The sequence below is a fragment of the Natator depressus genome, chromosome 20 (assembly GCF_965152275.1).
Source record: "Natator depressus isolate rNatDep1 chromosome 20, rNatDep2.hap1, whole genome shotgun sequence".
NCBI lineage: Eukaryota > Metazoa > Chordata > Testudines > Cheloniidae > Natator > Natator depressus.
The window spans coordinates 4,693,587-4,754,534 of NC_134253.1; the positions used below are offsets into that span (position 1 = coordinate 4,693,587).

Consider the following 60,948-nt stretch of genomic DNA (forward strand, 5'->3'; position numbering starts at 1 on the left):
TCTTTCTTTCTTTCTCATGATTTGCATGAAGAAACATTCTCTCATATTAACACGAGGCTCATGATGCCTGGAATGTGCAGAGAGAGGGGATGGGGCAGGGAGGGAAGAGCATTGTGTCTGTACTTGGAAAATGCATCATCTATAGAACAGCTTCATAGGGGAGATCTTTCCAGGCCCAGCAATAACATATTATAAAGCAAAAGACAGGGTTGAGTTGGATGACAACATCCCTTTAAGAATGTTTTTTCCCTTGGCAGAGTGGTGGAGTTCATGGGCAGGGCATGGAATATTCTGCATAAGAATCTCTGGGGGACCAGTTAATAGAATAGCTTGTTCCTCTCAATCCATGAAATGGATAAGGCTATAGACCAGGACTGCATGTTAAGCAGATTTTCAAATGAGATACCCCCCTCCAGCCTTGCCAGTCCTTCTAAACAGTTTGTGCTCATTTGCTGCCTAGTCAAGCATGAGCCTTACTCCAGGTTAAAATCAAATTGCAACATCATTTCCAGGTGACAGAAGCGAGAGCGCGACCTTAGATTCACCCTGCTGCTGTGAATATACAAGGTCGTGTCTTTGTGAAATGACCTATAAATAATGAGCCAGCTCCCAGCTGACATAAATCAGTGTCACTCCATTGACTTTGATGGAACGATGTTGATTTGCACCTGCTGGGGATCTGGACCAGTATTGGCCTTCCTCATTTAAATTGGTGTAAATGGAAGTCATTGGAATTACACCAGTGTAAAATGAGGGAGAATCAGGCCCAGTAAATGAATGGCCCTGATTCTGATCTCATTGACACTGACGTAAATCAGGAATAGTCCCAATGAAGTCAGTGGAGTTCCACCAATGTAAAAGTGGCTTAAGTGGACTAAGCATTGGGCTTTAGATTTATATACGTCACTTTCCGTAGCGCATCTCACTAACTTGGCCCTGAAGCAGAGGAATGCCTCCAAAGTAGGCAGAGCTATATTGATTCGCTTGAAACAAGACTTGTGCCCTAAACTTCTACTCCTGCAAAAAGGGCCACTGAGTCTTTTCATGCCCCTACCTGCACCCAGTCTCAGCTTTAGGTGGCATCTGGGGCGCTGGTTCAATGCTGTTTCTGACGAAAGAATATCCCTTACTTGACTATATCACCAACCCCGCATGCATCTGTGCCTGGATTCGTCAGGGGGATCTCATGTATACGCAGTGACTGCTGCTGCTTAGCTGCAAGACCTTGAGGCAATCAGGTCCCAGCCATGCTGGTGAGATGCCGTTTTCATCTCGTAAGCCCTACGTTGCCCAGGTCAGGGGTGGCCAACCTGGGGCTCCGGAGCCACATGCGGCTCTTCAGAAGTTAACACACGGCTCCTTGTCTAGGCCCCAACTCCGGGGCTGGAGCTGCAGGCACCAACTTGCCAATGTGCCGGGGTTGGGGGGGGAGCTCACTGATCAACCCCTGGCTCTGCCCCAACTCCACCCCTTCCCGCGTCCTCCCCTGAGCCTGCCGTGCCCTCGCTCCCCACGCCCCCCGAGCCCCCTGCACGCCACAAAACAGCGGATTGGGAGGTGCAGGGAGGGAGTGGGAGGCGTTGATCGGTGCGTGGGGGGCGCTGCGAGCAGGGGCGAGCCAATGGGGGGCTGCTGGTGTGTTACTGTGGCTCTTTGGCAAGGTACCTTGGTAAATTCTGGCTCCTTCTCAGGCTCACATTGGCCACCCCTGGCCTAGGTGTTCCAGTCTGTTACTCTCTAGGAACTGAACTAAGGAGAAATGACTCTTGGGGTCTCTGTCCTACTGCACTACTGGCATATTGGGGGGAAAAAATCGAAACCCAAGAGGCATGAACTTGCCACAGTAGGGATCATGCAACAGTTGAAGTGTCTTCCTGTCACAGGGGACAGATTAATCTTCTTGAGTTGTATATTTTAGTGGCAGTTGTATATTTTAGTGCCCCAGGTACTCGGGGCCTGCGGCTCATTGGCCCCCTTTGCTAGTGCGTTGCATGAGCAGAGGTGCACACCTTTCCTCTTTGCTTTTCGGCTTTCCTCCAGGTGGATGGAAACCCCCTGCTACACAGGCTGCAAATCTCGACTCCTCACGAGGGCAACGTCATCGCGTCCTCTCTGTGGCGGCGCAGCTATCTTGCTGACTTTGCTGGTACCTTTGTTGCTTTGTGGGTCAAACCCGTCCCCCTGTCCTAGCTTTGTCACTCATCCAAGGGCATAGGACTTGACTATTCCCAGTGTATGGGTGCGGCAGTACGTGTGTTATCTCACGATCTGTGTGGGGAGTTCCGCTGATGTGTGAATTGACTCCATCGCCAGGGGTGATTTGTCTGCTATCTCGTTATCTTTGCTGGTGGGGAGGGCTAGAGTGTGTCTAGTCACCATGCCTCTGAGAGGAGCTTGTTATCTAACCATCTTTGCCAAAGGGAGCTGTTGGTGTGTGCCTAGACACAGTGTCTCTAGGAGAGTTGGTAGGTGTAGGATTGCATTTTTTTTGGCGGTGGTAGCAGTGCCGGGGAAGATGCTCGTTCACGTGACTGTTGCTAAAATCTCTCTGAGTATTGATTGGGTGGAGATCATTCTCAAATGTAGAAAGAGGCGAATTTTATTATTAATGGATCGGACTTGCAGCCTCGCAGGCCCACCGCTGCAGGCCTGTGATGCCCAGCATGTGCTGGGGGTAAAGGTGCCCAAGGGCTTGGGCTGCTGGAAGTGGGGCAAGGCCAGGTAGGCCCCCCCAGGAACCCTGGTTTAGAGGCCAGCCCTGCAGCCGTGGCAAGGAGGAGCAGACCTGACCGTTCAAGTTTGGGCCCCACGGTCCCCCCACTGAAGAGAGAGATAGCACCGCCCACTTGATTTTGCCCCCTGTCATGACAGAGGACTGCAGGGCCAAACCTGAGTGGGCAGTGGGGTGGCCAATGCTGCTTATCCTTGATGTGGCTGTGGGGTCGGCTCGTGCACCCGGACTTCCCCGCCAGACCCTTGAGGCCTGCCTAGCCGCACCCTGCTTCCAGCAGCCTGTTTCCCCTCTGCTGTGCCCAAAGGGCTCACTCAGCCTCAAGACCTGGTGCAAGTACCAGGAGCTGTGGTGAGTGCCCGTTTAGGGGAGCTGGCCAAGAGAAAAAAAGTGGGGAGTTGTGCATCCCGTGTGAAAAATTTCTGGGGGGTGCCCCCTGCCCATGTGAATTAAGCCTGGCACTGTCTAGGTCATTGTTGTTATCCTCATGTCATAGCAGGGAAAGGGAGCTTTGTAAGTAACTTGCTTATGATCACAGAGTGAGTCAGCGTAGGAACATGGAGCAGACCTCAGGGTTAGGTGCAGGAATCACTGAATAAGATCCTGTTGGCTGTGTTATGTAGGAAGTTAGATGAGCTGATCGCAGTGGTCCCTTCTGGCCTTCGAACCCAGGCATCCTGGATCCCAGGCCCTGCTCTTTGTGGATTTGAGCCTTCTGCATTTGGTAAATACTAAATAAGACTTTGCATGTGTAGCACTTTCCCCCTTTCTAGATGCCAAAGCATTTTACAAAGCGGGGTAGCCAGCGGCATTCACAGAGTTGGTCAGGGATTTTTCGAAGAAACATTTTGTCACCAAAATATACCAGTGCATCAAAGCCGATACTTTTCATGGGAAAGCATCCATTCTGGGGAATTTCTGGCCTTGAAAAATAGTTTGCCAACTAAAAAAAAAAAAGTTTCCAAATTGTCCAAATGTCCCGTTTTGATATTTTTGAAATGAAAAACGCCTGTTTCCCCTGATTCCAAATGACTTTTCGTTTCAAAATGTAAGGTCATTAGATTAAAAACGCGCTTTAACAAAACAGTCACAATCCAGGTGAAACGTTTCAAAGCTACTGAAATGAAATGTTTCGATTGACCTGAAATTTTTCTCAGATTTTCAATGTGTGAAAATTTTCGAGATTTCAACTTTTCATCCCCTTTTGGAGTGGGAAAAATGTTCACGGGATGGCTTTGTTTCCACCACTTGGCTCTGGGTCAAAAAAAACAATGGTTCAGAGCAGAATTTGTTGCTCTTTCTCACCCAGCTCTAGTTATTCCCCTTTTACAGTTGGGGAAACTGAGGTACAGAGAGGTGATGTGACTAGCCTGAGGTTACACACGAAGGGCTGGTCTACACTAAAAAATTAGTTTGACCCAGCTATGTTGCTCAGAAATCCACATCCCTGAGTGACATAGTTAAGCCAACTTAAGTCCCCCTATAGACATTGACCTAGGTACCACCCCTGAGGGAGGTGGATTTACTACAGTGATGGGAGAACCCTTCCTGTTGGCATAGGTAGTGTCTACACTGAAGTGCTATGTTTTATGTATAGACATAGCCATAGATCATTGACAGAGTCAGGAAGGGAACCACCGCTGGCCCCCAGGTACATGATCAAGCCTGTAGATCTCAGCTTTCTTTCTCATGGCTGGGTTTGCAGGCAGCTGGGGAATTCACTGTCAGCATTAGGGTTACTGCATGGGTTATGACTGCTAGAAACAGGTGTGCAGGTCACCTCTTTGCACAGGTGAAAGTAAGTCCAGAGTACCGGCAAGAAAGTGCTGAGCATACTGGCAGGGCTGGTGATGTGGGGGAGAGGCAAAAGGGGCAGCTGCCCCGGGGCCCGGCGATTTAAAAGGGCTCCGGGCTCCCAGCCCCCACTACCCTGCAGTGGCGGCTGGGAGCCCTGGACCCTTTAAATTGCCAGCCAAGCCCCGGGCAGCACGGGCCGGGCAGCACTGAAGGGCTGGCTGGGGGATTTTGGCCCCAGCCCTGCCCCTTCTGCATAAGGCCCCACCCCTCCCAGGGGCCCAGAGCCACCCTCCTTGCTCATGACCCTGGCCACCCTGCATACCGGTAAGTCCTTTGAGTTACTTTCACCCCTGACTGTTTGTGTGAATATGATTTCCCATTCACCCTGTCTATGCTTCTGACTGTTGTCCTAAGAACAGAAGAACATCCCAGACTGGGTCAGACCAATGGTCCCGCTAGTCCATTATCCTGTCTTCCGACAGTGCGGGTGCCAGATGCTTCAGAGGAAATGACAGAACAGGGCAATTATTGAGTGAGCCATTCTCTGTCCTCCACTCCGAGCTGCAGGCAATTAGAGGCTTAGGAACACCCAGAGCATGGGGTTTCGTTCCTGACCATTTTGGCTAATAGCCATTGATGGACCTGTCCTCCAGGAACTTACCTAATTCTTTTTTGAATCCATTTATACTTTTGGCCTTCACAACATCCGCGGCAACAAGTTCTGCTTTGAAACATGTATTTTTTTTTGACCCAGAGCCAAGTGATGGAAACAAAACCAACATGAGCCCTCTGGGTTTTTCTGAATTGTATTTTCAACACTGGCACCATTGTGGAAGGTTTAAAAATAAAACCAGAGGGCAGAGGTCCCTCGCTAAGCTGCTCGTGCTTACTCAATTGTCTGTTAAATCTTCAGACCCAACAGGGCCTGTCACTGACAGCTGGGAGCCTGTGCCGTGATGAGAGAGCAGGATTCACTCCACAAATGGTGAAATCTGTCTTTTGCAAAGCTCTCTGGGGCCAGGAAAACAAAAACAAAACAACCAGGTGCCTGGAGAAGTGACCTGTAAGCAAAATTTAATATGAGCATTGCAAACATTTAGCAAAACGAATACGAGCTTTGCAAGTACTAAGGGGAAACAGCTCCTCTGAATTTGCACCCTCTTCTAGATGCCAGGTTATTTCTGGCGCCTACGTCCTATTAATTATTTGCAATGTTCCTCTCGTAATTTTTCATCCACACACTTCAGTCAGCCTTGTAAAGTCAAAAGCTGGTCTCCTAAACAGGTGTGCTCCTGTTCCTTTGGGAGAAATACCTTTCAAGTGGCCTGGCGTATGCCCTTGGGCAAGACCTTTCCCTTCTCTGTGCCTCAGTTTACCATCCCCATCCTTTGTCTGTTCTTGTCTATTTAGATTGTAAGGGACTTTCATGTTAGGTGTGTGCATACAGCTCCCGAGCAAAACTGGGCCCTGATCTCAGTTGGGGCCCTCCATTAGATGATTAAAATTGAAATAATTGCCCACATTTACACAGCAGAGTTGCGACTAGAACCCAGGTCACTTGATTCCCACTCCAGCACCGAACTCAATAAGTGGCCTCCCAATCTGAACCATCGTTAGTAATGCAAGAAAGAGCTTTTAAAAATTGCTATGCATTTTCTATGAACGGTAGCACAGATTTTTAAAGATATTTAAACATTGCAAGGCCTAATTGATAGGGGATAAGGGCTTGTCTACACAGGGACACAGGAAAATTAATCTGTATGAACTAAAGGTGTGAATTTAAAGTGGATTAGTTAACCCGCATTAAGCTCCAGTGTAGACACTCCTATTCAGAATTATAGGACAAAAACCACATGTCTGGGAGTTTAAATTCCTAACTTTGTTGAAATCATGGTCTGGCAATGTCTACACTGGCAATTGGATGACAACACTTTTGTCTTTCAGAGGTGTTCCCCCCCCCCCCGCCCCCCGAAAGACAAAAGTTTTGCTGAAGACAAGTGCCAGTGTGAACAGCACTTTGTCCGTAGGAGCACACTCCTGCCGACAACGCAAACGCCACGCGTGGGGGGGTGGATTTTTTTTGTGGGCAGGAGAGCTGACAAAAAGCATCTACACGGTGTGACTTTTAGCGGCACAGCTGTAGTGACAGAGCCATGGCGCTAAAAGTGGTGTAGTGTAGACGTAGCCTCAGTAAAGACACAGGATTTATGCAAAACCAACAAGGAGTCTTTGTGGCATCTTAGAGGTGAGGAAGTGGGTTTTAGCCCACAAAAGCTTATGCCCAAATACATTTGTTAGTGTCGAAGGTGGCACAAAGACTCCTCGTTGTTCTTCCTGATACAGACGAACACAGCTACCGCTCTGAAACGGATTTATGGTTTTACAATCTGTAATTCATGATTCTCCCCACCCACCTGCGCCATTTTTTGTTTTAAAAAACAGGAGGACTTCTGGCACCTTAGAGACTAACCAATTTATTTGAGCATAAGCTTTCGTGAGATACAGCTCACTTCATCGGATGCATTCAGTGGAAAATACAGTGGGGAGATTTATATACACAGAGAACATGAAACAATACCCATTTTCCACTGAATGCATCCGATGAAGTGAGCTGTAGCTCACGAAAGCTTATGCTCAAATAAATTGGTTAGTCTCTAAGGTGCCACAAGTCCTCCTGTTCTTTTTGCAGATACAGACTAACACGGCTGCTACTCTGAAACCTGTCATTTTTTGTTTTATGACTGCAGAGGTGTCAATGGGCCACTTCATTTTGAATGGCCCGTAGAATATGTGTTAACTACTTATGCTAAACAATCCCACCTTGTATAGCTGTGACACTCTGAATACCTTTCCGGGACCTAAAGAAGAGCTCTGTATAGCATGAAAGCCTGTCTCTTTCACCAACAGAAGTTGGTCCAATAAAGGATATTCCCTCCCCAACCTTGTCTCTTTAAAAATTAATTCAGATTGACTTTCCTGAGTGCCCCAGTGTGGACAAGCCCTACATTTTATTTTCAAAAGTGAGATAGGCCCCATAGGAGCCGAAATCCCATGGATTGTCAGTTAGGCTTTTAAGGGCCTAATTCTCTTTTGAAAATGAGACATAGGCTCCTAAATCAGTTAGGCATGGTAATGATGAGTGAAGCAATGTCTAAATACCTTTAAAAATCTGAGCCAGTGTCTATTTAAAAGTTGTGAGTGTTTTCCTTTCAGAAATGGTCCTGTTATATCAGCTGAGAGTGACTATCTATCTATCTATCTATCTATCTATCTATCTATCTATCTATCTATCTATCTATCTGTAGCTCAATCCCTTCCATGCAGATGTATGCCACATCACAGCCCTCCCTGCCCACGGAATGGGGTCAGGGCGTGAGAAACTGGCAGAGAATGTTTGGAACCTGGATGCATCCTCACCTCTACTGTGCAAATCTGCATAGCCTCTGGTGTCTGAGAGCCATTGCGGGATCGGCAGTCAGCCCGTGCGTCCCATGACTATCCTTATTAATAATGGCAACAAAGGCAGAGTCATCATTGTCATCCTAATTTTGCTGGCGCCCAAAGGCATATGAGCCTTTCACAGAACAAGTCTAACATAATTACAAAGATAAGGGCTGTGTGCCCGACTAAATCCCTCGAGAGGAATCCGCGCAACAGAACCAATGCCAGCTGTCAATAAAGAAGGTGAGTAACACATGCCCACAAGCCTACAAGATCCTTTGGATGGAACTCCAACTTCCTACCCTGTTTTAAAGTGGAGCTTGATACATTTATGGATGGGATTATTTAGCCGGGGATTGTAGGATAGAAGGGGGTTGGACTCAATGAACAAGGACGTCCTACCCAGTCCTATCTACCTACATTCTGATGCTCAAACATAAACTGAGCCAGAGAGAATTAGACAATTTGTCTAGGGGAAGGTTCTATCCCTTTTCCTCTCCAGTTTATCCCTCAGGACCAGCAGGGGATGCTGTTCCCAGGTGCCAAGATGGGATGTCTGATGACACCTCCGTCTGCTCCTGTGGAAACAGGCATCGATCACGCAGCTCTCTATAGCTGGCACAGTTGAAAAGTCCGGATGAGCAGCAGTGGGTAGCCCTCAAGCGTAAGGTAGTAAGGATAAGGCTTTTCAAAAGGCGGCCATGGGTTCAGAGAAGACTCCTGAGAATGATCAAAGGATTAGAAAGCATGCCGTAAAGAGAGAGACTCAAAGAGCTCAATCCATTTAGTTTAACAAAGAGAAGGTGAAGGGAAGGATGACTTGATTACAGCCCATAAGTAACGACACAAAGATCTAATAACGGGCTCTTCAATCTAGCGGAGAAAGGTCGAATGCGATCCCGTGGCTGGAAGTTGAAGCTAGACAAATCCAGGCTGGAAATAAGGTGTCAGTTTTTAACAGTGGGAGTAATTAACCATTGGAGCCATTTACCAAGGCTCCGGGAGGATTCTCCATCACGGATCATTTTAAAATCAAGACAGGATGTTTTTCTAAAAGATCGACTCTAGGTATTATTCTGGGGAAACCCCATGGCCTGTGTTACACAGGAGCACAGAGTAGATGATCACAATGGCTCTTTCTGGTCTTGGAATCTATGAATAGCAGGACTGTGGTTAACACAGGTGCCCATAATGCATTATCCAGTGCCCAAGGGAGTTGGGAGCCCTTTCAGTGGGAGTGGGCTGTCTCCAAAGCAACCAGAAGAGTTGGATCCTGACTCTCTATTGGCTTTCAATGGGATAGGGGGGTAAAAATTTTGAAAAGTGCCAGAGTCCCACTGAAAGTCATGCCTTTTGGAGAAATACCTCTCCAGTGTGTACCCTTGTGCCTGTCCCCTCTCTGTGCCCTGGTTTCCCCTCCCGCCCTTTGCCGTGCCCTGTCTATTTCAATTGTGAGCTCTTTGAGGCAGAGGCCTCATCCTGTGTCTGTGTGTGTGTACAGCCCCTAGCACAACAGGGCCATGAACTTGGTGGGGGCCTCTGCAAGCTGGTTAAAATGGAAAAGAATTGCCCACGGTCACCTTCTGATTCCCAGTCCAATACTGTGTCCTTGAGACTGCCAGTCTGAACCACAGGGCATTTAAATATAGATTTGAATTTTATATCGACAGTGTCTATTTAAAACCTGTCTTTCTTTCTCGCGCACCCAACTTCTGTACTTCTACCATGTTCCCTGCAGATTAATCCCTTCCATGCCGATGTATGCCACCCTCAGTGCCATCCCTGCCCAAGGGGAATGGGCCAGGGGCAAGTGGCAGGGAATGATGGGAACACGGGTGTATCTGCAGATCTGGGCCTTTGCAATGCGAGTAGCGTCTGAGAGCCATCAGGTGATCCTTAGTCAGCCTGTCCGTCCCAGGACTGTCATTAGCCATAATGAAAAAAGAAAAGGAGGACTTGTGGCACCTTAGAGACTAACCAATTTATTTGAGCATAAGCTTTCATGAGCTACAGCTCACATGGTAGCAACAACAGAATCCTCATCATCCTTTTAATTTAACCCTATAATTCCCTGCCGGTTTCTCACCCACTGGCTCTACTGTGGCATACTTTGAAAGTCAGTGGGACTCAAGCATCTGAGTCATTCGGGGATGTCTACACTGCAGCCGGGCATGGGTATCCCAGCCTGGGCAGACAGATGCTGCGAAGTCTGGCTCGCTCCCAGAGGCAGCATAGACCTACGCGGAGGTGCTTTGGCAGTTTAGAGGCCACCAAGCTGCATTTCGTTGAGTCCAGGTGGAACGGCCCTGGCTTCTGACTATGCCAGAGTGAAACTGCCTCTGGTCCAGGAGAGAACTAATCCAGAGAGGAAAAGAAAACTCCTTCTCCTCAGTGCAACCTGCCCCCCCATGCCGCACTGGTACAATTTGTCAACTTCTTGTCAACTTGCTTGCAGCAAAGATCGATGAACATGGCTACTGCTGAATATGCCAACTCTGATGGTTTGGTCATGAGTCTCATGGTCATTATTGTTTCCCTTAAAGGCCCAGCTCCTGGAGGCAACTGGATAGGGGATGATTTCAGCCTTCGTTCTTCAAGCAAAAGTAAGTTCCTAGCCCTCTTGGCTGTGGAGAAAGCTTCCAAATGTGACCCCAGTGCACCCTAAAGGCTTTAAAAAAAAAAAAGGAGAAGGCAAATAAACAGAGCAGCAAATCTAGGATTTTTACACAATCTCATGATTTTAAAGCCCATCGCACGATTTTTAGTAAGCCTGACTCACGATTTTTGAACTCGTGGGGTTGGCAATACTGTAAATAGGACACTCCCATTCCCCCCCTCCCCTCCCCAGCATGCAATATTGTTTCCATCTTATCCAGGCTGGGGTTTGACCTTAAGACTTGCATGCCTTCTGCTGTCCGGCCAGACAGCATGTCTGCACTGAGATGGCGTGGCCATGATCTGATGAATATAGCTCTGGGATATCACCAGCATCCTGGAGGCATCTTAAGCTGTGCAGTGCAATATCAGGTCTCTGGGGGCTTGGATTTGCTGTGGGCACTAAATAACAATGGTGATAACGCTCGTCGCTGCAGGGTTCCATAATGGCAGACCCAAAGGGCCAACGAGAAATGATTTAGCACTGCCAATTGCAACCTCCCCAGAAGCAAAGGAACTGAGCAAGTCCTGCCATCCTAATACACACCTGTCAGCATCACGAGGTGTAGCAAAGGCAGCCAAAATGCAGCCTATTGCCAGCATGGACAGCTTGTCTGGCATCCATCACACAAGGAAGATCATCTGACATATAAGCTAACCTCTTCTCTGCCCCATCAGCTGAAACCAGATAGTATTTCATAGACATTGTCCTGTCCATGCAGGGATAGCCCGGAGCTAACTAGCCAGCTCCATCACTATCATCTTTCCACCTCAAGGGAGGTTTGAGACTAGGAGACAATTGCACAAGAGAAGATCTTGACGGCACAGGCTAAAGGTTAGCATAGTTCAGCTGGGTCAGCAGTTTCCCTTCCATCATGTGGGGATCTGCAGACGTCTCATTCCTAGCCCACGTCAGCTGTCGATATGATATGACGATGTCTGCATTTTCCAGGAAGGAGCAGCAAACCTTAAATTGCGTTTGGGGCACTAATGGTTACACAGGGCAAGTCGATAAAAAAACCAGCCAAAAATTAGCAAAATGTTTGTTGTTTTTCATTGATTGTTTAAAGAAGAATTTCTACTAGCTCCAGAGGAAACTCTGTCCCCCTCTACTCGCATTAAGTAGACCTTACTATCTATCTATCTATCTATCTATCTATCTATCTATCTATCTATCTATCTATCTATCTATCTATCCCCATGCACCCCATCTATCTAATCTATCTATCAAATTTCAGGGTTTATATTGTTGCCATTCCTACTGTACACTGTAGGCATGCAAAATCAGTAACAATAGCAAACTCCCTCATGGACTTCATGGAATCTCTGGCCCTTCTCCATTTCTGAGGGATAAAATCTCTACTTGGGATATATCTGTTTATTTGTCTGGTTCTTTTGGTTGATTTTTTATTACAGTTTTTAGGGGTGGGGTGTCTGGATAGATGGGGGTGTCCTTGCTGTTCTTGGTATGGTGGAAAGGCTTTTCAGAGGAAGGTGTCTGCAGGATTTCCTAAAGACAGTCAAGCTCTGCCTTCACCCACTCTCCTCTGGAAGCTCATTCAACAGCTGGATCTTTCTTGGTGCACAATGGTTTGTCTTCCGCTCTTGCATGCTTTGTTCTGGGCTTCGGGATCTGCATTGTCCCAGATAGGACAGTCTCAACGATTGGTTAGTGTTGGAGTATTTCCACTGAAGTATATAGGTCTACATGAGGTGAATGAATTACTCCTCAGCTTCGATGAGGGTAGCTGGCCCCTTATTGCTAGGGGATATAACGTAGTGTAAAAATCTCCAAATGTTATTTGAGACACTGCAGTAGCCACGTGGTTTACAGAATGTGCTCGCGTCTAATGTCATTTGTAAAGTATTGTTTTAAACAAAAAAAGAAATTTTGGAATAGATTTTCCAAGGTGGTCATCTAAAGTCACCCACCTAAATCCGTATTTCGGGGAGAATGCTTATTTAGACTGAGTATCTTAGGAGCCAACGTCTAACTGACTTTCAAAGGGACGTGAGTGCCTGTATCACTGATAACAATCCCTAGCTCTTATACAGAGCTTTTCAGCAGCAGCTCTCAATGTGCTGGACAAAGTAGATCAGGCACATTATTCCCATTTAACAGATGGAGAAACTGAGGCATGGGGTGGTAAAATGACTTGCCAACCATCATGCAGCGGGCCCGTGGCAGAACTTGGAATGGAAAGCGGGTTTCTGAGTTGCAGAGTTGTGCTCCATCCACTAGGCAGCACTGCCTATGCTTAGAGTATGTCTCCATGGCTGTAAAAGACCTGTGGCAAAGCCAGCTGATGAGCTCGCAAGGCTCGGGATACAGGGCTATAAAATTGCAGTGTTTTGGCTCAGGCTGGAGCAGAGGCTCTGTGACCCCACTGGGGGGAGGGTCTCAGAGCTGGAGCCCGAATGTCTACATTGCTCTTTTTAGCTGCATAGCCTGACCCCTGTGAACATGAGTCAGCTGACCTGGGTTCGGAGGATTTTTTATCCCGATGTAGGCATACCCTTAGGCCTTAGGCACTTTGTAAACACATAAGTGCTTTTGACAGGCCCAGCCTCAGATGCCTATAGCTAGTTCTGCTTTTTGGATATGCTGAGCACCCAGAACTCCAGCTGAAATCAACGAGAACTGCCAGGGTGCATCACCTCTGAAAACAAGGCCACTTATCTAGGTGACAAAATATGGGCTTTGGGTGCTTCAGATGGTCACAAATAAAAATATTGACTATAATTATCAATGGCTACATTTCAGTACATCGAACCAAATTCTGCTCTCAGTTAATCTGGTGTAAATCCAGAACAATGCCTATGCCCACAGATTGAATAGTGTGTGCAGTTCTGGTAACCCCATCTCAAAAAAGATATGTTAGAATTGGAAAAGGCAACAGAGAAGGGAAGCAAAAGTGGATGGGAACTTGGGAGGCAGTGACCATGAGATGGTCGAGTTCAGGATCCCAAGGAAGAAAGGAGAGCAGCAGAATAGGGACCCTGGACTTCAGAAAAGCAGACTTTGACTCCCTCAGGGAACTGATGGGCAGGATCCCCTGGGAGAATAACATGAGCGGGAAAGGAGTCCAGGAGAGCTGGCTGTATTTTAAAGAATCCTTATTGAGGTTACAGGAACAAACCACTCCCCTCTATTTGGCATTGGTGAGGCCTCATCTGGAGTACTGTGTCCAGTTTTGGGCCCCACACTACAAGAAGGATGTGGAAAAATTGGAAAGAGTCCAGCGGAGGGCAACAAAAATGATTAGGGGGCTGGAGCACATGACATATGAGGAGTGGCTGAGGGAACTGGGAGTATTTAGTCTGCAGAAGAGAAGAATGAGGGGGGATTTGATAGCTACTTTCAACTATCTGAAAGGGGGTTCCAAAGAGGATGGATCTAGACTGTTCTCAGTGGTAGCAGATGACAGAACGAGGAGTAATGGTCTCAAGTTGCAGTGGGCCAGTCATACAGACTTCCTATATGACCGTGGGCCAGTCATGTGATCTTTCAGCTCCTTCTCTACAAATTGGGTATAATAATGATCCTTCCCGCTCCCTGTCTGGAATGAAAGCTCTTCTGTCTTAGGGCCTGTCTACACAGCAAAGAAAAAGCTGCATCTCGCCTGTGCCAGCTGGCTCGGGGGCACGGGGCTTGGGCTGCAGAGCTGTTTCATGGCAATGTACACTTCCGGGCTCGGGCTGGAGCCCAAGCGTTAGGACCCTCCCACGTTGCAGCCTGAGCCCAGGTGTCTACCCAGCAGTCAAACAGCCCTGCTGCCTAAGGCAGCTGGCGCAGGCTGGCCATGGGTGTCTACTTGCTGTGTAGACCTACGCCGGGGTACTAACACGGCCCCACAACCACAGTAGCTGAGCACCTCACCGTCTTTAATGTGTTCATTCTCACCACACCCCTTTAAGATGGGGCAGTGCTTTTAGCCTCATTTTACAGATGGGAAACGGAGGCGCACAGTGACCGGGCAGAGGGCGTGCGGGAAATCTGCGACAGCTCAGGGAATTCAACCTGCGGTGCCCAAGTCCCAGGCTAGCACGCTAACTACTGCCTCATCCTTCCTCTTTCTGGGGCAGTGGCTGGCTGCCTCTTGCTGGGCATTTGTAATGGACCTCAGCAACAGGCAAACGTCTTGCAAACACCTGACGGTGCCTGAAACTCCTTTTGCCATTTCAGAGACTTACCTGGGGGAGGGGATGCTTTGTTTTTGGTTTGTTTTGCTTCCGAACCTAAGGCTGGCTGAGGTCTGCCACCTGTTGAGCCTAATCCCTTTAAAATCCCTTGACAAGCGGGTGGGGCTCCTTCAGGGAGGACAGAGATTTAAAAAGGCAGTTTGTAAGTGACCAGAGAAGCTAGCGATCAGGGGAGATTAAGAGAGAGCATGTGAGAGCCAGATCCACCCCCTGCCCACTCTCCAATCCCCCCACAAACCACAACCAGGAACAAGCAAACAAACAGACTCCATCAAGAGTAAAAATAATACAGGCAGAAGTCCAGCAGCAGAGAGGAGGCATAAACTGTCCAGTTTATTGCACTGAAAGCAGCATGTATGATGAGTCCCTGCCCTGTGGGCAGGTGGCGTATGTATGACTTCAGTGCAAGCACTTCATGGACCTCAGAGACAGTGTTTGGGGTCTCGAGATCAGAGTGGCTGACCTGGAGGAACTAAGGGAAGTGGAGGGGTTTATAGATGAGACTTTCCTGGACACAGCAGAGGGGTCCCACTCCCAATCTGACAGCGAGGAGAATGAAAGTGTTGGGGAAGGAGAACATCCAGCGGGAGCAGAGGGAGGCGATCCCATAGCTGATGGTATGGTATCCTTCCAGATGATGTCACGGTATCTTCTCTCACTGAGGTTACCTCTCCCGGGGAAGGGACCCCTGTTATGCGGAAGAGACAGGTCATAGTCCTGGGGGATTTGATTATTAGAAATATAAATAGTTGGGTTTGTGATGACTGGGAGAACCTCATGGTGAATTTCCTGCCCCCTCTTGAGACATCTAGACAGACTTAGGTGCCATGCTGGGGAGGAACTGGTGGTTATGGTACACGTACATACCAGTGACATAGGGAAAGGGAGGCAGGAGATCCTGGATACCAATTTAGGCTGACAGGTAAGCGATTAAAGTCCAGGACCTCCATGGTAGCATTTTCTGAAATGCTTCTAGTTTCACGTGCAGGGCCAGCTAGACAAGCAGAACTGCAGGGTCTCAAAAGCGTGGATGAGACGACGGTGTTGGGAGGAGAGATTTCGTTTTCTTAGGAACTGGGGAATCTATTGGGAAAGGAGGAGCCTATGCAGGAAAGACGGGCTTCACCTAAACCAAAATGGAACCAGACGGCTGGCATGGAAAATTAAAAAGGTCAGAGAGGCGATTTTAACCTAACGGCTGGAGGACAGCCCACAGGTGCGGAGGAGCACTCAGTCTGGGTAGACCCATCCCTCAGGGGAGGATTTATTAAAGGGGATGCTCTAGATCAGTGGCTCTTAAACTTTTTTACTGGTGACCCCTTTCACATAGCAAGCCTCTGAGTGCGACCCCCTCTTGTAAATTAAAAACACTTTTTTATATATTTAACACCATTATAAATGCAAAGTGAGATTTGGGGTGGAGATTGACAGCTCACGACCCCCTGAGGGGTCCCGACCCCCAGTTTGAGAACCCCTGCTCTGGATCCTAGGAAAGAAGAGAGGATAGACATTGATAAAGTACAGGTAGGAACTGAAGGAAAACAATCAAACAAAAACCAGTCCCATTGCAATTAAACAGCCCCTTCGCCCAAACCCTGTGAACCCGAGTCAGCAGGCATGGGCCTGCCGCGGGTTTTTAATGGCAGTGTAGACATACCCTGCGTTTCTCTCTGAAATGCTGGATTGTGCTGGCTCCTCCCCCTGGTCAGAACAGAACTGATCCCAAGGTAAGCATCCGAAAGCATCATCTGATTTATTCCCGTTCAGCTGGGGCTGGAGAGAGAATCTGAACTTCCCCAGCTCCTGGGAAAAAGCCCTTGAGGAACTTGCAGTTATGGTCTTTTCATTGACGCTGAGTGACCCTGACAGGCTGTCACAGCACTCGTGATAACTCAGTCTCTTTCCAGTTGAATGGTGCGGGACACATCTGTACAGATGCCAGCTGTATACGGCTCAGCTGCATTCTTCCCTTGCCAGCTGACGGTGTCTTTTTGTGTGTGTGGCCCTTTCATTAAGCCACCTCTTTGCAGTGATTGTAACCGATGCAGGCTTTTCCCCCTCCATGCCGACAGCCTATTATCATGACCATCATTCACATTATTTAGATGGAACCTGAAATGCGCCGGACTTTTTTCGGTGCAAACAGAACAGACATGACTTCATGCCTGCCCAGAAAAGTTTGTGATCTAATTTTAAACATGATGAAAGAAGGTAATGCGACCAACAATAGCTGGGTGGGTGGGAAGAATTGAGAAAGGACAAGGGTTATGCCAGTGTTCCCTCTAATTTTTTACATCCATGTGCGGAATGAATTTTGTTATGTGCACCAATATGGAGGTGATGTGTGGCGGGGGTGGGGCCGAGGGGTTTGGGTGTGGGAGGGGGCTCAGGATTGGGGTGCAGAGGATGAGGGCTCTGGCTGGGGGTGCGGGCTCTGGGGTGGGGCCAGGGATGAGGGGTGCGGGAGAGGGCTCAGGCAGAGGGTTGGGTTGTGGGGGGTGATGAGGGCTCTGGCTGGGGGTATGCGTTCTGGGGTGGGGCTAGGGATGAGGGGTTCGAGGTACGGGAGGGGGCTCAGGCAGAGGGTTGGGTTGTGAGGGGTGGTGAGGGCTCTGGCTGGGGGTGCGGGCTCTGGAGTGGGGCTGGGGATGAGGGGTTTGGGGTGCAGGCTGCCCTGGGGCTGTGGCAGGGAGAGAGGACTCCCCCTGTCTTCTCTTGCTGCAGCAGCTTGGGGCCGGTGGAGAGGCGCCTTGCTCCGGTGGGGCTGGGCTAGGCTGGGGGAGGGGCACCTCTCCCCACCTGCGTGGCCCTTGATAGCCAGCTGTGCGGTCGCACAGCTTAGAGGGAACTTAGGTTATGGCAGTAGATTGTGTGGTTATAGGATGGCCTGATTTGATCTATAGGGACACTTTTGTCCCTGTGCTGGCCCCTGTCCTGGGACATCTGGGAGCGAATTCAGCCCCTAGCACAAGTCTCCTGCCAATTGTGCCTGGTTTCAGAAGGAGCACAGACTTGTAAGAATGCCCTTGCCACTCTCAGCTCCAGCAGACCAGCCATGTTCTCCTTGTAGAAGATCTCTTGTGATGGGGAAGGGTCAAACATCTGCCCTCTGTGCCCAGTGCAGGGTGCGATGTTTCTTTCACGTTGGTTTTGCTGCAGAGTGACTGCAATGACTTCACAGAATCACAGAACTGGAAGGGACCTCGAGAGGTCGTCTCGTTCAGTCCCCTGCACTCATGGCAATGAACTTCCACCAGATTTACACCCGTGGACGAGAGGGGAGAATCTACAAAATTGGTCGTAGGCTTAAGCTGTTTGAGGCAAGCACTGTTTCTTTGTTCTGTGTTTGTACAGAACCTAGCACCATGGGGTCCTGATCTACAACTAGAGCTGTTGCTGTAACACCGACAGACCCCAATTGTCGGCAGGCAGGATTGAATCCGGGGTCTCCGGAGCTAGATGCGTGAGCCTCTACTGCATGCACTGAAAGCCACATGGCCCGTAGCTGCAGGCGTAGAACAGACTCATTAATCTCTCAGTGGTCTCGGTGCCACTAGACGGGACAGAACACCACACCCAAGAGGTGTGTGGGTTACACTGCAGTGCTATTGCAATACAAATAAATACGAACACTATTCCATTACTGCCAGTAATATGCCAATCCTCACCCACAGCCCAGTCCTTGGAGACACCCAGAAGATGCATAGTATTGATCACAGGAATATACTTGAACTGTCCTGTGAAGCAACATGTTGGCCCTCATTTCCTCACCAGCTTGCACCTTGCAAAGCCGCTCGCCCTAGGGCAGTGTATTGAAATGCCCTCAGATCAGAAGGGGAGCTTTTTCAGACCCATGTTGCACAAATGACCACACAAGGTGCACAGCTAGGGAAGAGAAGGCCCATTAAGATAATTAAGTAACACTCCCAGTAGTGCCTCTTCCTTTGTTTCCACTGCTTATAGGATGAAATTTGCAAAGATGCCTAAGGGAGTAAAATCCCACCCTTACATTTTCTGGTTACAGTTTATCTTAAAGTTCCCGTGACAAGGGTGAAAGTGCTGCAGAGTGGAAAGGGTTAACCCTGCAGCTAGTCAGCATTCTTCTCTTGAAACTTGTTGACAGAAAACTGGGTTTTTGGCTCAGTGTAATTTTCAGGGAAAATGTCTGCTTTTCTTGAACACGTCGGATTTTTTTGTTAGGAAAATGAAAGCCGAAGATTTCAGCCGGCAACTGATTTTTGGGAGGGTGTCGGCTCAGAATGGTAATTTGGGTGTTTGGGTTATTCGATGAAAGGGTTGGAGTTACCCCAGGGCAGCAACATAGCATAGGGCCACTGTAGACCACCGTATGCTGATCACGTGATGCTTACCTCTTCTGTTCATTCCCTCTGGGGCACTTGGCATCGGCCACTGTCGGCAGACAAGATACTGGGCTAGATGGACCTTTGGTCTGACCCGGTCTGGCCGTTCTTATCTTATCTTATGCTGCCCCTGCTGTACAGCCTTCACCACTGAGGTCTTGTTGGGGTGGAGTGTGATGGGTGAAGCTTTGGTCTCACCCCGAACATTCCAGCTGTCCAGTTGAATTCATCTGTGTAGCTGAATTCATCTGTCTTCATTCAAACTCTGTTGTTTCTAATTTCCCTCCAGATGATCAATCATGTTAATAACAATCGCTCCTAACGCAGCAGGCCACAGAGCTGGGGCCCCTGAATGGGGGGCTCCGACCCTGGCTTGTGAAGTCCCTGCTGAATCCCAACTTGCGTTACAGAGGTGGGGCTGAGTCGGGTCTGGGAGTGAGGGCTCCATCCCTTGAGCTGTGGGGTCCATGACCCCCTGCCTGTGTCACAGAGCTGGGTCTGAGCTGGGGGGTCTGTGTGGGGGTTGCACCTCGTTGCGGTGAAGTTCCTGATCCCCTCCCTATGCCATAGACCCGGGTTTGAACTGGTTGCGTGAGTGGGGGCCATGAGGTTCATGATCCCCTCCCTGCGTCACAGAGCCGGGGCTGGGGTGACACTGGAAGTGAGCCGCACCAGGGCGCATTTCACTCCTCAGTCTCACATTATAGAGCTTGTCTCTGGCCTTCCTTTGAGCCTGGAGCAGCTCAGGGGCAAAGCAGAGCCTTTCACTCCAAAGCCGTCCGTCCCTCTGCCAACAGGGCAGGTGGAGACAGCATGTGCGACTGGCCGGGCTGCTGGTTTTGGCTGGACGTATTCCTGGAGGTTTCATCACAAGACATAATCCTTCATTAAAGATTAATCTTTAATTCCTAGACATGCCAGGACAATCCTGGAGGGCTGGTCACCCTAGCGACGGCGTTGCAGTGCCATGGGGAATTACTCCCCCCCTCCTCCTCCCCGGGCTGCGATTGGCTCTGATGTGATGTAGCAGAGAAAGAGATGCTGCAGGAAGAGCATCCCTTCTGCATCCTTCCACTTCCCCCCGCCCCCCCAGCTCCATCCTGGCACTTGCTGGGTGGATTTTGTCCTGGCATGTGATTGCATCCTCCCCCCTTTTTGCCTGGCTTCCTTCCCCCGTCCTGTGGAGTGGAAATGGTACAGTCCTTTCTCCAGCAGACTGGTAGCTCGGTGGATGTTGCTGGAACGTAAGAGCATCAGCACAGGCTGGCTTGACTGCAGCGAGCAAACCTATCACCAGGCGGGCACAAGAGAGGCAAGAGGCGTTCTCTCTCTGCTGCTCCTAGAGCTCTGCACAAGGGTTGGTGCCCAGCTGTCGGTGTCCCAAGCAGGAGAGCATCGTCCGTGAGGCACGATGACCCAAGGGAAGGTAGGTCGGGACCCAAACACCAGGCTAACCTTTCTACCCCCAAACTTTGCAAAGGGGGAATGGGACTCTTTCGGCCCAGGGAATAAAAATCATGGTGCTGAGATGGAGCCGAGACCTGGGCGTCCTTGCACTGCCCCGCTGCATCGTGCATGAGTCGGGGGCCTATAACAGAAGGGATCCGGCAGGGAAATGGAGTGGAGGGTTATATCACCGGGAGGTTATAGGGTGAATGTGCCGATACAGTCTGTATTTGTGCATAGCCCCATGGTATCCTGCCCGTGCCGAGTTGAGAGCCATCCTGGCGCTTTGTGAAGGTTATTTTTTCTGTACCACCAGCAAGTTGGCTAAAAAGGAGAAGGTATAACCCCTCGTCCCCGGCATGTAATTAATGGAATGGGGGTGGGGGGATGGGGGTTGTGCTTTCCCACCCACCCACCCCTCCGTCGAGAAATCAGTTGCCATGGCAATGCTGCATCCTCTGGTTACCACATATATATAATCTTGGATACTTCTGGGCTGCAGGATTCTCTCTGGCTGAGTTTTAGTTCTGAGCCCACACGGACATGATGTGCTGTCACTGTATATACCAGACCAGTGGCTGCCTAGATGTAGATGGTGGCCAGCTATCCCGGTATCTGTGCTGCAGCCCCATATGGGCTGGTTACATAACCCCCGGCCGATACGTATCCAGAGGTTACATAACCAGCAAGAGGTCTGTCCTGGGACAGCGAGATATGTTTTCTTTCTGGGTCACTATGGCAAGGATGCTCCTTGATTGGCAGGGGGAGAGTCAGAGCCAGTATTCTGCATGCGGTCGGTACCACATGCTCTCTCCGATGGGATGCAGTGGGAGTCTGAATACAGGAGAGGGTAGATGCTGGGGCGGGTACCAGCTCCTTAGACAAGAAATCATTGCATGAAAAGACCATTTTGCAAGGACTCTGTTCCTCTTCCTCACCTTCCGTGGGCTTTTCCCCCATTTGAATGAGGTCATCTCATCCTGGCTCGTGTGGCGTTGATGCAATGTCTGCCATTGGTTGATGAGAGACCGTTGTCCTCTCTGATCGGTTTATACTGGTTTTGCCTAGCTGGCGATTGGTTCTTGTTGTGCTGTGACGGATTTATAGTGGCTTTTTCTAGCCAATGATTGGCGCTGGTTGAGTTCACCTGTCCTGTCATTGGTGCGGTCTGAGTCGAGATTGCCAGTGACTGGTGCACGCTGAGATGACACAACCAGTGATTGGTTGATATTGGGTTTATCTAGTTGTTGGCTGGTGCATATGGAGCAAGCTTAGCCTGCGATTGGTGCGTAGTGAGCTGGCGTAGTCTTTGAGTGGTGTTTGTGGATACAAAGCAAACTGTGGGGCTGGCATGTAATGGGCTGGTACCATGGTCCCCCTGTCCTTCAAGATTTTAGAAATAGAAGATCTCATAGTCTCTCACACCTAGTTTTTATTCATAGAAAGGAAAAGGAAAACAAGCTTTCCTGCTTTTTCAACTCCCAGTTAGTTGGTTTCTTAACTGTGATTGAACTAGTCATTGAACTGAACTGGTTGAATAAACTGAAATGAAGAAACTATTCTCTCTGCACCAGCAGAAGCGGCTACTGCTGTCAAAAGCTGGTTTAGCACTTCAGTAAACTCTGGTTGCAAGTGCTTAGCCAGTGACTTCCACGAGGTCAGTGGCTTGAGTTTCTTTAAAGCTTCAGCAGCAAACGTGTACTGCTTAATATTTTTTGTATTTAATTTAAATGACTTTAATGGATTATAATAAATTGAGACCTGCTCAAGTCTGGTCCTGCTTTGAGCAGGGGGTTGGACTAGATGACCTTCTGAGGTCTCTTCCAACCCTGATATTCTATGATTCTATGATTCTATGATCTGTAGCTGCTTTGCCCTGTATTGTGCTCATTGTCTCTCTCTATACAGGTACATATCCTCTCTATGTGGGTACATTTTTGGCTCTTTTATAATTTTGGGATTGTTTATGAGCCCAAGCCTTCTTCCCTTAAAGTCAATGACAAGCTATCGTTGATTTCAGTTATCCTATTCAAGGATATTATTTCAGCAACTAGGATGGCGAAAGATTTCTTTTAAAAATAATAGCAATCATACCCACAATAATACCTACTTATATAGCACTTTTCAATCCCAGATTTCAGAAGGCTTTGTGAACTTTGTGAGTACCATTATCCCCGTTTACAGATGGGGAAACTCAAGCACACAGAGGGGATGTGACTTGCCCAAGGTCACCCAGCAGGTCAGAGCTAAAAATAGACCCGCGTTCTCCTGGGTTCCAGCCCAGTGCTCTGTCTGCTAGGCTAGAATGCTTCCTATGCTGGGCCACGTCAGGGGTGGTGCAGGAATATTTAATCCTGACCCAGCACAGAAGTTATGGGCTTGATGCAGGAATTACTAGGTGCAATTCTCTAGCCCAGGCAATGCGGGAGGTCAGAACGGATGAACATAATGGTTCTCTCTGGCCTTCAAATCTATTATTTAAATGGTAGTTTCAAAGAAACTGCTGATGAAAGTGGATCTGCTTCATGTCCAATTGTATGGGCCCCATTTGGGAACAGAAACAGAAAGTTCCTGGAGTGCTGGCTTAGAGACTGATGACAGTGGACAAAAAACACCTAAGGGCTGATCTACAAATATATTTAAGGTGCCTAACTCCCATTGAAAGTCACTTTTGAAAATCCCACAAGGCAGCTATCTGCATCTTTAGGTGTCTAAATGCCTTTGTCAAGTCTGGCCCTAGGTGACTTTCAATAGGACGTAGATTCCTAAATTACTGAGATGTTTCTGAAAATTTTACTCAGTGTAAAGTATGGAGGCCACAATTTTCAAAACTGTCAAGTAGAGCTGGTTGATTTTTTCTTGTCTAAACCTTTTCCTTGTGGAGGGGAGGGAGGATATTTTTTTTTTTTCCCAAATGAAATTTTTCATGGGTAAAATGTTTGGGTTTTAGTAAAAAAAAAAAAAAAAAAAAAAAAAAAGGGAGGGGATGGTGGGAATGGTGGTTTCTTTTTCTTTGTCGAAAAAGTGAACTTTTTTTGTAGGAAATGCAGGAAAAAAATCAATTAAAAAAAATGTCCCGTGGTCATTAATTCACATTTGGCATCCAGCGCTAGTGCCTAGTGATTTTAGGTGCCCACCATGAGATGCCCTAAGGCAGTGAGACTCAGACTGAGGCTTGGGAGCCGCAAGTGGCTCTTTAATGTGTCTCCTGCGGCTCTTTCCAGCACATGATATTAAAACACTGTGTGATTTAATTATTAACCAATCTAAGTTATTAACCAATCAGGATGCTTTTAATATGTTATTAACCAATTGTAGTTGATAAAATAATAATACGTGGTCAGTCATTTAGCTGTGAGAATAATAAATATATATAGTATATGAAGCAATGAATTCACACGACTATGGCTCTTTTGGGTAATGTTGATCGCTAATTTGGCTCCTGAACCCCCGAGGCCTGATTATCACTGCTCTAAGGGCTCTGATGGATAGAAGACTCTCCCTCAGTCATTTCCACCGGCTGTGCCTCCTCTCACGCTCAGTTGCTTATAATTTATTATCGTCTGTCTCCTCCCCAACTGATTTATGTTTTTTTCCTCTCCTCCCTTCCTCTCTTTCTATCCCTGGTTTGCCCTTTCTTCCCTCCATTTCTCTTCTCCCACTCCCCTCTTCTCTCCATATATGTCCCTCATTGGCCCTCTCTTCTCCTCCATTTTGGCGTCTCCCACTCCATATCTGTCCCTCGTTGGCTCTCTCTCCTCCTCCATTTTGACCTCCTTCCATCTTCTCTTGGGATGGGGCCTGGCGTGAGGTTCTGTTCACCCTCCACTTTCCAACCCTGAATATTACTGAGTGTACCGGACTGAATTCACCCAAAGGCAAGATCCAAAGCCCATTGAAGTCGATGGGTGTATTTCCAATGACGTTGATGAGCTTTGGATTAGGCCCAAACCACAGATGAGTTGCCATCTGTGATGTGTCAGCTGATGGTTCCAGCTGTGAGGTTGTTCTTATTCCCTGTCATTCTGTTGTGGCTATTTTAATCCTGATTTCTCTTTGCCACACAGCTCTCTGTGAATAACAAGCCTCCTAACTCTGAGGGACAGCAGGGACAGGGAGAAAAGAAGGACAATGCAACCGCCCCCTCGGCACCCCCGACGTACGAGGAAGCAACTTCAGGGGAAAGGATGAAAACGGAGGCATTCTCCCCTCCACCGTCTGTGCCCCTCCACCCCAGCTGGGCTTATGTGGACCCCAGTGAGTACTCGCTTGCCCTGCATTGCTGTGAAATTCACTCGGCCAGTTTATTGTCCCTGTTTTACTGATGAGTGAAGCTGAGGTGCAGACACTTGGCCAAGATCACAGAGCAAGTCAGCGGCAGAGCCAGAAATAGAATCCGGGAGTCCTGAACCCCAGGCCTCTGCTCGAATCAGTAGACTCCACTCCGTCTCGGAGCAGGGGATAGAATCTAAGAGTCCTGACTGCCACTCCCCTGCTCTAACCACTAGACCCTACTGCAGGGGTGGCCAGCCAGTGGCTCCGGAGCCACATGCGGCTCTTCAGAGGTTAATATGCGGCTCCTTGTCTAGGCCCAGACTCCGGGGCTGGAGCTACCGGCGCCAGCTTTCCAATGTGCCAGGGGGTGCCCACCGCTCAACCCCTGGCTCTGCCACAGGCCCTGCCCCCACTCCACCCCTTCCCATGCCCTCCCCTGAGCCGGCCGTGCCCTCGCTCCTCCCTCCTCCTCCCCAGAGCCTCCTGCACGCCACGAAACAGCTGATCGGGAGGTGCAGGGAGGGAGGGGGAGGCGCTGATCGGCAGGGCTACCGGTGGCGGCTGGGAGTGGGGGTGGGGGCTGCTGCTGAGGTGTTACTGTGGCTCTTTGGCAATGTACATTGGTAAATTCTGGCTCTTTCTCAAGCTCAGGTTGGCCACCCCTGCCCTACCCCCTCTCAGAGTGGGGGACAGAACTGGAGTCCTGACTGGACAGCCCCTGGTAGGGCTGATTTCTTAGTAAGCGAATAGCTGGTTGTGTTATAGTGAATCTCGGGTCTTGTCTTTGGTGGCTGCATCTGACTCCTGGCTTGTTTGGGTTGAATTTCCAGGGGTGTGTGTGTGTGTGTGTGTGTATGGGGATTATTTCTGTTACATCCCATAACTGCATCAGTAGGGCTCCGATGACGGTAAAGGTGCGTCCATGGAGACCTCCTGCTGCAGGGAAGCACAGGGCTACTAAGTCGCTGGGCTGTTTATCTGGAGCTCCCTGATGACACTTGCACCTTGACTGCCTCTGAATCTTTCTCCCTCATCCCCTTCTGCCTCGGTGAACGTGTCCGTAACAGAGAGGCGATAAATAACCTGTAATTGCAAGTTACAAGGTTATAAATACACTGGGGGATTGCTTTGATCTATCGACTCCAGACCCATGCAGTTTATGAGCCTGGCAGGATTCCCACGCTGCAGCTGTGTGCCCAGTTGTATGTGCCATCATATGGAGTCCCCCCCACATAGCCTCTCCCTGGCAGCTCCCTTGCTGGCCACCACGTTCCTATTATTCCAGGTCCTTTTCCTCTTTCTCTGATCTCTCTGACCCCAGCCTGGCTGCAAGCTGGGGGTTCCTGTCCCCGGGCTGTGTGTGTGTGTGTGACATTGCATTGTGTTGCATTGACAGGTACCGTGTGACGTACGAAGTACCTAGAGGCAAACCGAAAGGCACTGAGCGGCGCACAAAGATGCAGCTTGGTTTACTTTGGCGTGGCAGGCCAAACATTACCGGCCCTGCCCTTGAATAGGCAAGAGCACTGGGTTCCCCTTATTAGCAGAGTGGCCAGATCCCGAGGCTCTCACACAGGTTAAATTCTCATTGACTTTGAGTGTTTGCCTTGGTAAGCAGTGAGTTAATGGGCAAAGCAGGGAAAGAAGTGGCAGCGTCTGGGAAGCAAGGAGGGAACAGCACGGGCTCCGGCTTGTACTTTCCCCTGAGGGTGCTCAACGCCCACTCCGCCCCAGGTCCCGCCCCCACTCCACCCCTTCCCCCAGGCCCCCACCCCTGCCCTGCCTCTTCCCACCCCCGCTCCACCCTGGCCCCACCCCGCCTCTTCTCCACCTCTTCCTGCCCCCTCCTGCGAGAGAGCCCCCTCCCCGCTCCTCCCCCTCCCTCCCAGCGCCTCCTGCACATTGCGGAAGAGCTGATCGCGGCAGGCAGGAGGTGCTGGGAGGGGGGAGGGGGAGTTGATCTGTGGGGTGGATGGGAGGCGCTGGGGGGGGTGGGAGTGAGCTGGTTGCCAGCGGGTGCTGGAGTACCCGCGGAGTTGGCGCCTACGGGGAGCAGGCTTAAATGGAAGGATGGCCTCGTGCAGGGGTAGTAAATTAATTTTTTGTCGAGGTCCAAATTTCTTGGTCAGGGTATAGTCAAGGTCCAGGCTCCAGAGAAAATAATAATAAAAAAAATAACAATAATGATAACAAGTAAATAAAAAGTTTTCCGGGTCTGTTCAAAAGGGTCTGGTGGTCCAGATTTGGCCCGCAGTCTGCCTACCCCTGGCCTAGTGTTTAGGGTGTGAGCAAGGATCTGGGTCAAGTCCCTGCTCTGCAACAGCCTTCCTGGGTGACCTTGAGCAAGTCACTGAGCCTGTCCGTGCCTCAGTTTCCCATCTGTACATTGGAGCTCATATAGCACCCTCTGGAGCGGTGTTGGGAAGATAAATGCATTATAGATGGCGAGGGGGGATTTGATAGCAGCCTTCAACTACCTGAAGGGGGGTTCCAAAGAGGATGCAGCTCGGCTGTTCTCAGTGGTGACAGATGACAGAACAAGGAGCAATGGTCTCAAGTTGCAGTGGGGGAGATCTAGGTTGGATATCAGGAAACACTATTTCACTAGGAGGGCGGTGAAGCACTGGAATGGGTTCCCTAGGGAGGTGGTGGAATCTCCTTCCTTAGAGGTTTTTAAGCTGCGGCTTGACAAAGCCCTGGCTGGGATGATTTAGTTGGGGTTGGTCCTGCTTTGAGCAGGGGATTGGACTAGATGACCTCCTGAGGTCTCTTCCAACCCTAATCTTCTATGATTCTACGAGGCGTTCAGATTGCAGGGTAAGAGGAGCTGTATGAGAGCCATTGGGAGGTGAGCTTGCAAGCCTGGATGACAGGGCAGGTGGCAGTGATGCAAAGAAGGAGGAGAGAGGAGAAGCTCTTTGGGGAGATATGAAGCTGTGGCGCTTGACACTCTTGTGTGATGGCTGTGGCCAACCCAGCAGAGACAGAACAGGGCTAACCAGGTGAGTCTGTATAGCCTGAGCTGGCAGCTGTAACAGACTCATGTCCTCTCTGGCATGGAGGGGGGTGGGCGGGCAGAGCCGGCGCTAGGCATAAGCAGACTAAGCAATTGCTTAGGGCCCTGAGCAGCTCAAGGGGGACCCCTATCTGCTTTTTTATGTCTTGCGTGTGGGGCCTCCCTCGAGAATATTCCTGCTTAGGGCTCCCAGTGGGCTAGCACGGCCTCTGGAGCCGGGGGCAGGGCACACATTGACAAGGGAGTTTAAACCTTTGGAACTCACTGTCACAGGGGGTATCCTTGAGACCGGGATTCTAAAATAATAGACCATTCATAACATGTGCACAAAATAAGAGAATTACAAGGGTAACAGCACTTCAGGCCGCAGAGCATATGACAACAGCTGTTCTTGAGGGCTCCCTGTGGACCATATGGTATTGCACAAGAGGCTCCGTGCAAGGTGGTGTTTTTCACCTTCCCATGATGCCATGGGCACTAAGCCCACTGGTGGGAGCTGGGATACAGACTAGACAATTAATTGATCTTTAAATATTCATGGTAAATAGGCCCAATGGCCTGTGATGGGATGTTTGAGGGGGTGGGATCTGAGTTACTACAGAGAATTCTTTCCTGGGTATCTGGCTGGTGAATCTTGCCCACATGCTCAGGGTTCAGCTGATCGCCATATTTGGGGTCAGGAAGAAATTTTCCTCCAGGGCAGATTGGAAGAGGGCCTGGGGGTTTTTAGCCTTCCTCTGTAGCATGGGGCACGGGTCACTTGCTGGAGGATTCTCTGCGCCTTGAAGTCTTTAAACCATGATTTGAGGACTTCAATAGCTCAGACATAGGTGAGAGGTTTATCTCAGGAGTGGGCGGGTGAGATTCTGTGGCCTCCGTTGAGCAGGAGGTCAGACTAGACGTTCATAATGGTCCCTTTTCACCTTAATATCTATGAATCTAGATGGTTAACTGGGTTTGGCAAATCCAATCCCTGAGCTTGCTGTGAGTGACATTGGAGGTGCATTGTGTAGCATAGGCTGGTGCTAAGATGTGGTACGTTGGATTATGGAGGGCTGAGTTGAATTTACCCGCACCCTGGGTCTGAGGCCGAGAACAGAAGAGTTACTGGACTTCCAGCAGCGAGGACTGCAGGCTGAGGCATTTGGGAGACAGGGACTCAGGATCCTGGGTTCTATTTCTGGCTATGCCAAATGTTCCCCGTGTGACTTTGAGCAAGATATTTAGGCACCTACGCCCCTCTCTGTGCTTCAGTGTCCTCATTTGCAACCTCCAGATGTTGACACCTGCCTGCAAGACGAGGGGACTGTGGAGCTAAATTCGGAATTGCTTGTAAAGATCATGGAGAGCTTTGGGTTAGCCGGGCTAGGGAGATGCAATATGGCCTTGGTAATCTCTTGGTAAACACTTCCTTCTCAGTGCCAGCGACTCTCTCCATTTCCCTGGGAGGTGCTAGAGAGGTGCAGTATGCTCTTAATCTCTTGGTAAACACTTCCTTCTCAGCACCAGCCCCTCTCACCAGCTACAAGATTTTTGTCATCTGTCTACACCATGATTATTATCAACAGTGCCATCGGCTTCCAGTCAACTCACTTATTGTATTTACATCTCAGTGAATTATGTGAGATTGATCAGCCTCTGGCATTCATGTTACTACTCTATCATCATTGTCTCTCTATGTGCCTGCCTGCCTATGTATCTGTCTAATTATGGTATTTCTCACTCCGTCTACCTGATCTGATGTACAGTATAGGATGGACTAATGGTTTGAGCACAGAGCTGGGAGCCAGAGATGACTGAATTCTAAACTTGACTTGTAGGCCTGTTCTGTGCCTCAGTTTCCCCATTTCGGTTATCCCTGATCCTCTCTCACTAGATGGCATTGCCTAGTGGCTAGAACAATGGACTGAGACTCAGGATGCCCAGGGTCTATTCCTGGCTCTGCCACTGGCCGGCTGGGTGACTCAAACAAGTCACTTCCCCTCCCTCAGTTTCCTCATCTGTAAAATGGGGATCATGATACTGACCTCCTTTGCAAAGTGCTTTGAGATCTAGTGATGATAAGAGCTAAGGATTATTATTCTGCAACAGCATCACTGGTTGCCACGGCTACTGTTACATCACCTCCTGCCCCCTACTGTCAACTCAGTCATCCAGATAGTCCCATGTATCTGAGGATTTCCCTGCTCTTAACCTTCCCCTACATCAGGGGTGACATTTGCTGCAGGCCTGGCTCACGTGCACTAAACCTCAGTGATGATCCACGGGGCAGGTTTGGTTTTAGAATCATAGAAGAACCATAGAATCATAGAAGATTAGGGTTGGAAGAGACCTCAGGAGGTCATCTAGTCCAACCCCCTGCTCAAAGCAGGACCAACCCCAACTAAATCATCCCAGCCAAGGCTTTGTCAAGCCGGGCCTTAAAAACCTCTAAGGATGGAGATTCCACCACCTCCCTCGATAACCCATTCCAGTGCTTCACCCCCCTCCTAGTGAAATAGTCTTCCCTGTTTGGGTTTCCTTATAGGCAAAAAGGGCCTCTTAATGAAGAGCTCTCCACGCAGGTGGTTTGGGAAAAGGTGTAGAAGGCAGTAAGGGACCTGGGTTCTCTCTGATCTCGTCTCAGTGCCAACTCACTCCATGACTGTGGGCGAGTCAGTCAGCCTCTCTGTGTGTAACTCACACCAGGGGCAGGGCAGAGGACCTCCTTGAAAAAGCCATTTGTGCCTCTGGGATGAAGTTATCTCCAGGGAAATGGGCTGTCACAAGAAGTGAGGCAGGCACCTGCTAATCTCAGGCCATTAGACAGCGCCAGGGGATTGCAGAGCAAGTTTAGCAGAGTGCTGTGGGTGACGGGGCAGATGCATCCATGTGGGAGTATTTAATATTCAGTGAAAGGTGAGGCTTCCGGCCATGGCTGGAAAGTAAGGGTATAATCTGAGGCCTCAGGGTAGCTATTAAAGATCCCATGACATAGTTCACCCCGTGTCTTGGCCACACTTCCAGTTTGGATAACTGGTTTCCACGTCTATAAATTCGCCCCAGAAACAGGATTCTGCTCTGCCTCTTGTTTGCTGTTCAACAGCTGCCCCCCCTCCCCGCCCCAGACACATTTGAAACTTTCTTTTGATTTCATTAAAAACCAGTTCAAAAGCACGAAAAATGTTTTGATTGGATCAAGACAAACCAGTTTGTTCAATACAAACACATTTTTTCTTTTCGCTTTTCGACTTGCTGAACTTTTTCAAAAAAGGCTCGTTTTCTGTCCGCCCGGACACATTTCCCCGCCTCTCCCCCGACTTTTCAATCCATTCGTCCCCCCCATCCCCCGCTGTCTACCCGCAAGCCGCAGGATACAGCCCGATGGTCAGGTTATGGAGCAGCCTTCAAGTGGACCATTGATCTCCTCCTGGTGCGGCAGAACTCATCTGGGCTCAGTGGCCACTGCAGCCGGTGTTCCCAGGTTAATGGCTCTTCAGCTGAGTTTGTTGAACCAGAACTGGGACACACTTTTTCTTTTCTATTTTTGAGTTGTGGCTTCGTTAATCAACAGCTGCTTTTTTTTTTTTATTACAGTGGATTGTGACACATTCGGCAACTCCCAAACCGCTCGCTTAACAGACTTAAAACTTTCCATGCTCAAAGGGGAGGAAGGGGAAGGTTTCCAGAAAGGTGCTCCCTTTCTAACAGTTACAGACCGCGGAGAATACAGGGCCCAGTGATCAGCTCATCAAAGGCCATTTTATGCCTCTCTGGCAATGTAAAGTGGACTCACAGTGGGTTTAAACTACCCCCTGAGAATCTGCTTTTGTGGAGGGCTTCGCCTGCTTAGGAGGTGGGTAGGGAGCCTGGCCAGAGGACACTATGCTGTGACAATTATCTCTTTTTCAGAGCCTAAAGGGAGCCATGAAAGGTTAGGGTAGCCCAAAGGCTGCTCTAATATATACTGAGACTGGGCAGAGCCCTGCACAGTCCCAGAATACAGAGTGCAATGGTGGCCTAACGCCCTCTCACCATGCCCAAGTTCAGGTAAAGATAATTGGGTGGGCAGTGTTCTCCAGGGCTCCCATCTGCGGAGTGGGTCACTGTATGATGTAAGCATTTCTGCTGCAGGACTCCCTCCTTGGGCTGAGGCACAAGGGTGTATGGGGCCATTTCTTCTTCTGTGGGACCCCCACCCAAATGTGGTACAAGAGAAGGTGACCTGGGGCTCATCCGTGGGGAGCATGAGGAGTTGCCTCGCTCGGCCTTGAGATCCCCATCCCCACAACACACAGCAGCTGAAATGTCTCCCAGCAGCCAGTTTGTCCCATGTCCTGTTGAAGGGACTCTTTCCTTCTACTGAACAAAAGATGCCAGGCAGGCCAGTCATGTCCCGCAGCTCCTGGTTGGCACCTGATTTTTCTGCCTCGGGGTGCGTTACAATGGAGAGGGAAGTCAAGCTCTGGAAGGCGACCGGTGGCTCTGCATTAAGTCCTGCCCGCCCACACCCTAGCGTATGCAGTTGTTGCAGGGGGGCATGCTACTGTTCCGATCCTTTCGGGCCAGGGCAGGGCTTGTGGTTGCAGCTCCCAGGAGATCTGCGCCTTTAGTTCTCCTCCTCTGCAGAGTGGCCCTTAACACTGTTGGAGTGTGGACAGCAAAACGCTTGTGCCTCTCAGCTAGGAGCTCCTGGGGAAGAGTCTTTTCTTCTCTTGCCCTTTCCTTCGGTCTTGATTTGTGTCTCAGGCCAGACATGGACTGAGGTAGGATCTGAGCTCAGGCAGGATCGGGAGGTAGCAGATAATTCGGAGTCAAAGCCACAGGAAGACATCCTTGATATGGTTGGCTGGGTAGGAAGATCAAGGGCTCAGGAAGACAGGGTCTAAGCTGGGATGCCTAGCAGAAGTATCTCCCTAGGCTGGCGGTCCAATGTGTGTGGGAAATCTTGAGGTTTGTGGGGTGGGGGGTAATCCAGGCCTGCTATAAACTTTAATCCACCCCTGGTTTCAGACAACACCCCAGTGCCCCCTGCGGAAGAGGGCACAGCTGGGGTGAGGAGCAAAGCTGGGAGGTGGCATCTGATGTGCCTTTCTCTTTCCAGGTGCCAGCCCAAACTACGGCAGTGGAGGGTACCCAGGGGACACGGAGCTACTCACGACCTTCAACTGGGATGACAGAAATGTGCGCAGAGTGTTCGTCAGAAAGGTACCACCTGGGACAGCCTCCCAAGCTTATGTAGGGATGCGCCAAACCCTGGCTGAAGCTAATGGGCCCCAAGAGGAGGCGGGGAGGCGGCGGGGGAGAATGAAGTAAGACACAGCTCCACGGTCCCTGCCAGCGCAATGATGCACTAGCCTGGTGCAGGGCTTGGATGGCTCAGGCTGGTGAGACCCAGTGAGTGCCGCGCTGCAGGGCCTTAATGCTAATGTCAATCGGGGCACGTTCAGATCTGGGTCTGAGCTGCCTGGCTCAGGCCCACCTCTGCCCACTGCGGAGGGTGAGCCCCGAACGGTTAATTAACGGTGTCCTATTGGATCCTGGAGATACCGCAGGGCCGTCTGCATCACGCGTTTGGAACACATGTTCTTCAGGAGTATTAGAGCAGCAAAATGGTTCCTGGGCCAGATGGCGTCAATCAGCATAGCTCCATTGAAGTCAATGGATCTGACCCCCAACTGGGGTAAATCCGTGTAGCTCCAGTGAAGTCAATGGGGCCAGATCCCCAGCTGGTGTAAATTGGTGTCGCTCCACTGAAAGCAATGGGCCAGATTGCCAGTCGGTGTAAATCACACAGCCCAATTGATGTCAATGGAGCCACGTACATCACCTGAGGAGCCGACCGAGGATTTCCATCAGCGGAGGCTCCAGCCTCCTTCCATAGGGGAGCATGGGGGCGGAGTCTGCCTCTAGCCAGGCGTGACTGTGACCCGCACTGACAAGATGCTGTGGTTTCTCGTTTCAGGTCTATGCCATTCTTATGCTCCAGCTGTCTGTCACAGTCAGCATTGTGGCTCTCTTCACCTTCTGGTAGGTTTCTGAGTTAGCAACAATCCTCAGCTCTGACGTCTTACTTGTGCACATGGGTATCGGTCACTCAGGTCCTTGAGTAGCTTTCACTTGGTCATTATCAGTTACTTGGCTACCTGGATAACTTTCCCTTGAGTGCTGTCCGTCACTCAGGTACCTGGAAATCTTTTCCATGGGTATTAACTGGCATTGATACCCGTGTATCATTTTATTGAGCGTTATCTGTCACTCTGATACCTGGATATCTTTCCCTTGAGCATTATCAAGTCAGCCCCAGATATGTGGGTATCTTTCCCTTGGGGAGTAGCTTATCTATACTCAAGTAAGCAGGTCTCAGGCTCCCTGTAGCTCGGATAACGTAGTGTTTTGGGTGCGCATAGATCAAATTACATTTAGATCCCATAATAGATCACCGTCACTTGAAAAAGTTCAGTGACTTGACTGTGAAGTGATTGCTGTTCTGTGTCCCGTGAATGACTCCCCCACACTTTTCTTTCTCTTTCTCCTGCAGTGAGCCAGTCAAAGGTTATGTCCAGTCAAACCCAGCCTGGTACTGGGCTTCCTAGTAAGTATCTAATGCCTTTTCCCATTCAGAAATGGTAGAGCAGATTGTGTACGGCTGAGTTTATTTGGAGGCACTTTTAGAGCCCGCTGCTGCATCTGAACACCTACCACACGTGCAGGAGAGGAAATTCACCTTTGAGACGAGAACAAACATGAGCTTGTGAAAAACAAGAAGTGTACACAGGAAACCTCAAAGTAACCCTATCTGGAGTGTTTGCTGCTGTGCTGAGATGAGTGCAAACAAAACACTTAACGCTATCAAATGTACTGCAGGGCACTTTAAACAAAATATTGTTAGGTCCCACCAGGCAGCCAGTTTTGAAATATCACCGGTGTTGCTGAATTCAGTAGAAGCCAGAGCTGAGAGGATTTTCCAAGCTGCAGGGTGAAATGTTCAAAAGCGCCCAAGTGGCTTAGAAGCCTGACTCCCATTGACTTGAGGTCCTGAGTCACTTAGGCACCATAGAAAAGTTTACTCATAATCTATCACTTTTTAAATTGATAAGAAAGACCAGGTGGCAAAATTCCACTGTGCCTTCACAAACAGAAGGTCAGACTAGATCAGAGGTGGGCAAACTATGGCCCGCGGGCCACATCTGGCCCGCGGGACCGTCCTGCCCGACCTTTGAGCTCCTGGATGGGGAGGTTCGTCCCCGGCCCCTCCCCTGCTGTCCCATGTCCTCACTGCTATTTTTAGTGAGCCAGTTAGGTCAAGCTAGTGTGGGTATGTCTACATGAGCTGCAAAATCACATCCCTGGCCGCTTACCTGTGCTTTGCCTGTTGCCATATTGGGGCCAGATCCTCAGCTGGTGTAAATGGAAGTCAAAGCTGCACAGATTTACACCAGCTGAGGTCTCTCTGTCTGTCAGCCATTAAAGAATGCAACAAGTATAAAGGAGGAACGGAAAAGTACGTATGAGTCTGGATTGGAATGCACTGGATTCGAGCTCAGATCCCACCCACGGGGCATGCTGACCAGTCATCCGGCCTGAATAATCATGGAGAATGTATCTTTTTAGCTGAGCCCCAAGGTGTTAAAAATATTTGCCCATGTAGCATTTCCTGTGTCCTCTGCAAGGTTAGTGTCTGCATGCTGGCAGTTAATTAAGCAGGTGGAGTGTGAGATGCAAATGGCCATTAACAGGCCACGCTGAACCTGTTTCTTGTTAGTTCACACCCAAAACCCAGAGGTGAGAAACTAGCTTAGAGAAAGTTGGAGAAAGACCCAAAATAGCAGCAGAGGGAGGAAGCTGGTGATGATGCAGTGTTCATGCCCTTAAAGGATAACATGTTCTCCTTAGCACTGGGAGCAAGGTTTGGTAGATCTGAGAGAGCCCCTTTTGAGAAGTGTGGATTCAGATCCTGTTCCAGATCTGAGCTTCTAATTAGGACCCATACTTGTTATCAAGGCAGGTTCCCCAGATATCTCTCCAGCTGCCTTTCCATCTCCTGGCCTCCTCATTTGTCCATATTCTTCTCTCGCAATTCAGGGAACGTGTCTGACGCCAGTCAGTGTTCTTTTGCAACCCCTACTTTGGGGAAAGGATCCTGGATCACGGGACTTCTGTCTTTCCTTTCCTTTCCTTTCCTTTCATCCACTCTACTTATCTATTCTTTCTTTTCTTCCTTCCTTCCATCCACTCACACATCATGTCTCTCCGCTATCCATTCTATTGATCCTGTTGCTTTATTTATTACCTCTGGGCCTGATTCCCATATATACTAAGAGCCCGTTACACCGCTCTGGCGGTGGAAAGGGGCCTTACGGTGGTGTGATTGTAAAGTCCACCCACTTAAAGGTCCCTTTATACTGCCAGAGAGGCAGAATGAGGCCTGAGGGAAATGAGAATCAGGCCCTCTCTCTCTCTCTCTCTCTCTCTCCCCCTCTGTCTGTGGGAAGCCTCCTTCCACTCTTCCATGATTATTCCAGTCCCCAGCACTTTCTGTGGCTTCTTCCTGCAGGAGCAGACCACAGATCTATCAATGGCGCATTTATCAAAGACTGTGAGGTTTGCCTCCCCGTTCACGTTCCTTATTTATTAGACACATGAGCGGCCAGTTTTCTGATTACCATCAATGCCTTTGGAACCTGCCTTCTCACCTACCACTGGGTTGCCTCAGGCACTAGGGGTTATCGGTTTATCGTTAGAGGATAGCTGTCGACCCTGTGAAAAAACACAGGGCCGTGTGATGCTCTGGGGAGGGATGGAGGATCCTTTTGTTGCTGGGAGAGGGTCAACTCTCTGGAGGCGATCAGCTCTGGAGATGGTCAACTCTCTGGAGGCGATCAGCTCTGGAGATGGTCAACTCTGGAGATGGTCAACTCTCTGGCAATTTGGCTGTTTGGTTTGTGGACCAGTTTAAAAAGTTTTGGGCTCTGTGCGGTATTCTCCCCTCAGATTCCTTTTCTTGTTGAATTTATTATTATTATTATTATTATTGTTACTTATTTATGTATTATTGTAAAGGAAGGAGAGTCTGGTGGTTGGGGCACTAACTTGGGATTCAGGAGACTTGGGGCTGAGTTCTTGCCCTGCTATAGACTTCCTGTGTGACCTTGAGCACGTCACATAGGCCTAGATCCTCAAAGGTATTTAAGTGCCTAACACTAGGTGCCCAAATATACCTCTGAGGATTTGGGCCTTCCTCCCTCTGAGTCCCAGTTCCCCTTCTGTGAAATGGGGGTTTATAGCACTGTCCTGCCGCAGGGGAGTGTTGCACTTGGACACTAGGGCAATGGATGCCATACAAATACCGTAGGGTATGTCTACACTGCAAAAAAAACCCCGCCAGTGCTGAGTCTCAGAGCCCAAGTCAACTGACTCAGGCTCGCCCTCCGGGACTAAAATAGCAATATAGACATTCAGGCTCAGGCTGGAGCCTGGACTCTAAGCCCCACCCCTCTTGCCGGGTTTCAGAGCCCGGGCTCCAGCCCAAGCAGGGATGGTCACACTGCTCTGTTGAGCCCCATAGCACAAGTCGAGTCAGCTGACCTGAGACGTGCTGCCGTGGCGCTCTTTCTGCAGTGTAGACGTACCCTAAGAATAGGTCTTAAACCTCCTCCTTTCTCCAATCTGGATCTGGATGGTAAAGCCATTTCCCAGGGTGTTCTAAGGGAGTTCGGCTGTATAGCTCCCTGGTGCATCAGCAGCAAAATGCAGCAGGAACAATCAAGCCCGAGAGCGCTCCCTCTCCCATGTCAACCGCCTTCAGCACCAGGTTCTTCCTCCGTCACCCATCCTTTGTGTCTCTCTTCTTTCTCACAGTGCAGTGTTCTTTGTGACATACTTGATCCTGGCTTGCTGCTCCGGACCCAGGTAAAATACTTCCTTCTGCTTTAAACAACCCAATGAACTGACGTACTGGTGCTTTCCTATCACGGCTCAAATCCCGTATGTTCCTGACTCATGGGCTGCAGCACAAGCCAAAGTTGTATCTCCGAGCAGACGCAGCCCAGATTCTGCACTGTCTGTAGCAGAGGGGTTGCAGTCATGTCTGAGTGCGGCGGTATAGCAGAGGTAATGCAGTTATGTCTCCTTGCCAGAGATTCATGGGGGCCATGTGCTCCTAGCCAGCAGACATGATGCAGTTGTGGGCTGGTGCACGGAGCGGTTGTGTGTTGGTGCATGGCGTGGTTGTGTGCTGACACACGGGGCAGTCGCAAGCCGCTGCGTCAGAGCTGCAACTTGGTAGGAAAAGTCAAGGTTGGATTGTAACTGTAATAGCAGAGGTGATGCTGTTGCATCTCGGTGATGCACCGCCATAGATGCTGTTTATTATTATATGGTGAAAACGCTGCCGTCTTGTCCCAGAGCTGGAGATTCCTGGTTGCTTCACTGTAATATAGCGGATCCATCTGTGTTGCAGCGTAGCAGTCACCTGGGCACAGCGCTATAGTTACCCAGCAGAATTAACATCCCGTTGCCTCACCGACATGTGCTGCACGTATAATTAATTATGTAATTCGCGTTATGCAACACCTTATGCAATGCCCTTAAACCACTCTGCTCTTTGGATAGTGTTGCTGACTGGCTCTTTTCACCTCACTTGCAGGAGGTACTTTCCATGGAACCTGATCCTCTTGAGTATCTTTGTAAGTAGCATACCTGCACGGTAACTGACCTGCCCTTTTGGAGTGTCGTCAATTTCACAGAGATTAAGGCCTCCGGAAGGGACTATTAGGATCATCTCGTTCACACAGGCCGTAGAGATTGGCCCAGTAATTGCTACCTTAAACTCAATCCCTGCTGGTAGAACTAGATAAATTGAGATTGGGGCGGGGGGGGCGCTCTGTAAATAAATAAATAAATAAATAAATAAAATTTAGGAGGAGGCTGGCCCAGTGGCGCAGAGGGGTATCTGGGTCCCATGCAGCCATGTGGAACTATGAAAGCATCATTCTTAGCCCTACGCATTGGGATGTGCCCTCTTAAATCCCGCTTAGAAGGTTAGCATCCATCATCCAGAAACAGTCTCCATTCGGGCACCTGTTAAAGAGGTTTCGCTGCCTTCTTGACCACGCTGGGTGCCACGACTGGAGGAACTGAAAGACGTCTGCAATAAATGGGTGCCTGTCTCTGGACGGAGCCGAGCGTCTGTCCGTAGTAAGCGAACGTAGCTTGCAGCGCTGCCGTAGCTGAGGGGGCGGGTGGGGAGCAAAATGGGGCCAGATTCAGGAACGCCAGTTTCCTCTTGGTTCCCAGCCTGTGGGATTGCAGCACCGCCCCATCGCAGCTGCCGACTCCGGTCTCTGGGTCGGAATAGCTTCTGCTGCCCCTCCGTGACTCCTAAGTGGTCCACATAACTAGGGTTGCCGACACGGTCATATTTAAAAACTGGACACTCCAGCAGGAGTGCCGGAACCTCCCTTGCCCCGCCTTTTCCTCCTGAGGCCCCACCCCTGCCCCACCTCTTCCCCCCCAAAGCCCTGTCCTTGCCCCAGCTCTTCCCCTGAGGCCCCACCCTCGTCCACTCCTCTTCCCCCTTCCCCCAGTCACTCGCTGCTTTTCCCTTCCCACCCACCCCTTCCCGGGTCAGGAGGGACTTGCCTGCAGAGTCGGGGCTGGGAGCTGCAGCCACCCAATGAAGGCAGGAGGCAGCCCTGGATGAATAGGGGCTGGAGCGGGTGATGACCCGATGTCTCTCCACCTCTCCTACGTGCAGTAACCGGACTGTGGGTGCCCGGTCAATAGATCTGGCCGGACACTGTCAGGTCGCCTTTTCAACCTGACTTTCCAGTTGAAAACCAGGCACCCGGCCGACCTACATGTAGCTTCACCACTGGGGTAGGCCTGGATGAAGCCTACAGCCTTAGTGGCCAAGGGAACTGGAAAGCCTTCTGCAAGACCATCATTCTGCCTTCACCCCCCTGTCTCCATGAAGGACAATTATGGGACATCTCTGAGTAATTATTCATGGAGTAACTAAGTGCGTCTCCCAGTTCTAACCGTTTCTCTTTCTCCCCCCCATCCCTAGACTCTCTCCATGTCCTATCTCACTGGAATGCTCTCCAGGTAGGTCAATCAGTTAGGCATCAGATTTCTTTTCCTTAGTTGGGCTCCATGTCCCAGCTCTTCCCTGCAGCCCCCTGCCTTGGCTTCCCACGTTAGAATGATCTGAGCGACACCGGCCCTTTGCTCCTTTCTGAGCTGCTAACATAGCCAAGCAAAACCTGACCCTTCCTTTGACACCAGCTGCGACCTCCAGTGGAAGCCGGTGTGAACTCCATGTGTTTTGCCAACAACTGGCTGTGGGGAAGCTCAGATCAACTCCAGCCCCAGAGAGAGCCCGCCCGCCACCATGCATCGTTGCAGGGGCATTGGCTTTTGGGGAGTCCACTGCCACTCCTCTTGCGGCATCTCCAAGCAGGAGGTGCTGTCAGGAGAGGGGTGGGAATGCTGGCTCAGGGCTCTGCCATTCCCATCCTCTCCCAGCCGCTGTGTAGGGAGCAGAAGAAGTGTCTCTGGGACAGTCCCACCTCTCTTAGTGCAAAGCACAGAAGGACTATTAACAGATCCAGGCTCCTGCTGGAACAAAGAGGGATCGAGGGAAGGCATCGAGGCTCAAGGCTGGCCATGCCAGCAGTTTTCTTCCATCTATAGCAGAAGGAGAATCCACACATCAGTCATTTCTCAGGCTTTTCCATACCTATCTAGCCAGGAACCCCCACTGTTTATGCAAAAAGAACAGGAGGACTTGTGGCACCTTAGAGACTAACCCATTTATTTGAGCATAAGCTTTCATGGGCGACCGCCCACTTCATCGGATGCATAGAGTGGAACATATAGTAAGAAGATATATATTTATATATACATAGAGACAACATGAAAAGGTGGAAGTAGCCATACCAACTGTAAGAGGCTAATTAATTAAGTTGAGCTATTTTCAGCAGGAGAAAAAAAACTTTTGTAGTGAGACTCAAAATGGCCCATTTAGATAGTTGACAAGAAGGTGTGAGGACACTTAACATCCATGCTCAAATAAATTGGTTAGTCTCTAAGGTGCCACAAGTCCTCCTTTTCTTTTTGCGAATACAGACTGACACGGCTGCTACTCTGAAACCTGTCAATATGTGTAATGACCCAGTCACTGTTTATGGGAAGAGCAGGGTAATCTCAACCCCTGGTGCTTGTTTGCCTGACCCTAGCACCCTTGCTTTATCTGCACACCTCTGCTAAGCCCCCCTGGGAGCTCCTAATTAGCTCTCTCCTTCCATCCATTTGTGGGATCTAATTAGAAATGGGGTTTCTGTGTTCCTTTTGCAGCTATTACAACACCACGTCAGTTCTCTTGTGCCTAGGGATCACAGCCTTGGTGTGTCTTTCCGTCACCATCTTCAGCTTCCAGACCAAGGTGAGACTATCCCAGCCTGTTGGGCAGGGGATGCATCTCAGAGCGGGGAGGGAGATCTCGGTAAGGAAAGAGGAGCTGACATTCATGCAGCAAATGGTTTGGCCAGGAAGTATGGATCTGGGAAAGCGGCTAAAGGCCATGGGAGTGTACAGGAGGGAATGTCTGACAGGGATGGGGGTTGTAGTATGGGTCCTGGGGGGTCTTGGATTTTGGGTGCAGTGGGATGACAATGCTGAGGTGCATAAGGATTGGATATAGGTGGGGAACTGTATAATAATTATAGGATTTGGAGTTATAAGGTCCAGAGTGTGATGGGTGCTAGGCTACAGGATTTGGGGTGTAGGTGGGGTATGTTGAGTCCTGGGCTATAAGGTTAAGGGTACAGGATTTGGGGTAGGATGAGTGCTGGGCTATAAGAGAGGGTTTGGGGTATAGGTGTGGGTATGAAGGGTGCTGTGTATAGGTGGGGTCTGATGGGTGCTGGGTAGGGGGCTTGGGGTTGAGACAGGGTCTGATGGGTGCTGGGTATGGAGTTTGGAGTCTGGGCGGGGTGTGATGGGTGCGGGGTATGGAGTTTGGGGTCTAGGTGAGGTCGATGGGTGCTGGGTATGGGATTTAGGGTATAGACAGGGTATGATGGGTGCCAGGTTTGGGATGTAGGTGGGGTCGATGGGTGCTGGGTATGGGGGTTTGGGATATAGGTGGGCTAGTGACTGACAGGGCGATGTGTGTGATGCTGGGTGAGTGGCTGGGCAGGGGGCATGAAGGAGCCAGCACCTCATCGCTGAGTCCTGCCCTATCAGCCTGCACCTTGCCCACCGCCAGCACCCCAAGCCAATCAAACCGACGGCCCCTTTTTACCTCCACAGTTTGACTTCACCTCCTGCCAAGGTGTCCTCTTCGTCATGCTCATGGTGCTGCTCTTCAGCGGGATCATCCTGGCCATTCTCCTCCCCTTCCAATACGTAAGTGACCTCTCCTCTCTGCGGACCCCAGGCCGCTCCCATGGTGCCTTCTCCGCAGGGAGGAGGTGCTTGCTGCTCAGTGTCAGATGAGGATGGCCCGTGGTGCAAACCACGATGCAGCCTGATTCCTAGTTAGGAAGGACAGCCTCTCTTATTTGGGCGTGGGGGTTAAAGGTGGGGAAGGACCTCCCTCCCCCACTTTGACTGCTTCCTTGTCCTTCTCCAGACACCGGGCTAAGCTCATCCCTTGGAGTAATTTGGATGCGTCTCCTGCTGGAGTCAACAGGTTCTGATCTGAGTTACAGCTGTGTTTACCCAATGGCGTCACACTGGATTGACACCAACGTAACCCAGATCAGAGTGACTCCGGGGGTACGTATGTGATCTGAGCAGCATTGCCTCTGGAAGGAGCGAATATTTCCCTCTAGCGGCCCGTAAGTGGGTGTGTCCCTCTAGCTACCCATCAGTATGTACATAGGCGCTGACTCCGTGCGCGCTCCGGGGCTGGAGCACCCACCGAAAAAAATTCTGGGTGCTCGGCACCCACTGGCAGCCCCATGGGTCAGCACCTCCCCCTCCCGCCCTGCTCCTCCTGCCCACTGGCGCTCCTGCCGAACAGTTCTTCCCCCTCCCTTCCAGCGCCGCCCGCCCGCCGTGATCAGCTGTTCCGCGGCCTGCAGGAGGCGCTGGGGGGAAGGGGAGGAGCGCGGGCAGGAAGAGGCGGGGGAGGGGGTGGGAAGAGGTCGGGCAAGATGGGGGCTTGGAGGAAGGGGTGGAGTGGGGGTTGGGCCTGGGGCAGAGCAGGGGCAGGAGGAGGGGGGGCGAGGTGGGGGCTTGGAGGAAGGGGTAGAGGCGGAGCAACCGCGGGATCTCAGTAAGTCGGCTCCCATGGCTGTGTATGTAACTATTGCTACCTTTAGCCACCCGTAAGTGGATACATCCCCATAGATGCCCATAAGTAGGAGAAGTGTGGGGCATCTAGGCTAGACAAATGAAGTTATGGCTCAGGGTGATAAACGAAGACTCTGAGTGAGCCGGAACCCACAGTAATTTGCCCCTTTATCAGCATTTTCCAGCTGCTGTAGAATTTCCACTGAGGATAAATTGCTGAACGAGAGCTCCCGCGGGGAGGGGGTGGGCGGAAGCAGACACAAAGGCTTGGAGATTGGGGGCGCCGTCACAATCAATCGTGTTAATAATCGGGCCACCAGGAAGTGCAAACAGCTGAGCTGCCAAACCTCCCATGGGTCAGAAGCAGCTGCCAAGCGTGGCGAAGGCAAAGGCAAGGAAGACTGGGGAGTCGCCCGGGGTGTCCTATCAGGGAATGAAGCATTCCAGCTCCCCACTCAGAAAAGGGCCGGGGAAAGAATTGCTCCAAGCCACTGTCCGTTGGTGTTGCTGATTGGTTCAAACCGACTGGGTGTAAGATTGGAAGCTCTGTGGGGCAGGGACTATTTTATTGTTCTGCGGTTGTCCAGTGCCTAGCCCTGTGGGGTCCTGGTCTGCGACTTCAATGCATATAACAGTAATGAAAATAATGAATAACTCCCCGATATCCAGTCCTGCAGCGCCCCTTTCTCCTCCCCACAGGATCTGAGTAACTCCCCCTGAACCCCATGGAGTCACTCTGGATTTACACCAGTGTCACTGAGTAGCAGCGACTTGAACTGCTTTGGGGGAAAAAAATCCTCTCTCCACCCCCGCTTTGCTACTGCAGAGTTGAATAAACAGCCAGACCTTTTAAATCTCGGAGCTGAATATCAGCTTAGCGATTGTATTCAGAAAAAGCTAACAGATAAGCTCAGGAAATTGCCCGCAGCTGGTTGACACTGGGAACTGAAGGAGGTGATAGACAAGCCAGGTGCTGTGGGCAAATGTGATTCATTGTATCTAGCCCCATCCAGGGGGCAGCAGTGTGCCCGAGTGGTGGGCGTACTAGACTGGGTCTCAAGAGACCTGGGTTCTATTCCTCCTGCTGGGTGATCTTGGACAAGTCACGGCCCCTCTCTGTGCCTCAGTTTCCCCATCTGCAAAATGGGGCTAATGATCCGGCCCTCCTTTGTAAAGTGCTTTGAGATCTACAGTTGAGAAGAGCTAGTTTATTATTATGCATCTAGTTTTCTCATCTAGTCCCATACACATCTATCTAGCTAATTTTCCTTCCTATGCACTGAACCAGATTATGTCCTAGGGATTTTTGGGAGTAGCAGCCCGGAATACCTGGAGGTTCAGGTCTCCCCCCCACACCCCTAAATCCTCTAAGCTGTATAAAGCTCCATTCCCTTGTGGGTGGATGTCAGCCGTCAAAGATGGACATGGGGGACTTACTAGAAATGGCCCCAGTACCGCATTTCAGACTGTCCAACGTTGAGAAGTGGTGAGTAGAGAGCTGGGGTTGTGGTTCAGGTCCACATCGAGAACTAACCCCACATTGGAGGGCATCAAGACTGGGATTTTCAAGGTACCCTAAAAAAGTTAGGCTCCCAAATCCCTTGAATATCAATGGGATTTCAGTGCCTAACTCCCTTAGGGTATGCCTACACTGCAGTTGGAGGTGTGATTGCAGCATATATAGACATACCTGAGCTAACTTTAATCTAGCTAGTGCACGAAGCTGTAGCAGCCCAGACTTCAGTGTGGATGAGTATGTACACACGGGCCCAGATTGCACTGAACCCCATGCAGCCGTGGCTCCACTGGTCCCTGAGCTAGCTGGAGTCAGGTTCATTTGGGTTCATCTGCGTATGTTGCAATCACTCTTGCGACTGCAGTGTGGACATTTTTGGAAACCCAGCTCATGTGTTTATGGTCCCTTTTGGATTAATGCCAGACATCCTCATTCGGCCCAGACCTCTGCCCTTTGTGCCTTGCCTGGGAGTGGCACTGAGCCTAGGTTGACACTGGAATAACCGATAACGAGATCTGCTCCAACTGGATTAAAGGATTTGTTCCTTCCTGGGAGATTGGGTTGGCTGAAAATGATGACCTTTGCCCTGGTGTCACCGAAGCGAAAGGTACCAGGGGGTCCTGACTCCCATTCTCCTGCTTTAATGACTACACCACATTCCCCTGCCCGAGCTGGGAAGTGAAGCCAGGAGCCCTGGCTCATAAATCAGCTGCTCTAACCAGTCCAGCACACCCCACTCTTAAAGCTTGGCTTAGAACCCAGGAGTGGGTTTCCCGTTAGCTGCTTTAACCACTGCACCGTGCTGCCCCCTCAAAACTGGGTGTAGAACCCACATTTCCTTGCGCCCAGTTACATGCTTTAACCACCTTCCCTTCTCAAAGCTGGGAATGAAAGCCTGGAGTCCTGATGGCCAGTCCGCTGGTCTAACCACGGCACCACACTCTTCTTCCCATTCTGGGAACAGAACCCAGGAGTCCAGAGGCCCAGTCAGTGACTCTGACCCTTGCCCTGTATTCCCCTCCCCAGGCAGGGAATAGAACTCAGGAATCCTGATACTTAGGCCCCTGTTCTTGCCACTAAAGCACTGGCTACTGATCAGTGTGTTTGAATAAAACCAGCAATATCCCAGGGCCACATGTGTGCGGCCAGCTGTTGGGGGATTATTGTCACGCTCACCTACCTCGCCACCCTCCTGCCATCACCCCTTTGCCGCCATGTTTTCTGTCTCTTTCCGCTCCGGCGGATGCTTCTGGCACCCGACGCTGTTCACCTGCAACAAAGGTGTTGGTTGTTCCCGACCGACATCCTGCTACAGGTGGCTAATGACGGTGATTGATTGCAATGCGGGGGAGGAGGTGCTGGCATCCCAGCCTTTGACGTCTGGCTCTCAATCCAGGAGCTTTTATTTTGCAATTCTTCTGCGCTGAGCGCTCAACAGACGCTGGGAAATGTTGACAAAGGAGGACGTTGCCCAGAGTCTGGCAGCCTCCATTAATCGCGTTGGGGGCCGCAGTTGTTTACCTGTATCTGACTGGGCTCTAGCGGCTTTCCCAGGGCTCCCCAAGCAGCTGGGCACGTTCCTCAAGGCTGGAGACGGCTGCATTCGTCTTCGATCGCAGCTGCTTTAAGCAACTGTCAGCACTGGCCTCTGAATGGAACCTGTTCTTTCTTGGAGGCCACGTTCTTTAGCTCATGACTTGAGGACATGTAGCTACGAAGGCCAGTGATTTCAAAAGGGGCGTCTGATGTGGGGTGTCTCAGTGTGAGATGCCATGGATGGCAGAGTGTTCGCCATGCCAGCTGAAGTCAGTGGCAGCCTGGGGTGTGCACAAAGTGGGGGGAAGCAGTGGCACCCCCAATAATCGTCAGGGGCACAGAACTCCTCCGGCCCTGGGAGTGGGGGGCAAAGGGAGAGAGTGAGCTCCTGCCAGGGCAGTGTGTGTGTGGGGATGGATGAGGGAAGAGCGAACTCCGACCAGGCCTGAGGGGTTGGGGGAGAGGTCCTGCCTCTGAAAGTAAGCCCTGGGTGACTCAAGTTGGGCACCCAAAATCCTGATCCATGTGGTCCCTTTTCTAACTGTAAGGCCTAGGTGTGTGTGAGATCATGCCACTTCTTACGGGTCATTGTGATCCTTCTGTCACTGGCTCCCGTGCTCAGTGTGGTCTAGTGGTTCCTTTGCTGGCTTAGGTGACCTGGGTTCTACTCCCATCTCTGCCACAGCCTTGCTGGGATACTGTGGGCCAGTCTCTGTGCCTATGCTTCTTTCCCAAAACCGTGTCCTCCATGTTGTGAGTCAAGCCCTCCCTTCTTGCTGCTCGGGTTTCTCCCTAAAGCTGACTGGTGTATTTGTCTCTTTCCTTTAGGTGCCGTGGCTCCATGCTATATATGCCGTGCTGGGTGCAATTGTCTTTACTATGGTAAGTGGCGCCGAATCCCAAGGAATGGGAGATTGAACTTGGCCAAATCAATCAATCAATCGGGTAGCAAATCGCCTGTCCCTTGCAAGGCAAGACGAGCATGGGGAAGGAGGTGGGGTGTTTGTACTGAAGGAGGTGGTGGGCTTTGTACTGCAGAGCAGCGGGGACGTGTTTCGGACTTTCCCTTCAGGAGACCTTCATGTCCAAAGGTGGATGACAAATAACAATCCATGGGATCATCTGGGCCTAGTCCCTAGTGTGCCTGTGTCTTTCCCACCACATCAGGGCAGCGTCTGGCCTGGCTGGTGGCCCTGGTTTAAGGCCAGTCATGGCATGGAATAGCGAAGGGAGTGAGGTTCATCAGCACAGCTGGGAGAGTAGCTCAGGATGGAGGGGCCTTGGCAAAGCGGTGTGTGTCTCTGGGGGTGAAGCGGTCAGGACTGGGGCAGGGAGGCAGCGAGAGGGAAACCTGCTGGTGACGGAGCAGGCTGGGAGGAACTCTGCAGAGCTCCAAGAAGCAGAGACCTTCAGTGTTGCCCAACAGGGGCAAGAGAATGATTTGTTTGGATATTGATAGGGAGTGAGAGCTACAGCTAGACCTTCGTTACCTTGAAAGGGGATTGAACTTCTAAATGTCCTGGCTGGAGGGTGACCCAGACCGAGATGGGCCACTGTGGGGCCAAGGAAGCCCAGTCACAAGGGGGCGCTGGAGGGAAGGGCCCCCTGCAATCCTGCATCCTGCCCCAAGGTGGGGCCCTTGACAAGGGGCACTAGCAGAGCTGTGGGTGTGGGCAGCCCGAGACTAGAGTAGCAGAGTGTGACATGGGGGCAGGATGGACATCACTTGGCAGAGCCATGTGTAGAATTTAGGACTGAGATAGCAGGCGGAGAGGGGTGCTTCATTGCAGCCCGGGAGGGGTGGGCGTGGTGCCAGAGCTGTGGGTCCCATGCAGAACTCCCTGCCCCACTCCCGAGGCCCCTACCCTTTTGGGTCAAAAATACTTGCTTTATTACACCAAAAACAAACGCTGGGCCCATACACGAGGGAGCTTCCAGGCAGCTTATCGAGCAAGTGTTTCTCCAGAGCATACATTAGCAGAACCACGTTTGCCGTTCGGAAAGCAGGAAGCACCCACTGAAGGTGCCACCCCAAATGGGGGGTCAGGAGGACAGCTGCCTTGGGGCGAGGCCGTGCCATCTGGGCCTGCAGGGAAATACAACAGCAGTTGAGCAATTCTTTTAATAGCTAATAAAGTCAGTTATGAAGAACTCAGATGTTTTACGATCGCCCTGTAAAATGTGCCCAGGGTTAAATGGAATATAACTGGCTCGTAAACATATACAATCAGATCCTCAGCTGCTGAAGCCGATGGACCGAGCCTCTAGGGCCAATTATTATTTCTGTCACAGAAGCCCTTAGGAGACCCAGACCCCATTGCGCTGGGCATTGCATCTTCACACACGCTGCCCCAAAGAGCATAGTGCAACCAGGAAAGGCGCAGGGACGCGGCGAAAGTTGATAGACGAGACAGATGTAAGGTGGTAGGGGGAATTGGAGGCTCAGAGACCAGCCCAAGGTCACACAGATTAGCAGCAGAGCCATTCAGGTCCCCGATTCCCCACCTCCTAGACCGGGCCCCCTCTCTGCGCCGTTTGGCAAAGTCACCCAGTCACCGTGCGGGGAGGGGAAGGGTATAATTCTTTATAGCTGTAGCGTGACTGTGCCTGGAATGTTGCGCTGGGTTTGGGACAGCACGTTACCAGTCGGGTATTGCTCAAGTGGGAGGAAATGCAGAGAACAGCAACAGAAACAATCCCGGGGCTGGGGGAAGGGACTCGCAAGGAAGAATCAGGCGCCTTGGCCAAGTGGCAGCCAAGACGGGGCTGCGGGGGTGAGACAATGGAAGTCCCTGAAGGTAGTTAGCACCAAGGAATCGCTGGGGGTGGGGTGTAACTGGGAGGAATGGAATGAAACTAAGAAAGGAGGTAGCGTCAGCATAAGTTGCTTGAGCATGAGACCTGTCCTGCTGCGGAGTTGTCACCCCAGGGGACATGGCCAAAGCTCCGTGGGTTAGAACCTGCAAACTGGACAAGACAGAGCCCTCGGTTGTACGCGATGTGGCTCGGGGCCAGGTCACTGTGGTGAGAGAGGGCAGCCCTGCTGGGCGCAAAGGCAAAGGCACTGGCCCGATGGCATGTGAGTTGCCCTGGGGTTATCAGAGAAGTCCGTGGCAGAGGTGGAGTGGAGCCAGGCAAAAGTTTAGTAATAACCTGAAACTCATAGAAACAGTTGCTTAAGGATTGCAAAGCTTAGGAGGTCATGAGTTTCAGTCGCGAGCCTGCAGGGTCCCTGGTTCTAGGCCCCCCTCACCCTTGTCCCCCTGGAACACAGTGACCCTGATGCTTTCAGTCACTCCAGTCCCCTTCATCTGCATGTCACCTCATCTGTTGTTGGTACCAGACTCTAGCAAGGTGGGTGCGTGCCAGGGTGGCACTCAGGCAAAGAGGTTTAGCTGACCAGTGCCTGGCTGCTGTTTAGCCTGGAAATTAAGATTGGGTTCTCAACTCTCTCCTGGAGAGAGCCCTCCCTCCTTATCCTCAGCTGGAATTGAATTGTGCAGCGCTATGGGCAGGGCTGGAGTGAAACCAGTTTGGGTCACTGTTGTGACCTGCTTCCATGAGCCATACTGGGAGCTGCATCCTTAACAAAACAGCGCATAATTCCTCCTGCATCTTCGACCACCTTGGGAATAATCCAATGCACTGTGGGATAATGGGGTGGTAGCCTGGCCAAATCTCCTTTTGGAGTGTAGCAATATCTATCCACCCCCCTACACAAGTCACCCAGCAGGCCAGTGGGAGAGTAAGGACTGGAACCCAAGTCTCCTGAGTTCCCATTCACTGCTTTGCCCGCTGGGCCACGCTGCCTCTCCATGATAAAGTTTTGAAGTGTTGTCATGGGGTGGTAAACAGCAGCTGAGTTCCACCCAAGAACCAGCTGCATTTTAATAGTGGGTATAATTAAGCAATTCTCGTAGCTGTTGATTGGGCTCCTTGGGGGTAAAAAGGTCCTGTGGCAAGCATGCGATGTCTTTGTGGGTCTGTTTTCCCTCTCTCTCCCCTCAGTTCCTGGCATTTGACACGCAGCTGCTGATGGGGAACCGCCGGTACTCACTGAGCCCAGAGGAATACATCTTCGGAGCCCTCAATATCTACCTGGACATCGTCTACATCTTCTCCTTCTTCCTCCAGCTCTTTGGCTCCAGCCGGGAGTAAGTGCAGTGAGAAAGCGTCTGTCCTCGCCCGGCGAAACAGAAAAATGTTAAAAAAAACAAAACAAAAAGAGGGGCAAATTATAGCCAGCCTTTCTGGTCCCTTTGCCAGCTCCATTCCATCTACTGAGCAACCCCCCTGGTTCCTTCTGCAGCCTGTACATATGCTGTTAACCCTTTGTGACCCAGAAAGCAAACTGGAGTGGAAATGCTATGCTTCCTCCCACCCCCTGAAATCAAACCAGAGCAGGGTCGGTAGTGCCGGCAGGGCAGAAGTCTGGGCTCTCCCATTTGCAAAGGTTCCCCTTCTGGCTTCGGCACATTATTGCATGTAGGCACGGTATGCTGTGTGCTGCTGAGATGCAGAGCCTGGCTGTGAAAGGGGAAAAGATGGGGGCTGGGAATTTGTTGGGGTCCTGGTAAGAGAACCAGCAGCTGAACAAAAGAAGGGAGTAGGTTAGGGTTCCAGGATTGCAAAGGTATCCACCTTCCCACCTCCGTGCGCAATCTGAGTCATGTCATTCCAGTAGAGACGCAGCCCAGAAGTGAATGGCGCCTCTTGGCAGTCCCGCTAGCAGTCATCCACCTGCTGCGAGAAGAGCGGCTCTCCATCAGGGGCAGCCCCCTAAGAGACATCCCCAGCACCCTCCAGGCGTTCCTGTGTCTCCTTTCTACCAGACCACAAAACTGAGAACCCCCTTTCCTCCCATAATGCCTCCCAGGCCAGGCTGATCACTGATGTGGGACTCACCTACCCAGCCAGCTGCCTCAGGGGATGAGTAGATTGGAGCTGTCTAAGGGATGGGCCCCAGGCGGGATTGCAAACAGGTGTCAAGGGGTCATGATACCAGCTTGCCCTTTCTATATCACTAAATGGGGAGGGAGGGTAGGTCCCAGTTAGATCCTGGCTAGATGGGAGCCAGGTCCTGGGGTCCTAGGATGGAAAAGGTGAAGCACCAACCTATGCAAAGCCAGGAATCCTGTGTCCCTGGGGAAGATGGCGAGATTGGACGAAGACCCTAGGGACTCATGGACTCATTAGTGTCCTACAATAATGGCTTCGAACTCTAGATGCTCCATCGTACAGTGCATCCGGGGTCACCACCAGCACGAATGCAGTTGTATTGCTTGGTGAGCATGCACAGCTTGGAAGGGCAGAGAGGTGTCTGCCTCACACCCTGGTGGTACTGCACGGATGCCCCCATGCAAGCTCCCCAGACTGCAGATTGGACAGCAGGTGCTGGAGAGGTCTTCTTTCTAACCACTGGAGAGCATCACATCCACCAGCAGGGTTGGGTGGCATTAATGCTCTTGAACAAGATTCCCTGACCCCCTCCCTCCTCCATCGCGGCAGGGCAGCAGAAGGTTCCTTATCCTGAGGCGACTTCTGAGATGCTGAAACTATGGAGCTTGTAAACACTGACGTTACGTGAGTCACCCAAGAATGGGATGCCAGCTGCAGGCCCCCTAAAGCTGGATCTCCATGCAATTGCCAGGCCGGCTACGTGTGAGCTGGCACAAAGCATGACGAGCTAGATGTTTCTCACACTACCCTTTGCTGGTGAGCAGATGTTTCAGCACCTCTCCTGAGAAGGCACTTAGTACTCAAGGAACAATAGCTGACGTGCGGCCTGTCGCTAAGGAGAGAGAGTCTGATGAGTTCTGCAGGGACAGAACTAAATGAAGTTGGACCAAATACTAATATCCCCGTTTAAAAAAGTCCATTCTACCAGTGTGAATAACGTGGCAGAGAAGCTGATCTAGGGTTATCCTGCCCCATTGTTGCACGTTCAAGGGAACCCAATGCAGTTTTGAAGAAGGAAACTGAGGGATACACCCAGGAGTACCCAGGAAATACCCACATCATTTAGTGAGGGCTACCGAGGTGGCATTCCAAGAAACCACTTGGAATAGAGTGCCAGGTCTTAGCATGATTGTGCCAGGTTGTAGGACCCTGAGGACAAAAAGAGCTGTCCTGCTGACTCATCCTGGCAGCTAGATCAGGTGGATCCTATTAGCCTCAACCCAGGATATAAAAGGGATTTTTGAGTGTCTCCCTGAGACAGAGAAAGCACTAAGGTCAGGAACAGAGGTGGTCCTTCAGGGAGCAGTTGCAGAAACAGCAAAACTCATGCGCAAGCTCCGGTGAGATGTTTCTATTTGTTGTTATGGACCTTAAAGGTAGAGGGGACACTAGGAAAAATGGTAAGTTTGGACTTGAGCCTGGATGTATGAGGAGAAAAGGGGGAATGCCCATGCTGCTGACACAGAGTGGCACCCTGAGAAATGCCCACTATCTGGATGGATCACTGAGGATGACCCAAGAACCACCCAGGTGGGGCTCTCTCTCACAGAACTAACTGAAATGCCAGGTAGTGAAAGCAGCCCCTTTGCTATTCAGCTATCCAGGCCCTCATTTTCAGCTCCCCTGCCCTCCAAGCTGGGCCCTTTGGACAACCCTGAGTGCACCAGTATCTTTCCATCTTTGCCCTGTTAATATCCCCCATTTGGAAATCAACTGGCTAATTAACGGTAGGGCCCCAGGCTGAGATAAGATAAGAGGCATTTAATGCTTATTTAAAAGGCGATCTTTCCCCCGATAGGGCCCTTTATCTGAAATCTCCCTGGGAAGACCAGGGCATGTGCGTCAGCAGGTTGCTTCTAGCCATTCCAACCCGCTGGAGGGGGAACCTGTGCCAAGATCTCCATACTGTACATTCCTTCTCTGCTGCTGTCCTGCTTCCCAGGCGTGCACACGCCTTCCACACGTGCCTCGGCCCCACGCTGGGCGAAGCAGAGGAAAGTTACTGTGCACGGGGTTGTAGGAAGTAAATCTCGTGTTCCTTTACTGCGCCTCTGCTGATCCCTCATGTTCAGAGATAATCCTGCTCTTCCCACACCCCTGTCCCTCCCGGTTCCTTATTGCCTGATCCAAGGACATCACTTTTGTACACATTCAGGACACAGCGCGGGCACTCTACCAGGGGGATGGGCGTCTGTGGAAGGCTCCATCTGCAGGGACTTAGAGATGCGGCAAGTGCAGCCCCTCTGAACTTCACAGCGACAATGGGGGAGAGTTGATGGTGTCGTTCTGGATTTACAGCAGTGGGGACAGAGCACAGGATTTGGCCCCTCTGGGTTGTATGTCAACATGTCAGTTGGAGATGTGATTGCAGCTCGGGTAGGCATACCTCTGCTGGCTTGAATCTAGCTAGCGGGGTTAAAAATAGCAGTGAAGCCCCGGCAGGGTGGACCCCAGCACGGGCTAGCGGTGTGAGTACGTACCCTGGCTTCCAGGTGGGCTTGAACAGCCCGTACTGCTGTTTTTAGGTGTGCTTGGTGGTTGAGAGCAGGCCTGCCTGCCACCATTACAGTATAGACTCCGGCCGGGTCAGCATCCTGAGAGATCTGCTGGCAGAAAGTGGCAGCTGTTTACTCAAGTTATACTTCTTGGTAATAATAATTAGCACTTACCGTCTTCAGAGCTGTTTACAGACATATAGGCCAAAATCATCAGCAGTGGCCAGTGAGTTTTATTATTATTATTTTGTGTTGCCGTAGCCCCTGGAGCTCACAGATCAGGACCCCATTGCTAATGGAAGGTTAAAATGCTAAGAGTTTGATTCCCTTACATTCTGGGGAGATCAAAAGAGCAGAAGAGATAAAGTGCTGGCTGCAGAAGCTTTCCAAGCCGGGACCCAGTTCACCATGGCCCTGCAATATGACTCTTCATTTACACCAGTGCAAAGAGGGCACGAAATGCAGGTGTAAATGATGACACATGGTGCAGGTTTAGCAGAGAAGCAGGCCTGATTGCTACCAGGTGAAAGGAGAGAGCTGGGTTCATACTGGTCCCAGCACAATTTGCTTCTTAACATATTCGCCCTGCCTGTCTCCTTGAGAATGAGTTCTTACAAAAGACAACCCCTAATCCACAGATTCCTTTATTTATGAAATCCCTACGGCCTGCAAAGGAAGCTGCAAATAGGCTGTTATATATTGTAGCAAATCCATGATCACATTGGCTCTTCCTAGATGTTGCTGCACTGCACGCAGTGGCCATTTAGAACTTCACAGTGACAGTAGGGATAGACCATGGATCTTTCTAGTCCAAAAGCCCAACCCACTGGGTGAAAGGAGAATCTCCATTAGATGCTGGCAGTATAGGGCCTATGACACACATATGAATTATGTTTCTATCTTGTAGAGTGTGGTGGTGCACGTATATATTAGCTGGGTCAGTGCAATATCTTGCACAGGATGCTGCAACCCTTAAAACAATACAGAGAGGAGGGTGGAGGAAAGGAAATAAGTGCCCTGACAAAGAAAATTATTGAGCACTTGGAAACAGGGGACAGATGGTTTGAGGGATGCGATTACAGGGGAGAAATTGTCTGGATATCCCCCTCACCCCCTAGTTGAACCCTCTCTGCAAGGATCTTAGCAGAAACTGAAAACACAGTTTACCTCATTACTTACCCCCAGACAGCTACTGCAGAGAAGGGCAAATGCTTCCCTCTGCACCTAGGCCAGGGCTGATTTTTTGAGGCATTAGCAGCCTCCTGAGTTGCAGTCTTCCAGCCTGAGAAGGACCCGGATGTGGACAGTCACACACTTTAGGAAAAGTCCAAATCCAGGTCCAAACTTTGCAGCTGCCTCCCGTCTCTACAATGGGTTGAATCAGAACCCTGAATCCAAATGCCTCCTGGACTTTGGGAGAAATTTGGATCTGGCTCCTGGTCCAAACTTTGCCCCCTCTCTCTACAAGCGGCTTGATCCAGATGCCAGGTATACTTTGGGAGAAGCCCCGATCTGGATCCCAACGTGGCCACTTGGCCCAATCTCTTCTGCAGTGTGGAGTGATTCACCTTTCACCACCAAGGCCTGACTTGCTGCTACTGCAGTGGAAAACACCTGCATGGCACCTGCTCGTCTCTCTCCAGGGGAAAACAATTAAACCAGAATAGCTTGCTGCCCCTTTGTGTTTCTTGGTGGAATTGCAGGGGCTCCCATCCTTGCATGTCCCATCTGTTCCGGTTGCTGCTGTCACTGATGCTATTTAGCCTCCTCTGTGGGTTTCAGCCGATCCAGCTCTCCAAGCCAGGGCCTGATCCTGTTCCCCGTTGACGCCAGCAGCAAAAGTCCCTGGCGCTTAGATACAACAGGGATGAGGAACACGTTAGCACCGAGAGGGACGAAGTCTCTGTTGGTTTCAGTGACGCAGGATAGGGGCCCTAAGGGAGACATATCAGAGGGCAAGGGCTGGGTTTTCCCTAGGGGGGCTTGGGTGATGCGGGATTGTTTTGTCTCCATCCATACAGCTCTCCTTGCTCTGCACTTGTTTTCGAGCCTCGAAATCCCAGCTCCACCTGTGACCAGTGCACTCCTCGCTCCCTCCTTCCATTCCTTTGATTTCGTTGTAAATAAAATTTTGTATTTTCTCTGGACATTGCTAATAAATTGTTGCAAAACTGGGAAGATCCTTGTTTTTCTTTCTGGTGGAGGTGAGGGTGGAGGCAGAATAATGTACAGCAGGCTTTGTAGATTAGTTGCTTTTTTTTTTTTTTAAAGGCCAGAAAGAACCTTTAGATCAGATTCTAAGGTCGTATGGGACCACTGTGATCATCTAGTCTGACCTCCTGTATAAAACAGGCCAGACGATTTCATCTGCTTACTCCGGGATTGAGCTGAGTAACTTGTGTTTGACTAAAGCATCTCTTTCCAGAAAGGCATCCAGGCTTGATTCAAAAACTTCAAGAGATGGAGAATCCACCACGGCTGTTGGTGGCTTTTGCCCAATAATCACCCTCAGTGTTAAAACAAAGAGGGCCTTATTTCTCATTTGAATTTGTCTGGCTTTAACTTCCAGCCTTTGGTTTCTGTTCTGCCTTTCTCTTCTAGATTAAAGAGCTCTTTAGCAGATGATATTTTTCTCCTCCTGAAGCGCAGGCGCCAGATTCCTCCAGGCCCTGCCCCTTCCCCCACGCCCCCACCCGCCCCACCTCTTCCCGCCCAGTTCCGCCCCCTCCTCCCAAGCCTGCCCCATGCCCACTCCTCCCCATCACTCCCAGAGCCTCCTGCATGCCGCAAAACAGCTGATCGCGGGAGGCGGTAGGCGCTGGGAGAGAGAGGGGGAGGCGCTGATCGGCAGGGCGGCAGGCGGGCAGGAGGTGCAGGCGGGAGGGGGGAGCTGGCTGCCAGTGGGTGCCAAGCACCCACAAATTTTTTTCTGTGGGTGCTCCAGTGCTGGGGTCAGGGCCTATGCCCTGAAGGTATGTATGCACTAACCAAGTCGCCTCTTCTTTTGGATAAACTAATTGAGCTCATATATACATAAAATTTTATTCTCATAGCAAAATGACTAAGAATTATTATTTTATCAACTACAATTGGTTAATAACATAGTAAAAGCATCCTGTTAGATTGGTTAATAGTTAAATCACGCAGTGTTTTAATTTCCTGTGCTGCAAGGAGCTGCAGGAGACATTAAACAGCCACTTGCGGCTCACAAGCCTCAGTCTAAGTTCACAGGTGTAGGGGGGGGTGTGTGTGTGTGTATGTGTGTATATATATTGCAGTTATTAAATGTGAAACCTATCATGGGACAGAATTCCTAGAAAGGTAACTGACCTGGGTCATTGCCATATAAACATCATTCTATCCATTACCATATATGAGAGGGATAATTAGGAACTCTCAGTGCTGAAGCCTGTTATGATCCTCAACAGAGTAAATTGCTGATGACTCAGGCCGCTTTCGACACACACGGCTTCTAACTTCTTGCTAAGTTAGCTCAGTTTCACCCTTGTTGTGCCAAACGCAATGTATAAGAGCCGATGATTCGCAGTGAGGGAAGGTGCGTGCCTGGGCTCAAAGGAACTGCCATCTGGGATTGAAGCAGTGGTAGGATCCTTTGTCCGACAGAGGCCAGTATCAGCTGCTTCAGAGGCAGGTGCAAGAAATCCTAATGTGAGTTAAAGGGGTACCCTGTTTACTGGATTCCCTCCTCAGTTAGAGGTTGGCTTACACCCTCAAGCATGAGGGCTTATATCACTGTGCACTGAGGGGTGTACTACCTCGAGAAGGCATGGTATGGAGCAGACAGCCAAGAGAGCTGGGGTGCAGTCAAGGAGCCCCCGGCTCTGGGCTATATAAACTGGGAAAGGAACCTGAGCAAGGGAGGAGGGAGTAGGAGCCATGCTGGTTGCTATAGGGTGCCACCCCCCACCCCGCCCAGGTCACTAGCCTGACCTGGGCCCTCGTGACTTTGTTCAGAGTAGAAGTTTGGTTGCTCCAACTCAAGGCTCTGTGGTAAGGACCATGTCATCTGGGTTCAGGAGCTCCTCCCCGGCGTGATGCCGAAGGGAAAGGTAGAAACCTGCCCGTTCAGTTTGTTAAACATAAAGGTACGGCTACACTGTAATTAGACGCCCGTGGCTGGCCCGTGCCAGCTGACTTGGGCTCGTGGGGCTTGGGTGGAAGAGCTTTTTCATTGAGGGGTAAAGGTTTGGGCTGTAGGACCTTGCGAGGTGGAATTGTCCCAGAACTCAGGCTTGCAGCTAGAATGTCTACACTGCAAATAAACAGCTCCTTACCACAAGCCCTGTGAGCCTGTCAGCTGGCACAGACCAGCCACATGGTTTTAATTGCAATGTAGACATACCCGGATCGGCGGGCAGCGATTGATCCAGCTGGGATAAATCTAGCCTAGACGTGATAAATCGACCCCCGAGAGGTGCAGGCGGTGTCGACGGGGGAGCAACCGCAGTGGACACACCACGGTGAAAACACCACGGTAAGTCGATCTAAGTATGTCAACTTCAGCTACATTATTCACATAGCTGAAGTTGCATAACTTAGATCGATTTTTTTTTTTTCCCCCCACCCCACCCCTCCTCCCCCCTAGACCAGGGCTAAGAGAACTAGGAACTTTGCTAGCTGGGGGTTGGTTGACAGGCCTTCTTAAAGGGGACATGGGTTTTTTTGTTAATTTGTTTTTTGCCTCCCCTTTCTCAGATTCTGTATACCCTTCTCCATTTTTATTTACGCCTATTCAGTATAACAGCGGATGGTCTCATTTGCCACAGAATTCTCCAAACCTTTTCGAATCTTGCTGTGCTTTAGTTCACAATATCTTAGGCCAGTGGTTCTCAACCAGGGATACATGTATCCCTAGGGGTACACAGAGATCTTCCAGGGGGTACATCAATGCATCTAGATATTTGCCTAGTTTTACAACGGGCGACACAAAATGCACTGGTGAAATCAGTGCAAACTACAATTTCATACAGTGACTTGTTTATACTTCTCTCTATACTATACACTGAAATGGAAGGAAATGGATTAGAATATGAATATTGGAATATTTTCTAATTGGATGGCAAAAATAAGAACGTCAGCAACTGTTCAGTATTTGTGCGCTGTGACACTTTTGTATTTTTATGTTGTTTTTAAGTGAGGTGAAAGTTGGGGGTACACAAGACAAATCAGACTCCAGAAAGGGGGACAGGAGTCTGGAAAGGTTGAGCGCCACTGGCTTAGGCCAATGAGTTCCAGTGGCGAATTGAAAAGAATTCCTTAAAGGCACAGAGCACTCTTCATCTCAGAGGATCCAAACCCCCAAGGCACTTTCCCCAACCTCTGAAATGCAGCTGCCTCTGGGGGTGGAAGGTAGTAGCCGTCTAAATAGCACAGCAATGCGTGACAGAAAATGAGAACAATATGGAATCCAGCTGAAACTAAAGGAGAAAAGGCATGTAAAAGCAGGATGGAATGACCAGCATTGCCATTGGCTAAGGAGAAATAATACCAACATGCAAATAGCGATAATTCATTGATTAACTGAACCAGTCCTTGGGAATAGGCCCTGAGAAGAAAGGCAGATCCTGGGGGATTTGAGAGAAGCTGAGTGAGTTGAGAAGGGGAACATTCCATTCAAATAACTGGATGCCACCTGTTAAATCTGGATTTATTGTGGTTAATACAACAGGAGCATCGACGAGCCCTAACCAGGTTTGATTCCCCCCTGTTTGTCACTTGCCCCACCCCCATGCTGAGACTGCATGGGCTTTACCACTCCAATCTGTGATGCTAGTGTGCTTAACATTCCCGTAACATGTAGATTTAAGCATGCATTATACTCAGGGGTTAGTTCTTGTATGGGAAGTGAGTGATCCTCTACTCAAGCTCCGGGAAGGTTTTCTTTGCTGCCACATGGCCTGATCCAATACCTCCTGTAGCCACTGTGGTCCAGATCCTCAAAGCAGGTATTTAGATTCCTAACTGTGGCTGCTTTCAGTGAGAATTAGGCACCTAAATGGTCATTGGATCAGGTTTATAGGGACCTGAAACCCTTGTATGGTGTGGCCACACTTTGTGATTTCCCCTAACCCTCTTCCCCTATGTGATGGGGCATCTGCTCACACTGGCCCATAAGGGGTTAATAGAGCCATAGGGAGCGTGCACAGGAGGCAGCCAATTAGAGACGGGCTGCGAGGAGCAACCAATCAGGGCCAGGCAGGCCCATATAAGAAGGGCTGCAGGGCAGAGCAGCTTCAGTTGCTCCCTGGAGCTTGAGGAGGGATGACTGGCTGCTTTGCAGGAGGAGGAAAGATGGCACCTTGGACAGACCAGTGCTGGGCAGGATCGGGGAGTGAGAGTGAACTCCTGGCTGGCTGCTAAGACTGGCATAGAAAGGCTCGGAGTTAAGAGCAGAGAAGGTGCTAAGGCTGCGGGGAAGTGGCCCAGGGAAGTAGACTGTGGGGTTGGAGGGAACACAGCGCATGGCTGCCATCTACAGGGTCCCTGGGCTGGGACCCGGAGCAGTGGGTTGGCCTGGGTCCCCTCCCCCTACCACTGAGGAAGCGGCTGGCCTCTCAGACTGCAACACTGTCCCCCGGAAGCAGACGCCACGGTCCTTGGAGCGACACAGGTCCAGAAGCAGAAGTGACGGCGGGCGAGACACCACCGGGAGCCGACGTACCAACCTGTGGAGCTGGTCCGTAAGATGACCAGCAGGAGGCGCTAGCATGGTGAGTCACACCCGAACTCCCACTTCCAATGGAAGTGGGATGTGGAAAAATGAGCCACATTGGCTTTCCCTGCTGCTGACCCACAAATGTCAGGGGCTTTAGCTATGTGCTATATATATAACTTAGCAGGGCCTGGTATCTGGTTACTACAATCCTCTAAATATTCTATGTTCTAATATATTATATACTTGTAGGAATTCCTAGAAAAGCAACTGACCTGGGTCATTGCCATGTAAACATCATTCTGTCCATTAACATTTATCTAGGAGGGAAACGCTCTGTGGTGAATCATGTTCTGATCCTCAACAAGAAAAGCCTTTTCTTTTCGTGGATACAGACTAACATGGCTGCTACTCTGAAACCTGATCCCCCAACCGAATCAATTGCTGATGACTCGGGCTGCTTTTGACACTTGGCCTCTTGAGTGGCAGCGTTTAATTAGCTCAGTTTCACCCTTGTTATACAACCATTAGCTATAACAGCAGGTAATTCTCAGAAAGGGAG

The 60,948-nt window shown here is 50.5% G+C and overlaps 1 protein-coding gene across 1 annotated transcript; it reads left to right on the top strand.

The window, feature by feature from the left end:
• Positions 1-20,328: 20,328 nt before the first annotated feature.
• On the top strand, positions 20,329-55,885 carry FAIM2 (Fas apoptotic inhibitory molecule 2). The gene is made up of 12 exons (XM_074935778.1): positions 20,329-20,614; positions 24,702-24,891; positions 33,009-33,112; positions 33,870-33,934; positions 34,446-34,499; positions 37,766-37,816; positions 38,553-38,592; positions 39,975-40,012; positions 41,264-41,351; positions 42,221-42,316; positions 47,088-47,141; positions 50,268-55,885. Exons 1-12 carry the CDS (start codon positions 20,600-20,602, stop codon positions 50,415-50,417), a joined length of 945 nt encoding a protein of 314 aa, XP_074791879.1. The 5' UTR covers positions 20,329-20,599; the 3' UTR covers positions 50,418-55,885.
• The last annotated feature ends 5,063 nt before the right edge of the window (positions 55,886-60,948 follow it).

Coding starts and splice junctions, on each gene's coding strand:
- FAIM2 (XM_074935778.1), top strand. Junction 33,113..33,869: donor GCAGAGTGTTCGTCAGAAAG/GTACCACCTGGG, acceptor TTCTCGTTTCAG/GTCTATGCCATTCTTATGCT. Junction 33,935..34,445: donor GTGGCTCTCTTCACCTTCTG/GTAGGTTTCTGA, acceptor TTTCTCCTGCAG/TGAGCCAGTCAAAGGTTATG.